Genomic DNA, 71563 nt, shown 5'->3' on the forward strand with positions numbered 1-71563 from the left:
AATTGGAAAGCCTTTAAACCCTCCCTCCTTGTACCTAACTTTGGTTCTTGCTTTCTTTCTTTCTTTCTAATGAAAGAGGATGGAGAAGACAGTGCAACACCACATGCATGCAGACCTTTATCGCCCCCAGTACTACTGGGGGTGGGTGTTGTGCGCATCGTGAGGTGCAGCACCGCCCATGTGTGCATGGTGGGGTCCACTGTGCACACATGGGCGGTGCTGCACCGCACGATGCACACAGCACCCACCCCCAGTACCCCACCATGCACACATGGGCGGTGCTGCACCGCACGATGCACACAGCACCCACCCCCAGTAGTACTGGGGGCGATAATTTTCCCATGCATGCATGTCCACCACCTTCTTTTTGGATGCAAAGCCAAAAAGCAAATCAGAGGAGAGAATCCAACTAGAAAATTTGAGGGATCTGATTCTTCTACTTTCGCCTGCCCGGTACTGCCATGTATGCGGCCCCCACACAAGCATGGAAGAAATCTCAACCTAAAACGAATCCACTCTCAAATATGATAATTAAATTTAAGGAGGGAGTGATCTATGCTTGTATGGCCATTTCCCATGCTAAGCCAATGGGTGCACGGTGGTGAATGCCTCACAATTCATATGCAAAGCCCACATGGTCAAAGAGTAGAGAGAGATTGTAAATGGGTGTCTACTACTGACATCGTGTACATCATTTTTTCCTTTAATTAACCCCTTAGGGCCCCAACCCATGTGCAAGAATCCTAATAATAATAATAATATTTTCCATGGAGAAGCGCTACCTTCGTCAATACTCTCCTTTCTTTGTCTCTGTCTTTCCTCCCCGTATGAAATGATCCATTTGGGTAGAAGAGAGAGACAAAGAGGAGCGGCATCGAAGGCCAGAGGGTGCTCTCCCACATAGAGAAGACTCCCCCTGATAATAATGAGGGGGATGTTTGTTAAGCTGCATGGTTTCTGCACCAGCGTGGGGGCATATGAGAGCATGCACCGGGGCATCCATTAGGGGTGTGGTTTTTCATTTCAATGGGGGGGGGGGGGTAATCGGTCATTTCGCCTGCCCTTAATAATAATGTGAGATTGAGTTTTCTGTCCGACTACATACGCTAGTGCCTCCCTATATCTTTCTCTTTCCACAATAATGGGGGCAGATATGTCTTTTCAATTGAGGGAGAAGAGAGACACAAGGAGGCGGCGTGGCACTAGGATGAGCTATGCAGCCTGGCAATACAATTGTTGACCCGAAATGACCGGGTTCACATGCTATGATCCGGACAGACCCTCTTAATCACGGACAAATCCCCTCAACCCCCCCCCCCCCAATCTAATGTGACCATGTATTATTAGTCTACTCACACTAAGGTACTTTCATTATGCCCACTCGGGTCCCCGACCTTTCTATTAGTCAATCAGCTTTGGTGATCGAATCATCATCGGGTCACCAATTGAATCGGCTCACAAAGTTGTTCGATTCTTCAAGATTTGATTTCGTTTCCAAAGTCATCCAAGTATCTAACAGACACAAGACAAGTGAATGGAGGGTTCAATCCATTCCAGACCCATTAATTGTGTCCCCTATGCGGACTTTGGATTGGACTTCATGATTTGATTTCGTTTCCAAAGTCATCTAAAATCCCATCAGATTATGTAGTTAATCGGTTCGGTTCTGGTCGAGCAAATCGATTTCAGCCCACTAGGTACTGGGTCAACCCATAGCTGAACCGTTACGTAAAAGTTTGATTTTCGATTGTTATTGGGTTGGCTCACAAAACTCTAATCGGTCTGTTTATGAATTGCTATCAGTTCATCTCGTTTTCTATACATTTTACCAAAATCAAACCAATAAGTATTTGATTTGATTTTTCAATCAATTTCGATCCACCCAACTGGTTCGAAGTTCGAACTAGAATTTGACATCCCTAATATTATCATGTGACTCTGTGTGTGTTTCACCACCTTACCTTGTTGGGTGGGGTGCGCTAAGGTGTGTCGAAAAATATCCTTTTTTAAGGGTTTTTGAGTTGGTATATGTTTTTATCAATTTGGGTTCTCATACCGGTTTTTCATATTCGATACGATTTCAATGCGATTTGATTTTCAACCGATTTCACAATGTATTAAAATCCACGGCAGTACAGACGGGGCGGCGATGCACATCCGGCGGCATAGCAGAGGTCATGTGTGTCATATGTACCACCTGGCCTCTGCTGTGTCATCAGATGTGCACCGCCACCCCATCGGTACTGTAGAGGATCCTGATCCGGGCCTAGGTTTTAGAAGTTTCAGGCTGTGTGATCCTTGACGTCAAGGTTCAAACTTCAAAGAACGCAACATGGGAGTCTTCAATCATGCCACCATGGTGGTTAAAGCACCCAATCAGAAATCTCTTTTACATTTTCTATTGTCTGCTGCCTAACTACTCGATCAACCATAATAATATTAAAAAAAATCAACTATGATTATAAAGAAAAATGTTCTCCGCATCAGAGGTTGCGCCAAGACACATTCGGGTGGATGAAATGATCGCCCCGCCCCATCCCACTCAATGTGTCTCGGTGCATCCTGCACCCCCATTCGTAGTGGTGCAGAGAACATCACCCGTTCTTACCAACAAAAAAGAAAGAGAACATCAATCCTAATAATAATATGCGCACCACCGTGCACATTTTGGAGGATTTATTATTTGTTATACACTCTTTTTTTTGGGTACAGTGGGTTGTGTGGTTGGTTTATCATGGATATATATGTGGTGCTGACTTGGATCCACGTTTTAATATGATTTGATTTAAGCTCCCTTTTCATTCTTGGTCTATTCATAAAGGAACATCGATATGGGCTTTATTTTATTTATTTGTTGAGTATAAATTAAATCAGAAAAAGTTTAAAATTATAAATAAACAAATAAAAAAGTGCTACATTTGCTTATGTTTATTTGTTCAAGTCTTTAGTCTTTCTAATAATAAAGTTTGGAGAAAGTTTTTCTGGTATGAAGGATCACCAAACCATTTTAAGGTTCATAAACTCCTATAGAGTTTTAGTATGTTTTCTAAAATACCCTTTTGATACTCTCGTATATGCATCTAAAGCCCTGTAGTGAATAGATTCTCATTGGTTGAAGGAAAACTCGATGTCCATAACTCATATGGAATAAGATTTTAAAAGAATAGTATAATGCCAAAGGGAAAGGATTCTGTCCAGTACCCTGCCCGGGCTGCATGTGCAGTGCCAAACTTGGTGAGGCGTAAAAAGACCGCTTCACCCCTGCTCGGGCAAAGCGTTTGGGTAGGAGTGAGGCGATCTTTTCATGGCCTCACTGTATCCGGCGCTGCACATGCAGCCCGAGCAGGGTGCTGAACAGGAGCCGAGTCCAAATTTGAGCCCCCTCTCACAATAAGAAAAATCCATGGATACCTCAACTAAGAAAAAAAAAAAGAATCCTAAAGTAACCAGCTTGGGCCTTTGTTTCTTCCACTTTATTTGTTCTTGTTCTCAAATCAATTTGGCTTAGAGGGGAAGGATTTAAGTAGAGTGCTAACTACTAAGTAGTGATTAAAACATGTTGAATTCCAATAAGGTTTAAATAAAACAAAGATTGTTTAGCAAAAAATAAATTAATAAATCAAAGATTTAATTAGAATATTAAAGAGTGATGAATATACTAAATTCAGCCAACGAACCTCTCTCATAAAGTCCTTCAAGTGGTCGGTGATATTTTTTCCAGGAGAATAAGAATAATCAGCCATGAGTAACAGGACCATCCAATAAAGGTTTAAAAATGAGGATCTATCTGTCATAGAATCGAAGAATCCGTTGGATCTTGAATGAGATATCACTAATGTCTTATATGGTAAATCAGGATTAGATTGTTCTAACCAGCCCATCTTGAGATAACTTATGTTTAATCCAGTCATGTTCTAATCCTTTGTATCAGCTTAACCTTTGTATCAGCTTCTATAAATGACATTTAGCAAGTCAGATGGATTTCAAGTTTTGTCCTTCTCGGGCTCCTCTCTAGCGTAGCCAACGTATATCCATTGGCTGTAGAGCCACGACGTGCATGCCAGCACACATCTCAACGTGCATCGTGGCTTTGCCACCATTGGATGTGCGTTAGACACCGTCCCGCACTGGAGAGGAGCCGAATCCTTAAGATAAGGGTGAAAAAAAAAGTTTAAAAAGTGAACTTATCTTTGATTCCTTGTATCATTATCAAAAGTTGTTATTGTTTCATATTTTTCAAGTATATTTATAAAATGACAAAATTATCCTTATTAAAAATTTATATTATAAAAAAGGAGAAGGTATCGGTACATGGTAGATTCCATGCATCAATGCATTCAATAGGTGGTGGGAGGGGGCTTTATGGTGATTTCAGATGGGCATTTCTGATGGTACTTCATACAGGCCGTGTACATGACCGTGTATCAAAACTTCTGCCTATAAAAAAAAAAGTAAGATTACAATAATTTTGTTACTTGGCAAATTTGGTGTTCCGTAATACGGACATTTGAGTGGTGAATTGCAGTGCGTGTTTAAGACATTGTTTTTTCTTTTCGTTTTCTCCAGAATGGTACCTTTGAATGTCGTATTTTTCACGTGTCGAAGTCTCAGGCCCGCACTCAACAATTAGAAGTACGAGTTGGGTTATTAGAAATATGAAAAACTGTAGGATAGTGGAATTTAGCTCGACTCCAGTACGCCCAAGGTGCTGCTAGTTGTTAGATTGTGCTGTACACATCCCTAAGCATGCACTAAGATATGTGCGACATAACTCAACCACTAGATGCCCCAGACAACACCCTAGACGCTGGGCTCCCTGGAGACGATCCTGATCCAAGATAGTGGCTATCCAATCGCCCAACGCACGACTTGTATACAGGAGGAACGACACAAGGCATGCAGCACAAAAGAAGAGTCACCAAAGGAATCACACGTGGAGCGTAACTAGTTAAACGTCAAAGACTGAATAAATGATTGACTACTACACTGAGACACTTCCATCTCTGATCACGGGAACCTCAGATGTCGTAAAATCATAAAATCCCAAATAATCGGACGATTCACCTTTCTCTCCATAATTACCAGCTAAACATATCTGGAACATTCCCAATAATGACGTGTCAGGAATTCATAGTTTGGACCACGTGACTGGGAATAATGAGAAAAGGGCATAATAGTCATTCAACTAACCCAACTGCTTCTTTATCATTACTTTACGGATCACCTTAATAAAATGTTAAAAACTTATCCTTATGACATTTTACGAGGAAAGCGACTGCCTCATGTGGAGACCACCACTCCACTCCACGACAACTGTATTAGTGGAAAAACCTGGTATGATGGGTCCTACTTGTTATTTATTCTAATCTTACGGTTTCTGAGACGTTCTTTCACCTCACAAAACGAAGACGATTCACACGCTCTACACGTCTTTTCAGTCCAACTAGCAAGGCCCACCACCCTCTCTCTCTCTCACTTTCTCATTCTCTGAAGCTTAAGAAGAAAAAACCAAACAGAGAAGATATAGAAGTGAATGGAGACACCAACCCCACCTTCAAGTTCCAACCCCGCCTTCCACCTCTCCTTCAGTCTCTTTCACCATTTCAATGTAAGGACTTGGAACAAGATTGTGAATTGGGCTTGGCCTTGGGTTGTAGCTTAAGAAATTTCTTGGTTCTACTTCTTCTGTTCATGCATGGGGGCTGGTTTCTCTGGTTTTGCAGCAGAGAATGATGGAGGTTCTTCTCCTCCGAAGCCTGGTCTCGGAGACTTACCAGAAAGTTGCGTCGCTCCAATTCTTATGTATTTAGATCCACCTGATATTTGTAAATTGGCACGCTTGAATCGAGCCTTTTCCGGTGCTTCGTCTGCTGATTTCGTTTGGGAATCAAAACTGCCTTTTAATTATCGGTACCTAATCGAAAAATTGTTTGATGAGGTTCCGGTTAATTTGAGTAAGAAAGATATTTATGCCAGACTCTCTCATCCGAATCCTTTTGATGGTGGTACCAAGGTATGGTTAGGTTATCCTCGTTCGCCTCTGAATGCCTTCGTTTTCTTTTGTTTCTATCTTAAGTTTTCCTGATAGTTCGGTAATTCTGGGTTTTGTGTAGGAGGCTTGGCTGGAAAAGAGTACGGGCGGGATTTTCTTGTTGATTTCTTCCAGGGCGCTGAGAATAACCGGGATAGATGATCGGAGATACTGGAATCACATTCCGACCGAGGAATCTAGGTACCATATAAGCTCATTCTCCCCTCCACAAAACTAATCTCTTATTTTTTTTCGATTTGGGCATGCTTTGGTGGTTTACCAAAATGACAATCTTTTAATTTAATGTCCTCTTTCTTCAGAGACATCAGGCATCCAGTGAATTTCCTGTTCTGAACTTCTCAAATGTCTATGAAGTCTTGCAGTTCTAGACTTCGTATCTTTATTGTTGAATTCCATGCAAAATAAAGTTTCGTGGAAACTAATCAATTATCAGTCCAAAGCAGAGTAATTAGTTTATTTTAAGCCTTTAAAACTAGTGCACAAATTTTATATCTTTCCCTTTTCTTTCAGGAAAAAAAAAATATTATGCTGCTTTTGGGGAAGAAAATCGAATTTCCCGTGATATAATTTTTGGGGATTCTGCAATTTATAGTGGTATTTTGTTTGACATATAACTACTATCGTATGAGGAGTCAGTCTCTGTACTTGGTGGTCTGTTAATTAGCCAATTTATCCATTAATGAAAAATTATTCTTGTAAATGTGCATGAAATGGAGTGATTTTCTATTAAGGAATGAGTTGAGATAAACCATGTTATGATATCAGGTTTCAAATGAAATAGAATGCTCATAATATTTAGTTTATTCTAAGCCTTTGAAAGTAGTAGACAATTCAGCTTAAAGCAGAGTATTTAGTTTTATTTTAAGAAAAATATTTTTCTGCTTTTGGGGAAGAAAAGAAAATTTCCTGTGATATATAAAAAGTTGTCTGATCTTTTTGGGGATACTGCAATTTCTAATGGTGATTTGTTTGGCATATAACTATTACTGTATGAGGAGTCAGTCGATGTGCTTGGTGCAAAGTTAATTGGCCAATTTAGCCATTAATGAAAATTTATTGACTTGTAAATGTGCGTGAAATGGGGTGATTTGCCTTTCTCACGCATGGAATGGGTTGAGATTAACCATGTTATGATCTCAGGTTTCAAATGAAATAGAGTGCTCATAGTTGATGGGTTTTTTTATTGGGTTTGCGTCGGATTTGTTATAAAATCCATGTTTCATAAGGGTTGTCTTGCTGAAGGAAGTTAATGTGATAGAAGCGGCAGGCCACCATCCATTTGTTTATCATATAGAGTTTGAGTTGACTAAGTTTAAGGGTTGAAGCATATATTAATCTTAAATACAATAAGATGTTATGAACTTCTAACACAGCCATTGTTTAACCACCCTTGATTCAATATTATATGAAGAAAAGTCCACCAATTCCAATAGTTCTGTGTTCAAGATACCAACCTCACCCCGTTAGCTTATTTTTCATATCTAATAAAGAATTCAACACTTTAAGTTTCCTAAAACAATTATTTTTTTATGTTTTTTGAACCACTTGACAATTTCTTCTTTTCGGAATATGCTCAAAGATAAAATATGGCTAGTTTGATTGCAGGACGTCTGAAGTAGTTGGTGGTTCATCAATGGATTTGCTGTATAGAGAAGAATTCAATTTTTAACTTACCAAGTTAAAATAAGTAACAATTCTTTTATTTCATTAATACCCAAAACCCCAATAAAATATTTTGCCAATGGTTTCTTTATCTTACGATTGATGTTTCCAAGTTCTTGTCAGCTTCTCCCATGGAGTGTCCCCAAGTCTATGAAATAATTCTGATGGTATTCAAACTTTAACAGAATCATCACTGAAACTGTTTACTTTGTTCATTATGGAAGAATTGTTTATTTTATTCATTAGGTAATTTTTTTGGGTTGGTACATGTCAGTCAATGGGATTATATTCCATTGGAAGATGAACATGAAAAAAGATGATCTGGCTGGATTGGAAGGAGTTTTTTTTTTTTGGATGAATAGATTGGAAGGAGTTTTGATTGCTCAAAGAGAACATTTTGATGGCTTTCAAATTGTACAACTGCAAGTTATACCTGGGAATCTTGAATCAGATACTAATTAATGGAACCATTACATATGTGGAACAAGAGAATTCTAGTTATCTTTTTTATTAAGTTGGGTCTCATTTTTTAGCATAATTGCTTGGTATTTGGATTCTTCATCTAATATAGCTGGAATCATGGTTTGATGGATGGAAGAATAGAACTGATCTGGGTACTCTATTTCTTTGGTTGTAGATTTCGGACAGTAGCTTATCTTCATCAAATTTGGTGGTTTGAGGTAGAAGGGGAAGTTGAGTTCAACTTTCCAGTGGGAACCTATTGCCTTTTCTTCAGGCTTCAGCTGGGAAGAGCGTCCAAGAGACTCGGACGGAGAATCTGCAACCCAGAGCACGTCCATGGTTGGGACAAAAAGCCTGTGCGCTTCCAGCTATCAACAGAAGATGGGCAGCATGCACAATCACAGTACTACTTGAGTGAACCAGGGAAGTGGAGTCACTACTACGCTGGAGATTTTGTGGTGGAGAACCCCAACGTGTCCACAAAGATAAAGTTTTCAATGACACAGATCGATTGTACACACACGAAAGGGGGACTCTGTGTAGATTCAGTTTTGATATGCCCAAGTGGGTTTAGAGAGAGGTTAAAGCGTTTTTGAGTGCATTTAACCTTTACAGATAGAGTAGGGTGGGGGATAGAGAGACCCAAAAGTAGTAGAGAATCAGGTACGGCTTGATCTGTTTAGGTATATCGAACTAAGCCAGAGGGCTGGGGAAACAAATCCTCTACGGCCCAGCTGCCCGAACGGCTATAGCAACGCAGGCACAATGAGGCGTGCAATGATCGTCTTATCTCTGTTTGGGCAAGGCGTTTGAACAGGGGTAAGGTGGTCAATGCATGTTTCACATGGTCTGCGCTGCTATGGCTGCTCGAGCAGCTGGGCCGTAGAAGATCTGGATCCGAGAGCTGCAGGGATGAGAATTGAGAGTCGGCATTGCAAAGCATGATGAGAGGCATGCATGCAATGTGTATATATGTATCATACTTTTTTTTGTTTGTTTTAATTTGTTCATTGATGGATGGATGGCTGGTTGCGAGTGTTGTTCTCTGTCGCTGTCCAAACTCCATAGGCTCAAGGCTTATGAGTGTCCATTGAATGATGCGGATTAATTGACGCTTCCATAGTAAAGCCAAGTTTTCTGGCCTCTTTCCTTTTGACTTCTTTCTTTGTCTTAATTATTCATTTATATCCTTTTGTCGTCTGTGAAGGTAAGATGTTTTGTTTTGTTCTGCTTTCTAGAATGTTCTGGCCTCGCAAAGTATGTGCTAATATCTGACGGCAAGAACAGGGTTGGAGAATGGCTTCGGGCTCAACTTTGTTTATTTGATAGCTCCCTTTTGTCCAGGCTTTAAACTTAGATGTTAATTACTTGCATTAGGAGGGGAAAGAGAAGAAAATGAAAAGAAATCTAGAAGATTTTGTTTATTTTTTTAATTTAAATTTATTACATCCTTCAACATATTTCCAAAAGTCACCACCATACTATTAAGTGACAATTTTCTAATCATGAAAGTTTATTAAACAACAATGTTTACTATAAAAAAAAAAAGGTTTATTACACTTTCGAGTTAGGAATGCTTCAGCGTGAAGCATTGGTAAAGTTTATGGATTGGGATTTCGTGCCTTTCACTTCCTTTCTTAACCTGAAATCTTGTCAAGCAAACTCGTGTCTCTTTCTCATGCTGAATTTAAAGTCATGAAGTTAGAGTTTAACTAGATATTAAATTCAGCATTATTAGAGAGAAACTGGAAGAGTAATCATTTCATCTTAGCTGATATGGTTGAGATGTTGAGAGTAGAGTTGTATTTCTACGTCATTCACATTTTTTATGGTTTCATATACTTCTGGAGCTATCTTCACTTAATATCTTGAGATTTTTCGTTGAACCTTCAAATATGGTTTCAGAGTTTAGGTCTCTTTGTTATCCTTCTTAAATTGTATGTCCATGAATTAAATTAAGGTATGTCAAAACTACATATGCCGAGTATTAAGATATTGAGAGTTTTAGAGTTAGTCTTATATCAGTTTGTTAAGATCTATGGTTCCCTTTATATGTTTGAAGAGATATCTCCACTTAATGCTTTAAAAGGTTTTGGATTGGAGTTTTAGCACTCAACAAATGAAAATGCATGTTAGAATCACAAATATGTCTCCCAACACAAGTGGTGAATTTTTTAATTAGACTGGTTCAAAGACTCAGGTTCATCAATTTTGTTTTTTTAAATGTTCCAAGATAATATATTTTTCTTGTCTGTTGAGGAGTCCTCCATTCCAATCCCTTCCAAAGTCTCGCACAATTGGTGAGACTTTTAAGTTGGGCTCCTCTGTAGAGCGACATGGTATGTAGCGTACATCCAACAGTACACAGTATTTGTGCACGCAGCCGAAGACCCTACCTGTGTGTTGGGCTGCGTGCCCGAGCACTGTTGGCCGTTGAATGATACGCTACACACCATATCGCGCTATAGAGGACCCAAATCCAACTTTTACACTATTCATGGAATGGAAAAATACACTTTCATGTGGTTTACACTACTCTCTCTCTCTCCCTCTCTTCATAGAGCCGACCAAACATTTGCACTTTTCATAGGAATAGAAAAAACTAACATTTCCTCCCCATTTTCCATTTCTGTTTTTCATCCCACCAATATATTCCCCTCTAAACAAATGGGGCCTTAGGCTTCCTTGCTTGTGAAATGGATTTCTCCAAACCACACAACCACCTACAAGAACTACCTATGACTAGATATCCTTGAAAAATCTGTCCTTGAGATTTTTGCCCTTGAAATGGAAGTCTCCAACCCCCTAGAACAACCTATGGGAAGGATTGGTCTTCAGTCTAATGATTAAAAAACTGAACTAACATTTTCCATTTTCTGTACTTAAGAACATCCTCACCATCATGGATTTAGTTCACGATATCAGTGATGGTATCTGTCATCGTCAATACAAATATCAAATATTGATATCAATACATATCGGTCCAATCCGTTTCAAAACATTATTTTTTCATTCAAAAAATCATATATGTGCCATATTGATTTATCTGTATTGAGAGGGTCATCACTGGGTGCGATGGCAATTTCTCGCTACTGTCAATCAGCCTTTCCGCGAAAGGGGTAAGGCTACCTACCATCTACCTCTTTTAGGAAATGCGGGAGCTTGTGCACTGGGTATGGCCCTTATTGACCGATTTGTATTAATTAAGTATCAATGGATAAGGCTCACCCACAGAATTCTTTTTCCCATTTTTTAGTTCTTTGACATATCATGACATATCAAAGTAGCAGAAATAGGCCGGTGAGCCATCTAATCTACCTTTAATTAGTATTCAGAGTTTGCTGAAAATGTACAAAACCAACCAAAAATCGTCTCCGCCAATAGATTTGGGCCTCACTATTTTTAGCTCTCAATAGAATATCCTAGAAATACCTATCCTTGAGCATGGATTTAGGGGACTACTGGTATCGTTTTGACCGAACATATTAATATCGGCCACAGCCGATACAAATATATAACAGTATCGGCTATTCTCCCATAGCCGATAATGATACAATACTTATACATATCAGTGGTATCAGTCAAAAAGACTTTTTTGTTTTTTATTTTCAACCAATTCAACCAATACAATCCAATACATATCGGTATTATATTCAGTATCGGCAGCGAGCGATACCCCAATACAGATACTGTGAATTAAAACCTTGTCGTTGAGCAAAGAGAAATTCTTTAAAAAATTTTGGCTTATACTTAAAGCTTCGCTTGGTTATCTGTTTTTTAGTTTTAAACAAAAAGGGAAAGATATGAGATCGAATCATGTCCATGGAATCATGTGAGTGGCCCTAGAGAACTTTGGACTGTACTTGTACAAGGACATGATTCACGCACGAAAGATACAAGTCACAACTTGTGAAGTGAGCCAATAAACATCAGCCAGGCTGGCTACGTTAGGAATAAATTTCCCAACTTCAAAATTGGGTTGGGCTTGCCTGGGCTGGGTTGGGATAAGTGACCCAGGTTGGGGTTTGGATTTAGAACCAACCTAACCCCCTAGGTAGATACCTAGGTGTGCTTCCCCATTGACCCAGATGCTGGTGTAAGGATTATGCGACCAAGTAGCGATCTCCTGTCCTTAATTTATAATCTATTTTTGCTCATTAATCTATTATATTTTTTCTTTTAATCAAAGGTAAAATTCTATTATTTTATATATATATTTGGAAAAAAAGGAAATAATAATCTCAATTTGTTTAGAAGGGAAGGTGGGGTGGGATTGTTAAGAAAATGAGACTCATATATTGGTGGGGTTTTGTTGGGATGGAAATGCTGAGGTAACGTTACTTTTCCCATTAATAATAATCAAAGTCTCACCTAATTGGATAAATGTGAAATTTTGAAGTGTCACAGTAAACAAAATATTCATTGATATTTCCTCAACTTTTGTAAGTTCATCATAGGAGAATAACCAAACAAGCAGGTTGGGGTGGACTTAAAGTGTCACGTCAGTATTTATAGAATTATCATTCAAACATTGCCAATTTTTCCTCCATTTGATAAAGGGAAAGAGAACACTACCTGGTTGCGTGGTGCGCGGTTCTGCACCTAGACACATGGCTGTGTAATGATCTTATCGCCCTAAATAAATTTCACTTTTCTATGACGACAAGGTGGTTGTTATGCACGGCATTGTATTTGACATAGTGGTTACACACCGCATGCGACCAAGTAGCTTTGTATAAAATTATAATTTTTTAAATGAATTTCGTTTGGAGTTTCGCGCATAGTAACAAAGGAAGAATCTCCTCACCTGTCACCCATGGTAATAAAGGAAAGAGCCCCCTTCACCAAACCATCTGATGTCCTGATTGAACCCGAGATAGGTTTAAGAACGGACACATGTCTCACTTATTACCATTTAATTTAAAATGCTTAGAAAAGGTATTCTTGAAAATATAAAAGCATAGAAAGGATATTATTGTGTACACTCATATTTGTGAGCACGAACACCAGAAACCCAAACTCCAATCATAAGGTGACGGGTGACGGGTGACGGGTGACGGGTGACGGGTCACGACGACCTAATAAAGAAAGATTTCTTACTTTGATACGCAAAGAAGAAAAACTTGGTCCATGAGACGAATAAGGATAGGGATCCGTAACAAGCTACTCCCGCGGAGCCGCCACGCCATGCCATGCCATTGTTTGTCGTTTCTAATCTCTTGGCTATTGGAGAATGGAAGAGAAGGTGGTGGGGTCCATTGCGAAGAAGAAATCCCAACTTGAAAATGAACGGTTGTGAAGTATGCGCAGAATCAACTACGTGCGCGGCTGTCCATCCTAGTAGTTGTCTTTAATTCGATGGATAAGAAGGAAAACGAGATTACTCTACGGCCTTCCTTCCTTTGTAGGAAAGCTGGGGAGAAGGGAGCGGCCGAGGCGCCGATGTCGGTGTTAGCCTTTCTGCTGCCTTAGCTACCTACAAACATCCACCTCTCTCTCTCTCTCCCTCTCCCTCTCCCTCTCTCTCTGCATTTTAACCAGCAGAACTGAGCCATTCCCTATTTCTCTCCTTCTCTCCTCTCTCTCTCTCTCTCTCTCTCTCTCTCTCTCTCGATCTCTTTATGGGCTACAATGTCTTTTTATAATCTGAATATATGAGTATTTCTTCTTCTTCTTCTGTAGTTTCTCTTGCTTATCACCGGCTTTTTGCCTTGTAGTTTCTCTCCCTCTTTTTCCGTCTTCTGATGCTACCGTGCTACAGATTTCGGATCTACTCCTTGTCCCCCACAGAAAGGTAATACACTTTTTTACTTCTTTTCGTCGCATCGAGCATCATCTTATTTCTCCATTTTCTTTCCCGTTTTTTACATGAATTTCAACCCCAAAATCTTTTCTTTTTTTTTTTTTATATATTTTATTTTCGTGATGAGATATTTTGTATCGTGATATCTGTATTTTTAATCCGCATTGAACTCCTTGATTTCGATCCGAAGAAGACAGCTTTGATTTTTTTGTTTGAAAATGACAAAAACTTATACCCCATCCAATTATTGTGAAATTTTGAAAATAAATGTTGTTTATTTCTTCAACCTAAATGGGGAAAATAGTTACTTGGTTGAGAACAAATTTTTCGCTTATGTACTGCCCATAGTTACCAAAGATTTCGAGATACAGATGAATATGTTTTAATCGGATTACCTTTTGTTAGAGTTAAATTGTGAATAATGTTGCATTAGGTCGTGTATTGAAGTGTGGGGTTACCTCGCCAATCTTCTGATATCTGTTGTTTCTATGTGGGTTTCTTCTTTGATATTGTTAGAATTGGCTGTTGTTAAAATTTCTGTTCTCTGCTTTTTAAACATGCTCCTTATTATAATCTTTTGACCTATCAGGTTTCAGGTTGTGAGGAGTCTGCCGGTTCTTGCTTAAACTTTCATTTGTTTCCTTGAAATGGAGATTTGTGGTGATTTCTTGTCATGGCTTGGACCAGACGCGTCCATCCAGATTCTCATGAATTTAGATGACCCAGCTGATCTTGTCCGTGCTAGTGGTGTCTCCCGTGCTTGGCGTGAATTCGGTGAGTAGTTTCAACTTTAGCGGATTCGATAGGTTGTGCTACATTCCAATTTTCTTGCTTACTTGTGTAATTCCCTGTTTTCTTTGGTTCTTACCAATGTGAGTAAAATTAATGTTGTTGGGAATCGGATGACACGGTGTGTATTATTGCAGTCCTTGAATTCTCTTACTTGTGGGCCCGAAAAACTACTTGCAATTTTGCTAATATATAATCATCAGTTTTGTAAGTATTAGTTTTGTTGGAGCATTGGGGAAAATTGGTTTACGTTCAAGGAAAACAGTTTTCAGTTGCTGTCTTTTTTATTGGAAAAACAAGAATTTGTGGCATATAATCAGTTTTTTTCTTTTTCTTCAAAGTATTGAATACTAATGTGTTTCAAGGGTTATGACAGGATTTTAATCTTAACCTAGGTAGCTTGATGGCGAATGAAACAAACTCAATTGTCCCATGATCCTTAAATTGGTTTTTTATTTTTATTTTTTTGTCATGCAGTGATTGCAAATGGTTTCTGCAAGAACCTGTGCTTAAGAATGTATTCAGAAATCTCCAGGGTTGCACATGTTATTGAAGGAAACAACATGACAGAGCCTTTAGAAGTTGGATCAAACAGCTCTTTAGAATGGGAAAGTCTAAAGAAAGATCATCGAGTTTATGCTCATTTAGCTCACTGCTTCAAATCTTTTAGGACAAAAGATTGCATTTTAGAAGCCATTAGTGCATCTAGTACTGATAATTATCCTGAAGAGAGCATTGACAACACCTTGGAACCAAGTGATCGTGTTGTGAGGAGGCCTTCATACTGGTCAAGCAAAGGAGAAAACAATCCTGCAGTGCCTGAAATCTTGACTTATAGATTGGTCTCCAGGCTGTGTGTTATAACTGAAATCAGCATACAGCCATTCAAAGGTTGCTCTCGAGATGTTATCCTGTTTTTGTTAGCATATTATACCTTGTTCCAAAAGTGAATTATTATTTTTTGTTTTATCAGCATTTTTTCAGGTTGGTTGTCCTATATATTCGGCCAAGGCTGTGCGATTTCGTATAGGCTATCTCAAGGAACCACTAGAAGCTGGGAGTGATCACATGGACGAGTTTTCAGCAAGTCACAAATACATTGAAGACAACTTCATGTCAGCATATGTTTCACCAGAGTTCCCAATGGCTCAGGTGCGTTGATAATAATAATGTAGTCCCTCCTCTCCCAAACCCACAAAAGAAACTTTCTACAAGTGAGGTTCAGTTTTCAGACATTAGTTGTAACTTCCAACTTACATTACTAATTAACTATTGGAAAATCTGGAATGTGAAACTCTTTCAGTTCTGAGACCCACTTCCTTTTATTAACTCAGGAACCCTTCAGCATGTGGAAAAAAAAAATTGGCACATCTCTCTTTCAGATAATTAAATAGGCACTTGTTTGGTCTATTTTTTCCTAATGGAAATAAGGTTGAACACCCCCCCCCTTCCAACACCCTTTCTTTTGAAAACAATTATTTCCATGATCAGAGTGGAAAAGTGAACAAATTAGAGTGGAATTCTTTGATGCATATCTCCAGATGCTATGATGTGTTGCATTTGGAAAAACAAGCAAGCCACTGCATTTTCTTATGATATTTCCCAGGTTGTGGAATGGGTTCGATTTTTTCCTTTGGTTTTTGGTTATCTGTGTTCAAGGACTTTGACAGATAACAAGCACTTATTTTGTTTTAGGATGGCAGATTTATTTGCAGTCCTCCCTTGGGTTGACTGTGCAAAGTTACCTGTAGTTTGTATGACTGGCATTTTTTATTCTCTCTCCAAAATAAAACTGCACCTTACTTGAGAAAATGATAGTATCTTTTTCTTTTATTTACTAATATTAACCTCCTCTGCACTAGATCTTTTTTTTAGCTTCCACCTGCATCCCATGGAATTGATTCACCAGTAATTTAATCATTCAAAATTTTTAACTGTTGAATGATGCTTCAACCATACAGGATAATAGTTTGCAGAAGTTCAAGCTACCAGAGCCTGTTCTCTGTATTGGTGGAATTCTGCAGGTTGAGCTATTGGGTAGGGTCCAGAGACAACAAATGGATGGTTTATTCTACATATGGTAGGTAACTGTGACTGCCATCTTTTTCTTACTGTGTTTTACATTGCTGCAATTTCAACTAGAATGTGCTCTAATACTTGACGAGATGAATCTCCTCAACCCAGACCTTATCTTTGTTAAAAGAAAGAAAAGAAAAGAAAATGGAAGCATTGTTTTATTTGGCTATAAGTTCCCCCAAGCCTAAATAATGCCCAGAGTCATGCCCTAAATGGCAAAGCAATACTTTAAATTCTGATGCACTAGTTCAAATCAGTAAGCTTTCCTTTTTCTCTTTTTTTATTTTTTTATTATTTTGGAGGTGGGGGGAGAGGTAGGGGTGGGGGTTTCAAGAGCAAGCTTTCCTTGGTTCACCTAATAAATAGGCTCTCGATGTTAGTTGCTGTGTACCAGGTTGAATTTGCCACTACAGAGACGTTTTATCAAGAATCAGCTCTAAATCCCCTCTTTAAACTCATAAGTATGGTGAATTTTGAGCAAGCCCTGATTATAACCTTGAGAGAATATGCTGGGGTCTTTGCAAAGTCCCAACATCCCCATGTTGTACGGCACCAAGGTGATTTTACCTCCCCACGTCTGAGCGTCAAGGTGATCTGATCATTTAAGGTGCATGATCCATTTTCATCAGTAGGCCATAACTGTTGATAGCCATTACTTAAAATTTTGTTATTATTATAGGTTTTTCTGGTCTGGACGTACTAGAGGGTATCTCCTGACTGCATACAAATACTGCCATTTGGCAGGTCAAATTGGGCTGAAATTTTGTGAACAGTTGGACCCCAAGGACCCTGCTCAATATGTCAAGTTTCAGCTCAAAAGGAATTTGACCAAGTGCACTATCAAAACATTTGGAGATCCAGGACTATAGAGAGAGGGTGTGCGCCATCACATAGGATGGTATGCATGAGAGGGTATATAATTGAATTTGAGTCTGAAATCTGACACAACCAATCTATACCATTTCTTATATATTCAACACCCGAAATTGCCACATTGCCCTTTCAGGTGGCACAACTAAGTACATAGTTCGGGTATACCAGATAACATTTTGTCTCCTAAATTAGTTGAGTTTACATTTTGTCTTTTAAATTAGTTGAGTTTTGTTTCTACTGGTCTATGAGATTATGTATGGTTTCAACTGGTCTATGAGATTATGTATGATATCTTCATATTTTTGTGTTGCTTTGTATTAGTGTGTCCCATGTTAAAGTTGTTGGTCGCCCACTCTTACCAACATTCGATGTTGAAATCCTTGATCGCCCTGGAAAGTCTGGAAAGTGCGTACTGAAGTACAACCCCCAGGCTGAGCGTTGCATGTCTCCTGCAAGATCAGCTGAGGATGAGACAGGTGTGTCCTCTCGTTTGCGTGTTTTTAGGTTAATGCAGAGAGGTGTGAGGGGTTGGGAACAAATGATTATCAATACATTGCTGGGGAATGCTGCCGCCGATGGTGATTATGAATCAGACGAAGAGATGGTTGTGTAGACCTTTTTATAGGTTAGCTTCTGCTTGGTCGATCTGGACTTAAATCCTTCTCGAATTCCTCCCGTGGAAGCGCTGATTGTATAATTATATGAAGTTTTTATTCCTTGTTTTTGTTTGTCTGACGAAGAAGCTATGTTACACTATTTTTCTTACTCTCGTATGGATGTGGAATGCCCCTTGTAATATCAGTGGGTTCTGTAGCAAATGGGAAGAGATTTTCTTTCAAACTGGATAGTTTAGTTGCCCTTTGGTTTTTTTTCCTCTCGCGTCTTCTTGAAAATCTAATTTTGGATATGACACAAAGTGGACAAAGTAAGGTATCAGAATTGCCATTTCGCTACTAGAAAACCTAAAAAAATATAGGATCATAGAAGCATAGCAGCTTCCTGCAGATCCGGTCAGGCCCTCATGGATTCAGGTTTGTCTTGGCTTCGGCAAGTTTGTTCAGGCTCACAAACAACCAACTTACCAACCTGTCTTTTTAAACAATTTTTTTTTAAAAAAAAAAAGAGAAGTCTTGTGTAAAAGGCAAATCGATGTCTGTAATGATGAACTTGTGTGACAAAATTTCCAATGCAGATTTCACTGGGCTATATGGTGGGAGGCAGGGCCAGCCTCTCCTATCGATAGATGCATCAATGTTAGACCTAGATGAACCCCACCCTATGCCAAAATCAAGTTGAGTAAAACCACCCATGATTTTGGATGATTCTACATGGTCTAAAAATATGAATTGGGATCGGCCGGAATTGGTATCAGCTTGCAAGAATTGAGATCAGCAAGCTGATCCCAATCCAGATGGGCCGACTCATTGAAATAATTTGATTTTTTAAACCCTGAACTAGGAGCCGTCACAAGGACCTTAAGCTATCCAAGAATCTCATTTGAATCATCAAACCAAAATGAATACCGAAACTTTCAAATGTGTCTCCAACTCTGCATCCAAGGCAAGATCAAACTGTGCAACTTCTGATATGGCAAGAACAATGTGGCCCAAATGACTTCTGACGGTAAAGCCCAACCTATTCTCCTATCTGTTCTTGCGGACAGAGGCATCACAATTAAGCTTTAGGAAGGGATGGGAGAGAGGGATTCATTCACAAGCATCTAAACTTCGAGGATTCTTCGAAGCAGCAGGAGTTGCTGAACTTGTGAAATTCCTTGAACGCTCGCTGAGCTGCGGAGATTACATCAGCTGGGCTCCACCTCTTACGACCAAACACAAGATCTCCTTACAATAATTGCACCATACGAAAACCCAGAGAAAAGAGAAAGAAGAGTTAAAGATTTACCTAGTAAGACCACATATACTGGATCCTATATGCTACGTTGTATTGATATATCATTGAAGCTGTTTCAAAGTTTAAAGGATTAAATTATACTTGCCAGTCCTACCAAAAAAGAAAAAATTGTATACTTCCCAGAAATGGAAAACCCGCAAAACTGCCAACCCTAGCAACTATAAGCCAGCAATGACTGGTCCACACAATGAAAGGGGACAAAAAAGACGAGACTTTCAAGCTCCTGTACAAACTACTTGATAGGGTTACTTTCCCAACAATAAATATTTACTTGGTCAGTCAAGCCTTCCACCCATAGTCCATGTCCCTGGGTTCACTCTTGAAAACTCCATTTTCCGTGAATTCATGAGATATATCCTGGACCATTTCTGGCAGACGTAGATTCTGGGGCAAATCATGTGCTCTCTGATTATAGCTGTTGTTTCCACCAACCCCAGAGCAGTTGCTGTTGGAGGCAGCCTTGAAACTGTTACTCCTGTTTGGAGCCATCCCCACAGAACCAGGAGATGCGTTGGAAGCAAGGGTTACGACAGAGTTGTTCCCAAACCCCCCTGTACTGACCATACCGGTGCCCCCAGCCCGCATTTGCAATCCAACACCTGCAGCTCCATTGACACTATGGAACACATCGTCCCCCACACTCCCATTCGCACTCTGCCCTCCATGGACCTGTTGTGATGGTTGTTGCTGCTGTGATGGTGGCTGTGGCAGCTGCTGTTGTACTCCAGCACCATTATTAATCATCTCCTGCAACAGCTGCTGGATCATGTGCGGTGGTAAGCTCTTGTTGGCTTGCGAGGATTGAGGATGGCTCTGTTGGATGACTAGGTTATTGCTAGCATTCAGCGACTGCTGCTGATGGGGATTTGCCAAGCCATTGACTGGTACACTCTGCATGGATACTGAAGGCAAAGACCCAGTGCCTTGGAACGGAGAAGACTGTGGCTGGTTAGAACCACTCAAGGAACTAGAAGCTTCCTCCTGTTGTAGAACATTAGAGTTTGAATTCATAGAATTCTGTCTAAGCAAGTTCTGGTAATTGCTCAGGGCAACGACAGCCTGTGCTGAACTATTCAAGACTCCACCGCCAACCATATGGTTGCTGTTCATGTGATTGTTCAATGGATTTGGATGCATTGCCATTAGCTTACTGAGCATGTTACGGTCTGTAGGCAGACCTTGAGCACTTGCTAGCTGCTCCATTTCCTGCATCTTTTGCATCTGCAACTTGGCTGCAGCAGCCTGTCGAGGATAGTTCTTCAAACTCTCTGCAAATATGGAGTCATCTTTTGAGATGGGAATGGGAATGACAATATTCATAAACATCTATACTCACAATCTTTGAGGTTCAAAAAGGCCTTCTGCACCAACCATAAATTCACTAAGAAACAGTCAGAAAACCAAATGCCTAGAGCATTGAACAAGAGGATGCCTACATTTGTTTAGGAACATAAGAACCTCCTAGTAGAAACCATGGACCTTTTTATTTCCGAGAGGAAATAGCCATGGACTAGTTTCACATTCACGAGGAAATGGCAATCGAAACAATTCCTTCAAAAGACGGTTTAAGTGCAGGACATACTTTATTGTGCATGTTTTAAAGAGCAATTTTAAGTCCTACAATAGAACTTGTTAAGCCATATGCTCTTCCAAGTCTAAACAACTATATTGTCAAACTTCAGTACAAGAAAACAGACCTTGTTTTTCTTATTGAGGAACTATTTAATTTGAAACTCAAGATACTGCTATTGTACAGTTGCCATGAAAGTAAAAAGTAATGGAAGGATGACCACAGATGGATGATTGCCTGTTTGCCATCCAAATTTTGCTTAGCACATAAAAATATATAATAATAGCGGTAAGAGAATTACCAATAGGTCCAATATTGTGCTCCCGGCTGAAATCTATCATGTCTTTCATACTATTTACAACTTCAGATATCTGTAAACAGGCAAAAACAGGCATATAGGAAGAGTTCAATAGAAAGATGGAATAAACATCAGAGTCAAGGGGAAATACATCATATAACATCACAAGATACCTGCAAGCACCGGACATATCTTTTGGAAAATCCCAAGTCATTCAGAGACTGTAACTCCAAATTCTTAGCTAGCTGCTGCCCAGCTGTCAGGAACCTAACATTTAAAAAAGAGAAGTGGGGAACAGAGAAGAAACCAGACTCAACATTAGGTTCACATCCACAGTCAAAATTCCACTCTCAGAACATGTAGGAACTAAATAGCATATCCAAGAGAAAAATGGAATCCACAGAGAGCAAATATGGAACACCCTCACTCGTAAGGACCAACCAGGAAACTGTAAATGTAAACAACCACAAGCAATATGCTATGTGCTGATTAACTAAACAAAATACAGAACCCCTTTGGTAAGGCTACAATATAAAACTTGACCTCTACGCAATTGCAAATCATTAAAATCTTTCTAAGATCTGAGGGAGTTGAGAGCTAAGGAGAACAGTTATGACAACACAACTGTCAAACAAGAACAAGTTTCTTCAAGTTTATGTTCTTACTGAGGGGGAAAAATTGGTTGTTCAGATATATTGCAGATTTCCACATTTGTTTGGCATGCAAAATGGATTCGTATGTGTATTTTCTAACACTTGAATCAAGTCCCCATTTTCTGTTTCCTAACAGAAACTACATGAAAATGCACTATATTAAAGCTCCAAAGTATAATTCATGTAGTTTCTGTTGGGAAACAACTTGATTCAAGGGAAATCGTTTTTGAGAAAGTAGGGACTTGATTCAAGAGAAATCGTTTTTGAGCTTCTGACCTTGATGAGCCATGTACTCCTCCCCATCTCTCCCATCTCCGACACTCCATCAAACCCCCCCCCCCAGCTTCTGACCCTAAACCATGGTCTTCTTTTCTCTTCACCCTCTTCTTCCTCTCGCTCTGGTCTCTCTCTTCACTTCGTCAAACCTTCTCTTGAAGGTTGCTCTCTGTTCTCAAGCTCTTCTCGCTCCAGAAATAGCTAAATGGAAGTCTTGTCATGTTTTCCTTGGCCCCATAACATCTTTCAATATTGTAAAATCATCACTAACCAAACCATGGAAAGCTCAAGGTTCCATGGATACATACCTGCTTGACAACGGAATGTTCATCTCCAAGTTCTCTACGAAGATGCCAAAGCTAGTGTTCTAGATGAAGCTCCATGGCTTGTTGGTGACAAACCTATCTTCCTCCGCCAGTGGGACCCTGACCTGCAACTCCACAAGGTCGACCTCAGCTCTATTCCCCTGTGGGTTGCTCTACCTGGCCTTCCCCTTCACTATTGGAGCCCTGAATGTCTGTATTATTGGCTCAGTCACCGGTTTTCCTCTCTACTCAGATCTGCACACTAAAAGGATGGACTGTCTCACCTTTGCAAGGATTTGTGTCGATATCTTTGCTGATCCCCCCCCCCAATCATCCATTACCATTGTCGAAGATGATGGGTTTAGCTTTGAGCAATCCATACGGTATGATTGGCTTCCCCCACACTGCATCCACTGCAAGATCTTCAGTCACCACTCCAAATCCTGCTCCAGTAAGGCTCCCCTTGCTTCACAGCCATCGATGGAAGTCCCTGATGTCTCTACTGGTGCTCAGACTAAATCGCATATCCCTTCATCAGTGGCTCCTATTACTGCTGATGCTCAGCACGATATCTTTGAGGTCTCCGTAAAAGGCTGCTTGGGTTCATGCTCCCCTGGATCCTCCCGAGAACCCTAGCCATGGCCGGAAGAAGTCCTGCAGCCGCTATCGCCATCGCCATCGCCGCCTCAAAGAACAACCAGCTTCCGGCTCGCCTCCTGGTCAACCTTAATGCTCTTAAACAATTCCCGAGCTGGGTTCGAACAACGAAGCATCCCTACTTCCTCGTCCACTTGAAACATCGATCCTCCATGCTCCACATGGACCATTGGTTTCTCTCTCGCAAGATCTGGCTTTGTCGCAGTTGCAGTCTTCATCCCTGGTGCAATCGCTATCGCAGTCGATCTCCTTAATCAGCCCTCCAACCTATTTGTTGATAGTTTCTTCTTCAACTTCACGGGTCCTCCAAGCTGCCATTGCTCCTCTGGCAACATCGATACACTGGCTCCTGGATCTCTGGCTCCTCTACCATTGCAAACTGTACACCACTCTAGCCGAATATGTCGCTCCCATGAAGGTAGCCCCCCTTGCTTCAAGCTCTGTAACCTGGCAACATCACCCGTTTGGTTCCTGTTGAACCATATACTCGAGGTGTGGGTGCAAGGCAGATGATTTCAAAACGAAGTTTCCATTCATTAGATATAGAAGATCGCCAAGATTCGTGATCCGCCGCCGAACTTATTCCAATTCCAACAGCTCGGACTCGGATTGTGGGGATCGCCGGAATACTTCGTATCAACAGATACTCAGTGACTTTGCGGAGACCTGTGTTTTTGGTACACAGTCGCCCAGGCCTGGTCACTGCAACCCGCTTTGTGAGGAGGCACCCCTTCTCCCAAAGTTACGGGGCTATTTGGCCGAGTTCCTTAGAGAGAGTTGTCTCACGCCCCTAGGTATTCTCTACCTACCCAGCTATGTCGGTTTCGGGTAACGGTACCCTTTTGTTGAAGGCCGTTCAAGCTTTTCCTGGGAGTATGGCATGGGTTACTTCAACGCCGTCCGTAACCTACTCCTCACGCCATTCCCCTTCCTCCCCTTCTACCTACCCCCTCTTGCACTTTTTTTCCTTCTTCTAACCCCAAACCCCATCTTAACCCTAGTTTTCCCCTTGACCCTGGTCCTACACCCCCCACGTGGCCACTTCTACCTGAGACAACCCCTAACTCATCCCTCTCCTCTTTCCAAACACTATCTAATCCAAGCCCAACCCAAGCTCTGAATACCCATGACCCAAGCATCACCCTAACTAACCCTGGCCCTACCCATGCTCTTACTAACCCACGACCAACCCTTGCCCTCTCGACCCTTGGGCCCAACCCATGCACTAATTACACCTGGCCCATACCGATCTCTTCCCTTTCCAAGCACTAACTTGCCCTGGCCCTGGCCCAACCCAAGCTCCAGCCCTCTCAACCCCTAGGCCCAACCCATGTACTAATTACCCGTGGCCCAACCCCATCTCTTCCCTTCCCAAGCACTAACTTCCCCTGGCCCATCCTAGACCCAATCCCATCTCTTTCCTAACCCCCTTTTGAACCAAGACCAACATCACCCCCTGAACCGACAGCCCCTCAGCCTCCCTTCCCCTTTCCAGGATGGTGACTCCAGGCCTCTGTCTGCAAGGATTTCTCCCCCCCAACAGTCACCCAGTCTTGTGAGACCCTTACCTCCCCCATCCACGACTCTTCCCCCCCCCCTTCATTTTGGTTACATATTCCCTTGGGGGCCTAGTCATTCCCCTATTGGCTTTACCCTCATTGCCTCGATCCCTCTCCCTATGGCCCCCTCCTGGCGCTCGTTGATTGCCTACTCCCGTAGGAGATACAAAATCCTTCCCCCTCGGAGGCCAATGCTCACCCCTATTTAATTTCCCATGTCTTCTGGATTCATTTGGAATGTTAGGGGACTTAATTCCCTAGCCAAGCATGCCGACATTAGAGCCCTTATCAAATCTACCTGCTCTTTCTTTTGTGCCCTTCTTGAAACCCTTGTCCTTCAGGAGAATGCTCCCCGCATTGCTTCATCAATTTCTCCCTCTTGGTCCTTTCTTTCCAATTACAACTGGATTCTATGGGACCCGTCCAAAATCAACATCTCTATCCCCTCCTCCCCACGACTTCTCCATCTTCAACTCTCCCTCCCCAACTCCCTATTATCCTTCTCCCTTTCGATCTTATATGCCTTTAATCGAGCAATTGACCTGCTCCCTCTTTAGTCTGATCTCTCCCTCCTTAAATCCATCCACTGTTTCTCCCTTCCTCTCCTCGCTTTCGCAAAAATAGCTTCGTAATTCTAAAGAAGCCCTTAAAGCTTGGAATTCATCTACCTTCGGTAACATTTCCTCCCAAGTGGCCTCTTGCCACACTTGTCTCTCTCTTGTCCAATCCCAGCTCCAATCTAACATGCTCAACCCTTTGCTAGCCGAAGAGGAAAAATGCCTCTCTAGAGCTCTCCTCCCAAGAAGAGAGCTTCCTCCGCAAAAAATCCCATATCAAATGGCTTGAGTTTTTTTATTCTAAGTCATCATACTTTCACCAATCCATGAAAGCATGTTCAAACTATAATTCTATTTCCATGCTCCTCGCTCGGAATTGTTCCCCAATCAAGGTTGTTCATGATATCAAGATGGAAGCCATCTCCTACTCCCTCTTTTGTCCTCCCCCACCCCTACCCCCACCCCCACCCCGTTCCCCCCTGATCTTATCAATAAAGTTGTCCCCCCTCCCTCTCTCCTTGACTCCCTCCAATCTATTCCCTCTGAGGAAGAAACTCTCAAAGCGGTTACTTCCCATAAATCCAATAGGGCTCCTAGCCCTGATGGATTCAGTATGGGATTCTTCTCATCCTAACAAGGGGCTTATCAAAGCTATTCGTAGCTTTTTCTTTAATCCCAGCCAGCTACCCAAGATAAACCAAACTTTTCTTTGCCTCATCCCAAAGAAAGAGGGAGCCTCCTCCTTGTGTGACTTCAAACCTATCTCCCTCGATAATCTCCTCTAAAAATGCATTGCCAAAATCTTGTCAAATCAACTACAGCTTGTAGTCTCTTCTTTTGTCAACCCCAATCAATCGACTTTCTTTCCGATAAAAGCATTGTTGATAAAATCCTCCTCTGCTTGGAAATCGTTCGGGGTTTCGATCGTAAATTGCACTCCCCAACCGCCCTTATGAAAATTAACATCCACAAGGCATTTGACTCCTTGCGTTGGGATTTCATTTGTGATGTCTTGACCCAAATGTCCTTCCCCCTGTTTTGTCCACTGGATCCAATATTGCATCTCCTCCCCTTTCTTCTCGGTCATTGTCAATGGCTTCCTTGCCGTTTTCGTCCCTTCCAAAGTTGGAATCCGCTAAGGATGCCCCCTCTCTCCTTTCCTCTTCTCCCTTACTCTTGAAGTCCTCTCTAGAAGCATTCAGGCAAAAACTGACCAACACCTCATCTCCCCAATCCCTAAGTGCAAAGGTCTCAACCTTTCCCATCTCGCATTTGCTGATGATCTCATTATCTTCTCAAAGGCTTCTTCCCCCTTTATCTCTTCCATTATGTCCTCCGTGCAGCTCTTCGAGAGTCTCTCTGGTCTCTAAATCAAACTCCTGAAGTCCAATATTTTCTATCAGGTGTCTCTAATACGGACAAGGATACAATCCTCCGCCTAACAAGATTTTCCTTAGTCTCCCTTCCTGTGAAATACCTTGGCCTTACTTTGATCCCTGGCAGACTGACTAGTCATAACTACACCCCTATGTTGGACCTTATCCGTAAAAGACTCAACTTTGGAAGGGCAAACTCCTTTCCTTCGTAGGTAGGATTGAGTTTTAGATCAATCCTTCAATCCTTCAATCCTCCTACTTCTACTGGTGTGGTATCTTCCAAATTCCTTCATCCGATTAGTTGGGCAGCTACCTGTCTCCCAAAATCTAAAGGAGGTCTTGGCATCTGTAGGATCCGCGACTATAATATTGTTGGCATCCTTAAGCTAATTTGGAAGCTTTCCACCAAGCATGACTCTATCTGGGTCAATTGGGTCTACTCCTATCTCCTTAAAAATGACTCCATTTGGACAGTTCCCAACCCGCAGATCCCTCCTGGGTTCGGCACAAAATCCTTCTCCTCCGCCCCTTAGCCCTTACAACTACCTCCTCAGTGGTCGCTGATGGGACTTCTATCTCCCTTTGGCTGAATCCCTGGCATCCCCTAGGAGTGCTTTACAATATCAATGGTGCCCGTTCGGTTTACTCCTCTGGTATTCCTTTATCTGCCCCTCCACAATCATCTCCCTAGGATCCTGGTCCCCACCCCCTTTCCCCCTTATCTCACCAAGGTCTAGGTGTCTCTCCCCCCTCCTCTCCCCCCCCCCTTTCAAACCCCTCTCTCTTGGACAAGGTTACTTGGCTCCCCTCCCCTAAGGGAATTTAATCTCTTCCTCAGCTTGGGACTTTGTCAAACACCATGCCCCCCTGTCCCCTGGTCCAACATAGTTTGGTTCAAAGGCCACATCCCCCTTGCCATAGCTTTAACGCTTGGAGAACCCTTTGCTTCCCCACCCAATCATTCCTCCTCCACTGCCACATCCTTGTTCCCCCCCCCCCATGTGTTCTTTGCTGGAATGGTAATGAGTATGTCAACCACCTTTTTTCCTCCTGCCCCTTAGCCCACTCCATTTGGCACCGTAGTAGGAGACCTCTTCCCTTCACCAAGGAGTGGCTTTGGTTGGGTAGAGTGTTTTCGGGAAGTACGATCTCTAATACCACCGGCAAGCTTATGTTTGGGGCTGCTATATCTCACATTTGGATGGAGAAGAATCTCCGAAGATGGACCTTCAATTTTCACTCAATAGACATGATTTGGAAAGCCATCTTCTTCAATGTTATTTCCAAGCTCGACATGCTTCCCCATAGATCTCTTGTTGATACCCTAAGAAAAGGCACATTGTTGTATCCTGGGGTTTAGATGTTTCTCTTTTGCAATCTCATGGCCCGTCTTCTTAGGGCTTGAGCCTTATATATTCCCCCCCTCCCTCTTTCCCCTCTTTTGGGGTTTATGGTAATGATATTTTATTCACCAAAAAAAAAAAAAGGCTCCAAAGAATTTCCTCACATGCCACAGTTAACAGCAATTGGACCAATTTACTATTAGTTGTTCAAATCATACAAAATTTGAAAATCTCTCTCCTACTAAAGGTGAGAATAAAAGTAAACTTTGTGATGAAAAAGTACAATATGTTCCAACAGATACAAGTCAACCAGCTCCTGCAAATAGAACCAAGCCCTTCCCCCCCCCCTCCCCCTCCCCCTCCCACTCCCAAAAAAAATTATTTATTGATATACATATAAAACCTTAGCTGGAAAAGTGGAGATACAAAATGCTTCATTCACTCACATATTGCAGTTTGTCTGCAAATCCTGAGTTGACAGCCCAGCAGATCCACTTTCAGTAACACTATTTTGATATTTCTGTGCAACCTGTAGTAACTGGTTCACCTGCAAGTGTGAAGACATTTTTCAATTTACAAGATCATACTACAGTGTCAACAATTAATCAATAACAGTATAATTCATTCAAATAGAAGTGTATGAATTGTGTAGAAAGCCTATGGTTAGAAGATAATAATGAAGAAAAGACCCAACAAGTCCACCAAGGTTCCAGAGAATATAAACAGTAAGCCACTGGAAGACGAAAACAGAAAAGCACTTGAGATACTACCACTTGTCTGATGACAAACAAACTGAAAAAATCACATGGTTTGTGTAATCTAACTTTGGCCAATATTAGACAACACTAAACAAGCACGAGCACCCGGAGAGGGGTGGGGGACCATGAAGACTACGAAATCTGACAACTTCCAGTTCTGGGGTAACCAGAAATTGACACTGATTCCAAAGTCAAAATCTTAAGAGGAAACGTCCCAGAAGTCTACTAATTACTCCCTCCCCCCCCCCCTCAAAAAAAATAAATAAATAAATAAAAAACATCTCCAAATCCAATATGTTAAGGAAAGTTTGACCAACACTAAATTCATCATGATCTATATATGATTTACTACAAGCCTCCCTACATGCTCCAGGGGTGAGGAACCTATCAATTTTACTCTCTTCTCTAAAAGTCTTTATGACTATACTGACGATGTGTATACAGAACCCAACACTGGGTGATGCAGAACTGAAGGCGTATCAGAGAAGGGCCAAAAGAACCAGCAGGCTCAACATGGGCCTTTAATGCAGGCATGGTTTAAGGCTCGGTTTAAATATAGGCTAGGTTTTAGTATACATCTGGGTTGGGGTTTAGTTTTTGGTATTTAATGGGTTGAAATATAAGGCCCAAAAGTGGAGTTTTGAATCCTCCTACTGACACTAGGAATTGTCCACACAAGCAGATCCAACCTTGGATCTTGGTAATATTTTCAGCATCTCTTTTAGGCTTATAAAATAGCACCTGACCAGGAGGATCTCCTGCTCTGAGTTGTGGATTTGGAGTTATTAAATTTTACCTAGATCTGGACTTTTCCTGCTCTATTTTGGTCCTGTTATGTTGGTGACTGATCACACACATCAGTACCACATTACTGGCCTACTGGGTGATGTATTCACACATGAACGCCCTACAGAGAATATGATAAAGAAACCACCAGATTTCAAGGTTGCAGCCAATTTGTCTCTACACTCTAGCCTCTTGCAACTGTGACGATTTTAAGGTCCTCTGCTTGGTACTAGGAGATCCATTGGTCTACTTCCCATAAAACACATGACCCATCTGAAAATCTACCCTACATCAGACACTAATAAAAATACTCTTAAAATTCCCTCGATGCAGCCTTACCCAAATTAGTTTTAAAGTGGAATTTTTTTTCAAGTAATTATTTTATGCGTATTAATATCCTCTGGTCAGCTATGAATCAGAAATGAATGACATTTTGGCCTTTCCTTGTCCCTTCAACCACATAAAAGGAATTAAATTACTGAGCCTGGCTAAGCTTTCTAGTTTTTAGCTTTAAAAACGTGTAGAGGCAGTTACATCGAATTTGAATTTGCTATGAGTCATACCACAACCACCTTTTGATTATTTGGGCACTCCATTAAGAAATAAATTGCAAGTAACAAACATAAGTACCTGTGGTGTTACCAGTCTACGAGGCAAAAGTTCCTCATGACGCCGTGCACAGAATTCCCAAGACAATATCTGGATAGAATGAGTCACTGGTGTAAGAGGTCAAACAATATGCCAATAAAATAAATCCATTACTATAGAGTGTGTAATAATGTCTTTACTTTCAGATCAGGAGTGAATATTATACGAAGATGACCCTCACGAACAACACGAAGTTGGTCATAAACACTCTCTTGAACTGCTTTCCCATATTCCAGCATCATTAATCCTGAAGGAAACCTACATTCGCGCGGCAGGTCCACAAATAAAAGCTCATCGATAACACCACTGTCGAATTTGATTTTATTAAGCCGGGGAAGAACTTCAAAAGTTGCCTCTGTTCAAAAGCCAAATAGAAACAAGACAAAAAAGAAACATATATCGACCATAAAAATCAGATTATAATAAGAAAGTTCTTTGGAAAGCATGCATTCCAGCCAACAATTAAATAGTGAACGTGAATGTAACATTAAAGGTAAGATGTTAATAGTGGAGCTTTAGGGAGCAAATTGATGATTTGCTGTTTTTGTAGATTGGCCTTGGTTTGTGAGCATTACTTGGGGAAGTTCCGCCAACCTTTGGTATATACCACACAATAAAGTAGTTATCTCTTGTGATATAACACAGTTCGATAATGATAACAAATAAGAAGTCATTAGATATTGCTTTCATTACTGATTCTAATTCAGGCCCTGCCTAGTGGATGGGGCCACCGCCTCAGCACCAAGGGCGATTTTTGGAAGCCTGGGGTAGCTTGGGGAGCTGCATAAGCGGCTCCCACAGCAGCCTAGGTGACTCTAGTAGGAGCCGCCCAGCTCCATTTTGGAGCCACCAAGGGCAGCTCCCGTTGTGTGTGCATGATCTTAGTAAACCATGTGCAGATCATGCACAGTTTTTTTCTTCCAAATGTGTTTTTTTTCCAAAAAAATGTAACGCCTAATTTGGACCTTGAATCCCCACCTAACTCATCCTAGGGCTATTGTTGCGCACTACAAAATCATCACCTTCCTTGTGAGGAGTTTCCATCCTTGGGTGGGCTAATCCTAACCCTTGAATCTAAAACCCTAAATCTGGGGGTGGTGGTGAATTACTACCACCTTTCTCCTTTGTGGCCTATGAATATTGCCATCTCCCCCCTTCATTTGGTGTATATTCACCCTTCATCCATGGATGGTTTTTCACCTTTCCCCTTTGTGGCCTACTTCGCTTCTCCTTGTCCTAGTTTGAGAGCTCACTGCCTGAGTTCTAGGCGTCCCCAAACCCTAGAAGAGTTGCATATCAAAGACATCAACATCCTCTTTCTCCTTTGCATTCCAGCAACCTTGTATATTCGCCATTTAGCAGCCATCATGTGATCATGTTAATGGTGGTAGTGGCTTACTACTTACTACCATTAACTTACCATACCTAGTGGAAGGGGGGCCTCAACACTTAAATTCTGGCCCTACCCCCCCCCCCCCAATTCTAAAGCACACTAAATCCCTAAGAAGCCAAGTGCAAGCTACACAACCAGTGAAGAGGGAAGAGTGAGTAGCATGATGGGTGAAAACCCTAGACACTTGACTACTTCCCTACTCCTTGTCCTAGTTTGAGAACTCACTGCCTGAGTTCTAGGCATCTCAAAACCCTAGGAGGGTTGCATATCAAAGGTATCGACCTCCTCTTTGCTCCTTTACATTCCAGCAACCTTGTATATTCGCCGTTTAGCAGCCATCATGTGATCATGTTAAGGGTAAGGCTGCTGTCCAGTCGGGTTGCAGGATCACGCGTGTTTTATTTTTAATTCCATGAACTGATAGAATTCAGGTCTGATTTTTGGAGTATGATCCTCATTAATTTAGACATTGTCATACTTTTCGTAACTTTTATCCACTGACCTTAGGGTTTCATGGAGCACATGTAGGTAGTTTTCAAAATTCTAGAATCAGGGTTTCGAAATTTCATACATCTAACCATGTAGTTTTGGTGGTTTCTGTTTTGCAATAGATTCATAAGGGTTTCATGCATTATCCCACCGAGTTTTGGATTTTTAGTTCTGTTTCATATTCTTCCCATAGAGGGTAGGCCTAATGTAGCTCTACATAGGAGACAAAATCCCACTAGAGGCCAAGTAATAGGATCTAATAAGGCTGCTGGTTTGGCTGGGCAGAATTAGGGTTTTTAGGTTAAATTCTAGGGATAGGTATGGGGGAATGGGGTAATGTATATCTGATTTTAATAGACAGGCTTTGGGAAAGCTATTAAAACAGATTTTAACAAGTTTTGAAACAAGATTCAATTTCCAGAATTTTAGGGTTAGGGTTTTGGGTTTTAGGCAAACAGTAAAGTAATCAAAACTAGGATTTATAATGGGAATCTGAACCAGGGTTAGGGTCGAGTGTTCAGATGTGTAGGAGGGAGGTTCGAGTGGAAGGGGCTTGGATTTGAATGGCTGGAAGTATGAGATCAGGATTCTAGGGTTTGGGGTTTTAATAGGGTTTTGTAGAACTAGGATTTGAGTGAGAATTTGGGACAACAGTTCAGTTCGAGTGTAGGACTGATGGAGGGGAAGCTGTGATCAGAATTTGGTAAGATTCTGATAAGGGGTTGTTGCTGGATAGGGCTTAGATGATCTAGGGTTTTACAAATTCAAACAGAAAATAAGAGGGATCGAATGGGGGGAAGAAGAATGGATGGAACAGAAAATTAAACTTCAAACTTACAGCAGGAATCCACCGGCAGCAGCTTGAAAATTGAAGGAACCTCCCGATCTTCTCAATGCAAGGAGTCGTAGGAGTCCACCCACCCTATCCACCTTGAGATCCACAAGGATATACACTCACAAAGGAGCAAGAACAGCAGCAGCAATCGGCAGCAGCCAAAACAGTCTTTTTTTCCTTCAAAATTCAATGTGGGGGGAGCCTCCACGATTGACTTTATTTATAATATGGCTTCATGCCAAATCCTAATACAAGTTAATGACTTCTCCTTCACAAGATCGTGGAAGGGAAAGAATTAAAACTAAACTAATAACTTAAACAGTAAAAAGACCTATTTAACCCTACTAACTTAAGTTAAAAGAATCTAACTTAAAACAACTAATTTAAAAGAAGATTCCATACTAACCAATAGGATTTAAGGACCTATTAACCAATAGGAACACTTCACTTAAATTAGATCTTATTTCCCAAATTCGGAAATATATCAATTCCCAAAACAAAAACCCACTGTTATTCTTACAGTATATCATATTTAGATCTTATTTCCCAAAATTGTAGTAATTTTCCTGAACAATATCCATGCATTATTGCATTGCATGCAACGTCATTTTGGTCATTTGACCATTATTTCGACTCATTTAGTTTCCAAAAAGCATAAAAATTATATGAACATGCCACTGTACCTACATCTAAAATAGGCATTTTCATGCATTACCATAATTATTGCATACACTTAGTTAGCATTCCGTATTAGGTTAGATTGCCTTCCATGTAAAACCTACTTAGGGTTTCTTGCCTTTTGGGCACAGGTTGGGCATGCTGCTAGCTTACCTGGAGCTAGTGGCTCAACCAATGTGGAGGGCTGTGATGGGAGGGGCAGGGGGGACTTTTCCTCTCCCCCCCCCCCCGGGCCAGCGCTTGCGTACCCAGCTTTTATCCTTTAAGTTTTAGTATCTTTGGTATTGGTATGTATATTGGTGTCCACTAACCTTCCTTATGCAACGCAGCTGGATTGAAGTAAGTTTCTGAACTTTCCTTATATAAATTAGTATTTGATTTTCTTACCTTGTGTACATTAGATTTTGTTTACATAATTTGTATGAAGATAGGTTTTAAACCAAGTGAACCGGAATGCCTAAACCCTTCCCCGGACCATAACCTGACCCTTTCCCGATATCAAGGTCAGACTGGTTCAACTTGGAGTCACCCAGAACAAAGACCATTAACTCAATCAATGAACATATCATGTGGGGACCAAGACCCCCAAAATTTTGATGGTGACTCCCGAAGCAAAGAGTGTGGACATCATCCCTCCACCAGACACGTATCCATAGGCTGGGCTGACGTTAACCCCCCCACCGGCACCGCCCCCTGCCTATGAATTCATGCCTCAGGTCAAAATCCGGCACAGGCCAACCACTGGAAATAGGTGTTTCTGCTCCTACTGGTCGAAACACCCCTCAGTGCCATGCTCACTTTTGGCTCTGCCATCAATGAATGATTGAATTCCCCTCTACCATTACAACATAGTTAGTCTCTCCAAAACCTTTTAATGAATGAGAGTAACAGACTACGATGTAGAATCTCATTTGTAATGTCCCCAGTAAAAGTAGGATGCATAGAGAAGAGAACAGCATAAACAGTGGGAATAGGAATAGCAAGAATAGCCAAAATTTCTGCACTAAATAATCAACATTACACTATGGGCAACGTACAGACCAACTTACATAAACTTAAATCTCCATAACTAACGAGAATCATACTCCAACTATGACTAAAACTTGCCAACTCCCACTTCTACTGATGAAAACAAAGATCCTTAAAAAAAAGGGGCAAGATATCGCTGTCTGGTAGTGTAGCCCATGCACCAACGCGGGGGCCAATGAAAGGACAAGCAGGGGCATCAACATTGATAGGATTTTACTATGCTCCTGTGTCTGGGCATAGGAACCACGTGACCAGGCAGCGTTTTTTTTTCTAAAAAAACATAGCACATAATTTATGTAGACCACTTGGCCCCCCGTTAAGGCTTCATAAACTTACTAATTAGTTATTACAACTGACAACCCCCAACAATAAGAAGCCAAAACTCCATTACAACTTCACTAATACGAAAAAGCCTGGTCGAATTCCCTCCTCTTCACTTGTAGGCCAGCCTCCAAACTCACCCCTCCCAGGACCCCACATAGGTGGGACCAGCACTGGGTAATGGCCCTTTTTTTACTTGTAGGCCAGCCTCAAAACTCGCCCCTCCCAGGCTACGCATAGGAGGGACCAGCACTGGGTAATAGGCATTTTTTCACTCGTAGGCCAGCATAGGAGTGCACTAACTAGAAATTCTCCTGCGGGGAGCATCGTACATACACCTCAAGTAGAATCTCAGCATAGCTAGAAGGTACCAAATCTATATCACTTTCCTTTAGATGTTGTATCATTCCCAATCAGGCATCAAACCCAAATTCATAGGAATCAAAAAAAAAAGACACATGCCAGGGGAAGATTTCTTTGGAGAGTTGGTTTTGTGGAGCATACAGCAGCAGCATAATGCTAGACTATTTTGGGATATATACTCTTCAAGGCAGGTCATTCAGGAAGCCATGGTTAAGGTCGTCCACCAGGCACAAACAGATTCCAGTTAACTTTCAGAGATTGAGAGCTAATTATTCTTTCAATGTTTGGTCCGAGAATGTAAAATTTTCTTGGATGTCTACTCCTGCAGATTTCATGAAGCTGAATTTTGATGGACACTTAATAGGAATTAATGCAGGCCCGATTTAAGGCTTGGTTTAAATTTGGACGAGGTTTTGGTATAGGTTCAGGTTGGGCTTTAGTTTTAGCATTTATTGTTGTAATGGGCTGAAATATAAGACCCAAAATTTGGGGTTGCAAATGGGTGCACGAAAATTCTTATTTTATCAGTGGGTTTCATATTGCAGGGATCAATCTTATCCTCAGTTCTTTTAGTTTCAGAAAGTTACAGTCCTAATTAGTGGTCTAGTTAGGAAAGTCTTGGTAATTGAGTCAATCTAGGTTATTTTATTTCAATTTCTATAAATAATGTAATCAACACACAACCCCCCCCCCCCAAAAGATTGAAATTGAAGGAATTAATTTGGTTTGTTGTCAGCTATGGATGAAGTTTTTCTGTCTTCTTTATTTCTTGTCTCACTCTTTTTTATTTCTCATTCCTCCCTCTTGTTTACACTTCCCTTATGAGCTAACCTTCTCTCTCATCCCCACGGTAAGAGATCTCCTTCACTTTCCTCTTTCCTCTTTCCTTCCCCATGGTTTACTTATTTCTTCTTCTCTCCCTTTTTATTAATTTGTTCAGCTCTAGAACATAATTTTAAGGAGGATTTTATCCTCTTCACTCCAATCACAACTTCCTTTCTTTCCTCCTCCTTCAGTGGGACAGCGCATCTCATTCACTCCCCTCTTCCTTCTTTCCTTCCTTCCTTCCATCGTAAGCTATTTAAGATTTAAACTCCCTAACTTCTCACCCCTCAACAGTTCTATAGGACTGTTGTTCAACCGGCCATGATATATGGGGCAGAATGTTGGGGCAATTAAGAAGTGTCATATTGATAAGCTTTGTGTAGCAGAAATGAGGATGTTAAGATGGATGTATGGAAAAACAAGGACGGATAAAGTACGAAATGAACATACAAGAGCAGACTTGGGTTGCCCCAATCAGTAAAAAGCTGAGAGAGAGTCGTTTAAGGTGGTATAGTCATATTCAATGGAGGCTTAGGGACACCCCAGTAAGGAGGAGTGATATGATTTCGATTGAAGGAGCTAAAAGAGCTAGGGGCAGACCTAAAATGACCATAGGAGAAGTGGTAAGGAAGGGCATGCATAGTCTAGGTCTTGTACCAAGTATGACCTCGGACAGAGCCTATTTGAGGGCAAGGATCTATGTCGCAGACCCCAAGTAGCTAAGAATCTCCTGTCGTGTTGGGCTGTGTCTCTTTCCTCTTACTATCTTTCATCTTTCTATTTATATCCCATTTTTCATTAGTCTTTCTCTTTTCTTCATTTCTCACCACTTTCCCCATCCCTCTTTTCCATACTTTCTTCCCCTTTTAGGTTTAAACTCTGTTTTCCCTACTTTGTTTTGTTTGGATCCATGTAGCCGACCCCATTAAGTTGGAATAAGGCTAAGTTTGTTGTTGTTGTACTCGGTGGAAAATCTGACCGTTAATTTTGAGATCAGATCTGGCCCACTTCCAGCCGTCAGATTGAGATCTCTTCTATTCCATCATCGGACCCATTACTTGCAGGACAATCAGAGTCATCAGATCTGATCGATTCTGCAGAGGGACCCAGGACCCCATAGAATATGGGGTGTTTGAGTACACCAACGGTAAGTGTCGAGGTTTTTTTCAGGCCCTATCAGGGAGGAAAATTCGGCCAAAGTCACACTTTTAGCACTTCAGCTAGGGCCCAATTTGCTGCTAAGGAAGGTTTCTCTCCCATTATTTTAAGGTAACACATCATGTTTCATATCTTGGTTGAGGATAATAAGGATTGGCTTTGGAAGTTTGCACACTTCCTTGACATATCAGACACTTGGCTTCTCAAGTGACTTTTTAGTTCCAATGCAGACTGCGGTCTGCACATGATTTAGCAGACTACGTTGGCAAGGCATAGGATGGTAAGTCAAGGAAATGTGGCATAGTGTCCCATTGTGAGATTTTGATTTCTTGTATTTTCCTCACTATTGAGGGAGACTGGCCTTCTTCCAGCATGAGCAGTACCACTATCAAAGTTAGGCCCTCAATAATTTCCATCCACTACATGGTTTAAAAGCTTAGTTGGATTTAGATACGTATATAAAAGTATCCCAAGTTCAAGAGCTATAGTTTGCATAGTGTTTAGGTTTTACAAATGTTGTAGAGAAGGTCTCATGCTCAAGGCTTCCCCTATAAAATGGGTCAAATTTGACTTTTTGAAATGGGCTTGGGAGCAATCTGATGCAGATAAGTCACCTAAAGGGCTTATTTTTAGTAGAAGTAAGCCTTGGGTTGGGTTATGTATGTATTGGGCCTTTGATTCCATGAGTTATCTTTGTAATGGGGCACTTTAATGGACCTAAAATGTGGGTACAAGGTAGGAATACAGGACTAGGCTTAGTAGTAGCTTATTAGCTTCTAACCCTCACAATGAATAATAACAACATTCAAAAGATGAGAGTGATTGAATAAGTAAAATATGAGAGTAACTAGAAAATTTCAACTCAGGACATCTAAGAAGAATAGTGAAGATGATGCAGGAGCGCTTCCATGGGTTGGCTTGAACCCCCGTTGAGAACCCAGATCGAGAACCGAGTTCAATTGGTTTTTGGGTGCAGTAGAATTGGCTTGATTTAGGGATTTGAATTATTATATAATTTTTTTTATTGCTGGAGTCATAGAGTTAAGAGTTTTTTCTGGCTGTTCCTAGTTAGAGTCGTTAATAGAAGATTTAGATTTCCTTTCTTTTTCAGTCTTTTGAGTCTAATTACGAGCCTTTGTCTTAGTTTTTTATAAATAGCCTTGTAATCCAATACGGAAGACAGTTGTATGATGGAATAGAAGTTATTTTTTGAAAGTGATATTGTGGTCTCCTCTCCCTCCCCTCTTTTCTCTCTCCTCTCTTTTCTTCTAAGTTACTGTTCAAAGCCCCAGAACAGCCCCTTAATCTTCTCTTCTTCTATTGTTCTCTCTCTTAAGCCCATCATAGCCGATCCTTCTTTGATCTGCATCAACTTGGTAATTTGGTATCAGAGCCAAACCTGAGGCTACATCATGGAGGTTGATCAATATGATTTGATCCTTTCGATTAGAAATGGTTTCTGCAAATTGCAAACAACACTTCTTGATTCAAAGACAGATTGTCGGGAGCTTGCCAATAATAATATCTTCTATGATAAGGTGTCAAGCATGATAGAATCTTCAGAAGGTAGTTCAAAGGTGGACAACGAAAGTGACGATCAAGCTAAAGTGAACAGTCTGATCAAGGTTGCAATTGAAGAATTGATCAACGGTCCGATTTCAATTGTGAAAGCCCACGATCAGATTCTCATCGAAGAGATGTTGTTTGCTAACAACCATCAGAAGATCGTAAAGATTGATTATGAGATGCGATGGATCATCAGCCCATCAAAGTCGATGTTGTAGATGCCGTTCAAGTGGTGTTGATTCTCTCGTTTTACAAAACTTAAGGTCGAATTTTTCTCTAAACTGGGGGAATTGATGCAGCAGCGCTTCCATGGGTAGGCTTGAATACAGTTGATAACCCAAGATCGAACCAAGTTCAATTGGTTTTTGGGTTCAGTAGGATTGGTTTGATTTAGGAATTTGAATTATTTTATAATTTCTTTTAATGCAGGAGTTGTAGAATTAGAGTTAGTTTCGAGCATTGGGTCCTAGTTAGAGTCGTTAATAGCAGATTTAGATTTCCTTCCTTTTCAGTCTTTGAGTTTAATTACGAATCTTTTTTAAAAATTTTTATAAATAGCGTTGTAATCCAATACGGAGGATAGTTGAATGATGGAATAGAAATTATTTTTTGAAAGTGATTGTGGTCTCCTCTCCCTCCCCTCTCCTCTCTTCTTCTAAGTTACTGTACACAGCCCTGGAACAACCCCTTATCTTCTCATCCTTCTTCTATTATTCTCTCTCTTAAGCCCACCATAGAAGACCCTTCTTTGATCTGGCATCAGAAGAATAGTAGAACTGAAATTAAATCAAATGAGGCCAATAGAATTCCCCAAAATTTTAGATCAAGTTCTATCCTTGAATCCTTGATAAGAATAAGCCCTTTAGGCGACTTATCTGCATCACAATCAGTCAAACTGGGGTGGGATTATTACAAAGTAACCCATAGAACTCTTGAAAGTAGGCCCAAATAGACTCTTGACCAAAATTTTCGAAAAATGTTAAAAATAATGAACCGAAAATGCAGAAAAAGCTAGACACCATAAAATGGGAGAGGGATCTACACACTAGCAGTATATAATGGAATTTACAAACAAGCATCTTCTTGACCGTTAGATTATATGAGAAACATCTCATTCTGTTCAATCCATCCACAGTTTTATCTCTCCTACATTGCCACCGCACAGTTGCATCTCCCCCTCTCACCATTGCAACCCACTGCTTGCATCTCTCAACCAACGCTGCAACCCACCCACTCTGTGCAACCCCACCCCTCGACCGCTGCCATTGGCAACACCCTTGTTCTACTGCTGCAACCCCTCCCTCTCTCACCACTGCACAGCCCCGCACCTTCAGGCTTCATTTATCAAACGGAGTTGTTTCTCACCAAAAATAAAAATAAAAACCCAGAAACACAATAAGAACTTATGAGAATTTCCAAAGAGAACCATACTTGGGAATGGGTCATTGCGGTTTTTCCTTTGAATTGATGAGAATTTCAAAGGGATTTGTTTCCCATACAGAAACTACATATATAGGAAATGAATTATTGCAGATTTCCCTTTGGCTCATCTAGTAGGGATTGGGATTGGGATTGGGATTGGGATTAAGGTTTGGATGAGAGATTGCTTACCTAAATTCGCCCTTACAGTCGGCAAGCAGAGTGGAAGTGTTCAAATTTTCATTTCCTCAGGCCATGAACATGAATAACAGGCTAAAAGAATATGAATTTGAAAATTACATCATTACCTAGAGCATGTATCACTAAATAACCCCTAAAAATTTTAGGTAAAAACTTAAAACATAAGGAGCTATATATGTTACAATCCTAATATTATTTGATCAAAAGAACAAGACAAAATCATCTAAAAGAAGTATGCCAGATTAAAATACTTATTGTCTACTTACCAAATCCCCTTCCAGATTTAGAACCACATACGTCACAATGCCACGAATCCTAAAACAAGTAATGACAAAAGTTTCCACTAGTGAGTCAATCCAAAAAGGATGAAGTTGAGAAAAGTAACAGAATGAAGGGGGGGGGGAGAAATAGATGTATAAAACCAATGCAAATAAAAGGGAACATGCATGGATGCATAGAAACCCTATCAACACAAACGTAAATAGCATATGCAAGTAACTAAGTAAGAAAAATGAATATGAAATATCCGTTACTAATTAAAAGAAATAGTATCCACTGCTGACCATAGCTGCCTGGGGGAAAACACCAAGGGCATGATGTCCAACATTATCATATAACGATAAACACCACCTTTTCTTTGAGCGAGGAGCAAAATATTCTGCAACAAATTTCCTCCAATAGACTATGCTATTGTCCTGGGGGGGGGGGGGGGGGAGAAGAAAGTGAGGCACAGGAGGGTTAGAACTTCCCATATAAAACAATGGCTGAATAGCTAACAACGGAAAAACAACTCATACAAATATTGAGACAGGAAAAAGAAACATAATATCAAAGAGAGCATCATAGTTAATTAAGTACATAAAACAAACTTGGGCAACAAAACTATTAACTCACCGATGGGCGATGACGATGATGGTATATGTATTGCATTAGCTTACGAGAACATATGCCATTCTCATAAGGGCGCTTCATGGCAGATACGGACTGCAAGCCCTGTTGTTGAAGATGGTGTCTTAGCTGTTGCTGTTGCTGTTGCTGTTGGTGTTGTTGTTGTTGCTGCAGCTGTTGTTGTTGTTGTTGCTGCTGCTGCTGCTGCTGCAAGTGGGTTCGCTGCATCTGTGGCAGAGACAGCATAAGTTGTTGTTGCTGTTGCTGCTGCCGCTGTTGCTGCCGTAGTCTCTGCTGCTGAAGCATAGCTTGTAATTGTGGATTGTGACCAATCAAATCTGGTCTCTGCAGTAACTGTTGATAAACCTGCTGCTGCAAAATATGTTCTTGCCTAATATCATGTCTGGGTTTCTTATGCATCTGGGATATATTATTTGGCTCCTGGGTCAAGGAGCTGGGTACCTGTGGGCCACTAGGAACAGAAACTGGACTCGATTGAGCTGGAGGTTGGGATGTAGCAGAGGAAGCCCCTTGATGCTGCTGCCTCTGCCGTACTTGTTGTGAACCCTGCTCTTGATAAGAGCCCTGCTGAACCATAGAGGACCCATCAATCACAGAAGAGCCTGAAATGCTTATATTATTAGAGGAGAATGACATTGGTGACGCAGGTGGGCGTAAGTAAGAGTCTGTGTTTATGCTTGCACTTCTCTGCAAATGAGGACCACCTGAAAGTCCAGAGTTGGCGTCTGTCACCAATGAACTTGCCCCAACACTTGGACCGGAGTTTGCTGCGCTGTTTAAGACAGTCCGATTCATGTCCCCAGAGACGGGACCCAAATTCGAACGCCCTCTTGAAATTGAATTTGCCGAGTTCCCCAAAGATGAATTCAAGTGTGAGTTCAATGGGATTTGAGACTGCCCATCACCTTGGAAAAAGATGCCAGAGCTCGAGGATGACTGCGCTATGTCTCCAGCCACCATGGACGGTGCCACAAGGGGCACCCCAGACTGGTGGCTGGAATCCAAGTAACTCTCCAGAGCCAGCCCTAAAAGCCCTCGTGAATAATTAGCAAATGAACCACCATAAAGAAACCCCAATAAGGCCACTTAAATCGAACACGACCCACGGAAAAATACTCCGGGGAGACAGATCCACTATTACTTTATCGCCGATGTGGTACCACCAGAGGTAGAGCGTGAATCTATGAGCTCGAGTCCAACAAAATCGTTACAGAAGTCTGCTCAGTTTTCAAATTCCGTGTGAGAACAGTACAGTTAATAAACAAAGACACGAAGACAGGCAAGACACCAACTATAACAGATATAAAAGAAGATTAACAAAAACATAGCGAGAAAGGAGGAAACTCAAAACCACCTCGACCGTATCACGACCACGAAACATGAACAAGGTAAACAAAAAGCATTCTCAAGTTAAAAGCACGAAATGCAAATCAAAACCCTAACCATTCCAAAAACAAACCCTAATTTTTCTACTTACACAACTTCCAACAAAGATGTTAAGAAAAGAAGGAAAAAAAAGAAAGGTTAAGAGTTAAAACCCAGAATTACTACTTGAAGAGCTGATGAGAGATCTCACATTCAGTTGTTCAAGAAAATACATAAAAGTCTCAGCATCCTACAGCTTAAAGCTTAACTTCACCAAATACATTCAAAATTCCGCAAGAAATCAAACTCGGTGACTACAAATCAACAACCGCGTAATCAAACCTGAAACTTTTGGAATTCTAGTCCAAATCCAACTCAAGAACCATCAATCTATCTCAGTTTAATCCCAGAAAACAATAAGCTATAAGATCAAAGTGAAAAAGAAGACGGCAAATTATTAGGAGAGAAACAAATAAAGGGAAAAAAAAAAAAAACAATTTTTCGAATTGTCGGAGAGTGGCTCAAAGCAACTTCAAAATCCTAATACAGAAAGAATTGGGATCAAAATTACAGAAGGAAAGACGAAAATGGAGGGGCAAATAAGGAAATAAAAATAATACCGACCGTAGAGAAGTGAGAATCGAGCTGGACAAAGCTAAGCATTCGTCTCGTCTTGTTTTCTCCGGAACAACCTCATCGCAGCGGAGTTCGACGGTGCTTATTATATACTTCGCGGGAATTGCAGCGAGGTAGTGACTGGCTGCACCGGTCGACAACCTTACCTGTACCGGCTCTCTCCGGTTGTGACATGAGACGCGATTCAAGCGTCCGCACAGCCACGTTGCCTTTGCAAAGATCGAGCGGTTGCGAGGAGAGCTGAGCAGCCCTGTCGCTGAACTGTGTGGGGCCCCTATCCGTTTCGTTTCCGCCTATAGAGTCTGTGAGAGGCTTAAAGATATTGCCGTGAGTGGGGTTTAGTTTTACCATATTGGACTTTTTGTTGACGAAGACTTTGGATGACAGAAACCGTTGGATTTGCCACGTTGGACGGGTAGATGATGGAATCAACCTCTCTTGTGGCTCCTGCCAATGCAACCTGTGCACTTATTCAATTTTTCTATTATTCTTGCATACGTTATTCAGGCTTTTTTCTGTCGTGAATTATATATACAGAAAAAGTTTCATCCAAAAAAATATGGGAGAAAGATACCTGGTTGTCTGTGCTGCGCTCCCTCTGCGCCCAGACATAAGGGAGGACGAATTGATCGTCATGGTCCCATTGAAGATGGATTTCCCAAGGGCGCAGTCATTTCATCCGCCCTTATGCCTGGTGCAAGGATAGCATACCACACACGCTTAAATAGCATTCTCTTTTCCAAAATTTATATATAGAAAAAGATCCTCCGTTGAAGTGGAGATTCTTTTCCACACCCTCCCATACAGGGCAATCGTTGAGCTTACATTGACATTCTTTCTTCCCAGTGAAAGTGTTGGCTCCTATCAAACAAATCCCTCTCCCAAGCGCACCCTCTTATTAGTATAGTTTCTCTATCCATTATATATAATTGTGAAGGAGCAATCCTTTAAAAATAAAGAAGATGATGTCAAAATGCAATTTTTTTCACACATGGGATTTTTCGTTTTTTTTTTTTTTCTCCAACTCAAAACATGTGGATGCTATTTTTTTCAGGACCACCATTGGTGGGATGTGCAATTCCCCCCTATACTAGCGTCATTGGAAACCTGTTCTCTTATATTAGGTGTTAATCGGGTCGATTCCCAATTTTTGGTTCATTTTCAATTGGGATAAGGATACAATACATGTACAAACTGAAACTAAGTACTTTTTCATTACCTAAAACCCTGAAACCTTTTATTCAATTCCTATTCAATAATCTGTATTTGGTTTCATTCCAATCGTATATGATCTAGGTAATTCGGTTTAAATTATTTGATTTTGTTCAATTCACTTCCTCAATTTATATGATAGTTGAGAATGTATCGTAGTGGCCTTGAAGAAGCAAGGCACGAAAAAAGGAAAACCAACAGAAATGCATAGCTACAAAAGAGAAATAACTAGAGTGAATAGTCAAGGATGGAGGCAAGAGAGATAAACTGAAAACTGAAATTTTAGAAGTCGTATTTCAGCTTTTTGGGGTATGATATCAAATAGCTTAGGTTTAATCTGGATTCGGTTTATAGGATATGCATTTCATTCGGCTTGATTCGATTTAATCCGACGTTTTCAGCCTAAAATTGTAACTAAATCAAACCAAATGAAATTTCAATTTATTATGGCTCTAAATAGACATCATTGGATGGATTTCAGAGAGTTCACCCCCATTGGAATATGGGATTGGGGCATTTGACCATACTCTAAACTGCTGATTTATGAGGATGGGATCGAGGAGAGACAAGATGGATCAATTCATTCATTTTTTTGATAAAACGATTCCAAGTTTTCTTCTTTTTTTTTTTTATAGTAAAACTATTCCATTCAAGTCGATCGAATCTGATCGAATCAATAAATACTTTTTTTTTATTTTTTTATTTTTTTATAAAAGGATCCAAAAATACTTAAACTACATACTTCATAGTGCTTAGTCCTTTTGTACAGAAAATCTTTGAATGGATATACTTTGTTCTGCCATGTGAAAGAGTGATATGGCAAATCCAATCGTACGATATCTCGGCTAATTTGGTCATACGTTAAATTTCATGCTCAAATGATCATGCCCTCTAATTTATGTCCGTGCACTCTCTTGGTGGCCTTGGATATTTAAATCTTCTATTTTTTCCATTTGGCCAACTCTCATTTAGTAGAAACTTGACATGTAAAAAAAAGGATTATCCACAAAACTTTAGTCTCATCAAAACTACCACAGGACAAAACTGTGTACCCATTTACATATTCTATGTTTAGATTGTTGTCCATCAAAACTCCATTATAATATTGAGAAATATAGAATAACCACTTACATTTATTTACCTTCAGGGAGAATGTTCTTTGTGCCGCAGCGCAACCTGCACCTAGGGACGATTGAGTTGCTCAATTGGTTTGCGCCTCTCTTGTCAAAGCAGGCCCTGGGCCTTGATGTAATGTAAAATCTAATAACACATGCGAGTTGTTCTCTTGCCTAGTTGCCTTGGCCCCTGCCGTGTGAATATCAAACTAGCACAAACTTGAAAGCAATTTTTCTAACCAAAATTTCTTTGCTTACATTATAGCCCACAAGGGAGCATTCAGGCCAAGAATGCAGCAAGATTCGATCCGAAGACCTGGCTACCACTAGTGCAGGTCCCTTGCCAACTGAACTAGCCAACAACTTCCCAACAACTTCACAAACGTAAGCTTGAACACAATGATTGTTATCCTGATTGAAGCTCACTTAACAGTCAAATCCACTTGGTTGAATCATGCACTTCTTGTAGAATTAGCTCAACCTGCAGCTATATTGCTGGTGATATACTGATGCTGGACTCCCTTAAAATTTTGAACAGTGACAATCAACAGTGGAACCATGGTCTATCAATTGAAAATGCTCAGAAAATTTTCTTCCTCATTGCCCAAACATCTAAAGTTACCAAACCAAATTTCATGTGAAGCAAAATGTATTAAAAAAGAAACAAAACCCCTTGGGGTATGTATGGCAACCATTCTGTTTCAAAAAAATGATTTAAAATCAAAATTGATTTTTTCTGTTTCTGGATTTTTTGAGTAATTCTGTACCAACAAATGTTGTATGGTAAAAAATTGATTCTGCTATTACAAAGAAACAGAAACATGTATAAATTGTCATTTTAACAGAAACAATTTTCTCTTCTAATTCTATCAAATTACATAGAAATCTCATCCCTTAGGCACAATTTTCATAACACAAATGAATGAAAATTGTTAATTGATTTCACTTGCCACACAAGGGATTATAGATTTATAGTTAGATTTCAGACAGTTGAGAGGGCCACCACCATTTCGGAGCCAATAATGTTAAACCCAAGGACCAACCAAGCTAAAGCTTCAACCCAGATCGTTATGAAAAGTAATCACCAATTGTATGGTATTGAATGAGATTGGGTTGTAGAAGTAGAACTTCCTGTAAGAATGAAGCTAAGCGGAGCCCACCCAAAAGATGTATAACTACTAGCAAGGTTTGGCATGATTCATGTATTAATTGTTCCCTGTAGGAAGTAATTTGGGTAAACAAAAAAGAACTATACACTTCCTATTTCATTTATAAGAAGAGTGAAGCCAAATTATATCCAAGTATTTGCTTTGATTTCATTGAAGCTTGCAAGGATTATTCAGAATGAACAAAGCCCAACTGTCCAAGAGAGCTAAAACAACCGAAACACAACTCTCAAATTATAGAACCCACAAGGGCAAGTATACACAAAGAACTAATTCAAAACAGAGCATCTTCTCCCCTTGGCTTTTTAAAAATAAAAATTACTTTCTTCAATCTTGGGCGCACAACTACTGCTACAAGACTTCTCGTCCTTAATGGTATTCCTCATGTTATAAACGTAGTTCCCAAGCAATCCAATGATTGCTGAATCTGAGTTCACAGAACACAAAAAAAATAGAAACTTGTTCAGCAGTAGGTTCTTTTTTAGATAGAATGTAGACTTTAGAAAAAAGGTACAGGAATTCTAACCTCATGGGCATGCTAGATATGGCAAATGATCCCAAGGCAACAATACCTAAAATCTTAAAAAGTTGAAATCTAACAAGGGTGACCCATTCCAGGTGCAACAAAGAACAAGAATTAGAGGTTTGTCATTTGACAATGAGCAAAGCAAAGACTTGGCCAAAAAATATGGGAAAAAAGGGGGCAAAGGAAGAGCAAGCTCTGATCCGATTCTGGCTTTTAAACATTTGTGACAACAATAGCTCTAGAACAAAATGATCCAGCTAAAACTGTTAACTCATTGGAAAACCATTACAATAATGCCACTGGAAAATCGAACTGAGTTCTATAATAATATACTGAAGATCAAATATGACCAAGAAATACTAGGAATGTGGATTAAGGACATTCTGGCAAGAGTAATTCATCTTCCAGGTTTAGTACTTATGAGCAGGACCATTCACTGTTGGCTCTAGGACTCAATTAATTAAGTATTTGAACTCAAAATATAAAGCAGGGCCTAGAGAATGTCATCCAGGTGGACATGAAACAAGTACAAATTCAGGCACTTGAGTTAATAATTTCCAGCCTGAAAATGTTTCACTGTGCCCAATTGGCAGAACTTGTAGCTTACAAGAACAGCAATGCTAACTTATTCTATCAGAAATACTACACTTGTTGCAATCTTCTATCTTAATAATAAAAAAAAAAAGGAACTAAGTAGATGGTTAATATCCCACATTTTTTCATGAACAAAGAAGGGATGGCAATCAAACCTGGTCTTGTCAGCAACATTGGGCTTTCATGTTGGTCCCAGCTCCCAATTCCCACTCAGCCTAAATGATATGAAATCGACAAAGAAATTCCACCCTGATAGCAACTGGTGAATCAACATCAACCACAAAAAGAAAACTGATAAGCATTAGAGTTATAGGGTATGCAAGGTACCATTATGGATGTCAGGGTTCTCCAATTTACCTCTATAAGATACACTCTCCCATTTGGAAGGTCCTTTTGTTTTATTAACAATCTCAGGAAACAATGTTTTTTGCACTCCTCCTTGTACTCCATGATCCTCCCAACTGCAACAGTACTAAGACCCAGCTTGAACTCAACGAAAGAATCCCAACCCATCTTTCACCTCTGGGAAAGACACAAGTGTTCACTCTTTAGAGACTTTCAATAAATCCATTCTCAAATGATTGTCAAAGGATACAACCATCACAGTCCATCCCTTTACCAACTCATTGCTCATACCCTCAACGTCCATCCCTTTACCAAACACAAGTGTTCACTCTTTATAACCAGGTTTTATTAGTGTATAATGGCATTACAATCATGACATCAGAGCAGTGTATACAAGGATCAACAGACCCTACAGTTGGCCGCCAGTTGGGCCATAGTTTGGCGGTCTAAACCACACAGAAAAAGGGTAAATGAAGAACAGAGTTCGTGGAACATTCAAATTTGGATCATTGTCTAGGCAATTGAATACCATGAAGAAAAAAAAAGATGATTATTCAAATAAAAAATGAGAAACCCAATTAATAATGGACAGAAATTAATTAAGCAGAACGAATGAAGGAGAGAAATTGAAATGAAGAAACAGACAAGTGCAGGGAAGGTGAGGAGCAAACCTGTGAAAGACTTGTGAGAGTGTCCAACTCTTGTGGATTACCCATTCTACCAACTACGACTTGAGGAGGAAGAGGAGGAGGAGGTTATTTAAACTGTAACCAGTTGACAAAGGGAGAATCAAAATCATCGAAGGAAGAAGGGGCAAAAGAAAAGAATGAATGGAATTAGGGTAATTACATACCTAAGTGTTGAGCTGACGAATGAAGCTGGAAAAGTTGCTGTGCTTGAAGTATTTGGGAAGGAGAGTACTGGATAACTTGTGGGAATCCCAAACGATGAAGCTATTTCGAGCTCTGCTCCAGGACACAATGGAATCGGTGGATGGATCCTCTACCATTTCGAATGTCTTGGTTAGGAAAGGAGGAGGTCCAGTGTCATGCAAACCCTCCATTGGTTGAGGTGGAAACGCGTGAGATGATAACACAAAGACGATGAAGGCGAGGAACCACTGCCACCGCCAACAATGACCACCACCTCCTCCTCCTCCTCTTCTTCAACCTTTATCCGTTCCATGACGTTGTCTCTTCTCCTCTCCTGCAACGACTGATGAAAGGTTGTTTTTAGGTTTTGTTATGTTTTGATTGAAATTTCAAAAAATGCCCTCTTTAACTTAAACGTCGATGTTGTTTCCCGATTTTTTGTATAATGGATTCTAAAATGTGAGGAACACCATTTTGGTGTTTCTCAAAAGCTTGCCAGAATCAATTATATCACCCGGTCCATTTCAAAAAATCACAGAAAAAGACCAGACAATCCATACTTAATATGTTTCAATTCTGTTCCTAGAATCAGGAAAAACACCAGAATCCATTTTTTGAAAGGTTACCATACATATCCTTAGTTTCTCCACAAGATAACAGGATCATTCAATAATAAGAGACTATTGACTCCATTACTTGTGATTCTCGTTGTTGTTGAACCACTGATAAGGCATGTAGCGGTGGTCCTGCGAGGCATTTTTCCTCCTTTTTCTCAATAAAAGATTCAAGCTTGCCTGCCACCTGCAAATTGAACATGGCAATAATGAGGGAACAACAAATTATAAACCAACTCCTCAAAATATTTTTTCAAAATTTTCCTAAATGTTCTAAGGTGTTTTGAACATATATACTTTGAGATTGCTGTATTTCCCAACAAGTCTCCGCTCCTGTATTTCCCTTGCTTTGCTGCTTCTCTCTCTTTTTTCTTATGCTCAACAAGAATCTCAAGGGTTTGAATCACTTTTGACCAACGACTGATATCCCAGGAATAGGGGCTTAACAAAACAATATGGAGAAAGATCAACTCTCTCTTGCTTTAACCAATTTAGCCTAAAAACAGGGCATGCCAAGGATAGGGAAAGAACAGAGTGCAGAGAATCTTAACGTACGTGAGCATATGTGAACGATTCACAACCGTTCAGATGGAATCCATTTTATGGAAATGTTTCATCTGAACGGCTGTGAGTTGTTCACGTATATGAACATTCACCCCCTCGAAAGAACAGGGAGTCGAGGAAGAAAACAAAAGAAAGAAAGGAGTAGAACAAAAAATAAGATAAAGAGGTAAGCAAATAATAAGGGAGGGAGAGAACAGTAACTACGACGTAAGAGGATGGAAGGAATCACAGAAGAAGAGGAAAGGAGATCAAACGGCCAAACTGTCTCACCAACCAACCCTTGTTGGTCCAAAAACCAGGGTTGGGTCGGGTTCATTTGGCTTGGGTTTTCAAACCCGGTCGTATCAGTCCAACCACTCTAGAGCCACTGCATCACCCATTTTATCATATTTTGGGGCGAGCCAAATCACACCCTAAATTGAATAGCGATAAGAGCAAGAAGTTTTTTCGGATCCAGATCCTCTACGGCGCACTGCCCATAGCGGTCTGAGTGGCGCAGACTGAGCCAGTCCAAATTAAGTAAAAATAAATAAATAAAAACTCATCAAATTATAAAATTATACAGATGTTTCAACAGATCTGAAGAATTTCAGAATTGTTGCGACAAGTTTTTAAGAAAATGGACAAAATTGGCACAAAATAATAGCATAATGCTTTATTTCCATTGTCACATTTTAGTTTGGTAATGCTTTCCATAATCCTTTTGATTACTGACTTTTTCTTAGTTGGATTTCTGGTCCTCTGTCGATTTACACATATGGTAATCTGTCTACCCTGGGGTATATCAAAACAACTGAAGAAGAAGGAACCTGATATCTAACTTCACTACATTAAATAACTTACAGTACTATTAAATCTTCAGAATTGAGGGCCTAGCAACATTAATAGTGAATTAATAATGGGTTTTGAATGTAGAAAGTCGAAGCAAGAAGTTGATAATCTAGTTTCACTACATTCAATTCAACACCATATTGTAAAGCTACAGTTCAAAAGCCTCCGAGTGTTTTCGTTACCTGGCCGGGAGTCCAAAAATTTTGTATAGATAGTCCTCTAATTGTAGAAGGATTACTTCACTTCCAGTTCAAACCTGTAAAAGCGTCGTTTGAAAGAACTCAGACAGAGGGAAGAGGAAGACAGCGCGCTCCATTCAGCACAATGAGAGGCCAAGCTGCTTTGAATCTACAATAACGGGTTCCAGAAATCTTTGTCCTCTCCAGTTCCTGCCCGGCCCCGTTCACCTAGAGACTGTAATAAGGGGGGTGCAATGACCACCCTACCCTTGCCCAAACGCTTTGTCCAGGTGCGGTTCACCTAAGGGTGTCAAATCAAAATCGAAACCGTTTATCAAAATCGAATCGAACCGTTTAAATCGGAACCGTCAGACCGTTTAAATAAATGGTCTGGTTATGGTTTCAGAAACAGTTTGGTCCGATTTTAATCAATTAATCCAATGATTTCAGGCTGTTTAATCCAATTACAACCGATTATAACCGTTTAAACCAAACATCAAAAGATTCAAAACCTAACAAAAGCAACTACTAAGTACTAACCACTAAGTAGGGCTGCAACAGGGTCGGGTAGGGCCGGGCTTTATAGAACCCTAGCCCAACCCTAAGTCCCCTTAGCTGGGCCAAGGCCAGACCAGACCCTGACTCAGGGCCAGAAAAATCCAACCCTGACCCGCCCTCAGGGTCGGGTCAAGCCGACCCTGATTGGCCCTGATCATGGGGAGGGGGAAAGAAATGCATGGGCTAGAATGAGCTGGGAAGAACATTATTAATTTTACATAAAATAATAATATAATAAATTATATTATAACACTTATTGTCTTCATATATAATATATTATATAAAAAAATGTGGGTGAAATTTAAAGTTTATAATGTATAAATTATATCAATATATATTTTATAGTATAACTAAAATCAGGGTCGGGCCAGGCCGGGCCAAGCTTAGCTCGAGGCCTCAACCCTAACCCGACCCGACCCTAACTCAGGGTCAGAAATTTCCAGCCTTGACCCGCCCTTAGGGCCAAATATCTCAACCCAGACCCTGTTCGGGCTCAAGGCGGGTTCGGGTCGACAGGGCCAAACTTGCACCCCTACCACTAAGTCACGTTTCTTCAATAAATGATTTTTTTTTTCAATAAAAAAAAAAACTAATAACTTTATAATTAATTAGTATTAGTAAATAGAAGGTAAATAGTTTTCTCTTCAAAAACAAAAAGAAAAAATGGGTAAACAGTGATTGAAGATACAACATTTTCATGGGATCCAGCATCCATTGAAGGTATTTACTAATTAAAAGAGATGCACTCCAAGCTACAACCCATTTTCTATTAAAAATTGGTTTGAAAACTATTAAACTATTTAGTAAATCAGGGATGTTATTCATAACCGGCTAACCCAAACAGTGTTAAACCATGTAGAACCATTTAACCAAAAACCAGGGATGTTATTCATAACCGGCTAACCCAAACAGTGTTAAACCATGTAGAACCATTTAACCAAAAACCATGTATAACCATTTAACCAAAAACCGTGTATAACCATTTAACCGAAATTGTTTACTAAACGGTTACGATTTCTACCTTCAAGCAGTCAAAACTGAATCGAACCGACCCGTTTAACCAAAACCGAACCGTTTAACACCCTCAGGTTCACCTCCCTTATTACAGGCACTGGGAAAGTGGTCGGGCAGGGAATTGGAAAAGATAATTTTCCATTCTCACAACTTGTTGGACACATAGGAATGATGTGGACCCACTTCCAAAACCTTTAAGTGGTGAAGTAGAGAGGAGTGAAGGAAAGGTAAATTTATCCTCTCAAGTGCGGCGTACATTTAAGAATCCAACCATCCACCCAACACTTGAAAGGATTAAAGTCCTCCCCATTTAGGCGAAGTCAATGGACTATTGGGCCAAGAGCGTCATCAAATCGGATTGCTGGGCTAGCGGGTGGAGAGATGTTCAACAACATTGGGCTGGGCCGCTGGGGCCTTACCTGGGTTTGGATCCAGCTGGGAAGACCGGGTTCATTAATACGATATAATTTCAAAAGTCCAGGCTTCCATGGTATACAGTCTTTCTACACAAGCATGGGAACTGTTTTTTTATTTATTAAAGCATGGGAACTTGTTAAAGAAGCAAGTGTGGCGTTGCATAAAATAATCCACAAAATTACAAAAGGGAGTGTCTAATGAATAATGACTAATGACACCTCTAGATGTATTTAGAATTTGATTTTTTTTATTTTATTGTATCTTGTCTTATTTTTAAGAGTTCTTTTTTAAGTTAAGGGTATAAAATAGTTTCCAAAAAATAATTTAAATTATCAAAGGGATTTATTATCATGCATGTATTCCAGGTGCACATGTGAAATGACAATATTTATTCTCATTAGAAAAAAAAAATTGTGTTGTACTATAAGGCAAAAACAGTAAAATTATAAATTATTTGACATCTTGAAAGGTGTATAAGAAAATCTAATTACAATAAATTCAATTTATTGTAATAAAATTTAGGGAGAAAGTTTTTTGTCCAGGAATGTGGCCTATACCAGCACTCCCATGAGTCTATCTCTCTCTTCCGCATATGAAAAGACATCTCTGCCCCCTTATTTTGGGGAGGAGAGAGATAGACACATGGGAGTGCTGGCGTAGGCCACACTCCCAAACAGAAAACTACTTCCCTGAAATTTAATGGCATCATTTTTTAAGGGATGATGTTCTCTGTTCAACTCCATGGGTTGGGTCTCACCTCCTCCAATAAGGGTTAGAGATGTCATTTTATAAAAGAAGCGGACACTTACTTCATTGACTCTTTCGAGGTGTTTTTAACGTGAATACCAAATCCATTGGATTTAAAAATGGAATAAAATTGGAAGAGTGTACTTGTAGGTTTCTTAAAGAAAGTTGGAAGAGTCTATTTGTAGGTTTTTAGAATGATATTATAAACATGAAATGTGTCCAAACAAGAAAGAGTGTTAGTGTGGGTCACACATTTCATCATGTGAGGGATCCAGCTCCTCTCCAAGGCACCCTTGAGCTGCACCACGTTCGGCGTGGCAGTAGATGTCGACAAGTGGCCGAGGTGTTGATCGAACGTTGATGATAGATGAAGCACATTTGATTGTGGGCACATGCAATGATTGAAGGTTTCTTAATTTTGAAGTCCTCATTTCCGCATTGTTCAAATGACACCTCGACCATGTGTCGACGCCTACTGCTGCACCGGATGTGGTGCAGCTCGGGGATGTGCTAGAGAGGAGCCAAGTACTCATGTGAGAGGTTGCGTGTTAGACACTTGATTTGGTGTCATGTGTTTCTATTTCTCTTATTATTATTATGGAAAAAGATCATCACAAATTCACGAGGTTGAAGGGGAGAAATGTGGATCCCTAATGAATGGATCCATGGTTGCCCTTTTTTAATGTGATTTTCTACTCTAGCATTGCAAGAAACCTCTACCCATGTGTGTGCTATGCTAATGCTTTCACTGTAAACAGTTCGGTTTTGGTTCTGTGAAATTTTTTTAGGGAAAACAAAAAGGGTTTCACATGTTGAAATCGAAACCATTTATAAACTGTTTCGATGTAAGGTTTTATAAGATTTTTAACTTTTTTATTCAAATGACTACTTTTTATTACATGCATGTTCTTTTTTTTAATTTTGGAAAATCACCATCGCCACCCCCTGAGATATACCATTATTTTAAGGGAAATTATCAACGCCACCCCCTGACGTTTGCATATATTTTAAAGCACACCCACTAAGTATCATAATATCAATCGTTACCTATTTTTGAGCGGTGTTAACCTCTAAATTGTTCTTGACCAAAATACCCTTTACATTAAAAAAAATAATAATAAAAAAATGTTACTGATCTGGATTAGGGAGATGTTGAAGGGATCTCCTTCACGGACTTGAGGAAGTAAGCGTTGAGCTACCCATCATTTTGCTTAGGAGCAAAGCCAACCTTGCCGCCTTTGAGATCTATAATGTTAATGAACCCCGAGGATCCAGGAGCAGAACTGGTGGCTTGATACATGGTGGCGGAGAAAGCAGTGTCGTTGGTGATCTAGTGGAGCTTCTTGGTGCCCAAGTAGTCAAGGAGGACGTGGAGGGAGAGAACGTTCTTTATGAAGAAGATGGAGAGATGCTAACAGTAGGTCCGACATGGCCCCATTGTCTCCACCTGCAACTCACCCCACCCCCTCTCTGCTCCATCTCTCTCGCCCCCACCCTTGCAAGGCCCCGCCCCTATCCCTGGGCTCCCCAACCCGCTGCTGCTATTAGCGCCTAGCGCATCCAACATTCACTACCAGAGAAATCCCTATAACTGATTAACCTGAAAAAGAAGACATCTTCGATTCATAGATAAACGTCATATCCTCTGGATCCACCGGACAACGACCCAACCCGAGAGTTGGATGAAAACGAGAACCTGACATTTCTACAGAAAACAGACATCCAATGCCTCCTCGTCCTCCACAGCCCGGATTTAAACCTAACCCAAGTCACCAGGCGAAGAAGGTGATGCAACCAATGATAACAACCAACGCTATGGTTATGATTATCAAACTGCGGAGGAAGGTGGCATGTCAACGCTGCTGGTCGAGCCGTAGGAGGATGGGTTGTAGTATGGGCTTGGCCCGAGCGGTGAAGCTGCTTATGGGTAAGCTGTGCCGGCATTGTTGTTTGGGTAACCGCTGGTGGATACCCCTGTTAGAATTTTAGTTCTAATAAAACTCTATATGGACATAATTAAATCCCTAAACCAGGCTAATTAGGGTTTTGGTCTAATAAAGTGGGGTCATTAAGTTATATTAGAAGTCTAATGTGGACTGGCTTAGTGTGGGCCAGATAGATTCCTATTGGGACTGTGATGAGTCAGACCCTATAGGGATTACTATATAAGGAGAGCTAGGTCCCCCCTCTACCCAACACAGCTTGTTATTCTCAATTGTTATTGAGGAGTGCATTCTTGAAAAAGAGGGAGATATTCAGTGTTCGTCGTCCTTGCGCATTCGGTATTCTCATCAGGCCAGTTACTTTGGGAATAGAGGGGAAGCACCTAGATCTTTGTTCTTTATTTTTCGCTGCGATCATCATCACTATGGATGCAAAACAAGGTTGGTGGTTCTATCCCTATTTTCTATTATTTATTTGATTGTGTTCTTGAACGCCTTATGGAGATCCTGACTTTTGGGATTTTGTCCCTATTCGGATCGATTTATTCTAACATGTGGTATCAAAGCCACCATAGATCCGTTCTTGAACCTATATAGATTCAAAATAATAGAACATAATAAGGGAATCGAAATTTTTTCGATTTGAATCAAGTTTTTTAGGGTTTTTTCCAGTTTTCCAAAAACCCGTACGGACACTGGCATTCTGTCGATTTTTTTAGCCAGCAAAAATAGAATCTGATCACATGGGGGCGTAGAGCTCGAAAAATCAGAGTTTTCGATGGGTGGATCACCGCCGGCGGCTGCCGGACGCGCTCTCACGCGCCGGCGGCAGCCGCGGGTGATCTTTACTTGTCGGCAGAAGGTTTAAAAAAAAAAAAAAAAAAAAAGGAATCTGGGTTTTGCTATCGTGCGCCTGATGCTATTTATAGGCGATGCTAACGTGCGCCACTCGGGTCGGGTCGACCCGGTTTATGACCCAAAAACCAGACCCGTTGACCCATTTTGGGTTGACCCGAACAGGTTCACTCGAACCAGGGTTTGAGCCAAACTGATTTGGTTTGCCTTTTCGGACCGGTTTGACCAGTACAGTCAATCGGATTTGGACCTGAACTTTGACCGAGCTTTCTGGGGGCTACGAGACTCCGTTTGGGGTCCCTTTTTTACGTTGGTTCTGTTTTTCTGTGCTCTACACAGTGGTGCCCTCTGTTTTGATCAGATATGGATATTTTAAATATTTTTGATATTCTTTTGATGCATGCCCTTTTATGTAATTTATTGGTTCGTTCTATTGGGAACCGAACCAATTTCTACATTGCTGGAATACCTACCTTGATGAACAGTATTATTATTATTTTTGTGTTAATTTTAAGACATTTAAAGCCCCTTGTCATAAAGTATAAAATAACACAATTTGTTTAAGGATGTAAGTAATTTTGAAATATCCCAAGAGAGGGTTCCATGGGTTCGACAGGATGTAGCCGCCAAAGCGACCTTCCTTGTTGGATTTGTGAAACACCGGTCTCATACAGTTATGGGATGTCCTTCAACTCTAATGTGTGGTCATACACCCAAAGGTGGTGGTCATGTATTGGTACTTGAAGGGGTACATCTACAGTATGCATATGAATAGGCTGACCCTAGAATTCTGCACACCCAAAGGTGGTGGATTTTGAAAGTTGAGTTGTATTTCCATGGCCACTGGTATGTAGGGATTTTTACAATTGCATATTGGAAATTCAGCCCAAATGTGTTTTCACAACGATGTGTGTAAAATTCTCATTAGCTTATAAGGTTTCAAGCTGTACTTGCATCATGCTGATTATTGTACTGTTCATTGTTTAAATTTTCAGTCACCTTTTCTGTCAATAATAACATGGTCACTATTGAGATTCTTACTGGGTCAAATTTTAAGAAGTGGAAAGAGGACATTATGTTTGCCATGGAGATGGCAAATGTGCATACGTCCCTTGTTATAGATAAACCAATTGACCTAACAGCTGATAGTACTGAGGATGAAAAAATTTGTGCATTCTGCATGGGAAAAGAGTAATCGCTTAGCTGTACTATCTATAAAGAGGTCGATACCGGAACACCTTAAGAGTGGTCTACCTGATAAAAGTACTGCCAGAGTATTGCTGGATGCAATTTTCAAGAGATACCAAGTTTCATCGAATGCTAAGATTGGGAGACTTCTGCAAGGGCTATTTAATATGGAATACCATGGTTCTGGGGGTGTTAGGGATTATATTGTTTGGATGATTGACTATCAAACCAAAATCAAAGCCTTGAATATTGTTCTTCCTGATGCCTTGATTGTTCATCAAGTTCTTAATACCCTACCTTCTGATTTTGACATCATCAAAACCAACTACCTTTCCCAGGACGGTGTCTGGAGTATCGATGACCTTATTTCTAGGGTTGTATCCGAGGAAGAGAAACTACTTGTTATTTCCAAATCCCATGAGAGTGAAAAGTCTAAAAATCATACTCATAAGTCTGCCAATAAAGAGTGCGATCGGATTAACAATTTGGGACCTAAGAAAGACTCTTTCAAGAAAGAGAGTGATCGCTGCTTCTTTTGCAATAAGAAGGGTCACATAAAGAAGGACTGCAACAAATACAATACTTGGTTATCAAAACCCAGGCCATCAGGTAACGATTCTTTGGCTTTTGTTTGTGAGTCCAATCTATCATAAGCCTCATCCAGTACTTGGAGGCTAGCCGACGGGACAACTAACTAAGTTGCTTTTACCATATAGGGATTCATAAATCGGAAGAGGCCAAATCAGGATGAATCAAGACTTGTCATAGGGAATGATGGATATGATTGACGTAAAGTTCATGGGAGATATCATTTTATTACTAGTTTCTAGTTTTAATTTGCCCATAAAGAATACTTTTTATGTATCATCCTTCAGGCAGAATTTAATTTCGATTTCAGTGTTGGACATTGGTAGTTACCATTTTGAAATAAAGAATAGTATGATAAATTTGTTTCAAATAAAGTTGGTTCCTGCATTACGTCCAATGGATTGTACAGACTGTGTTTATCTCCCAATGATATCTACGCCTTCCATAATATTGAAAACGTTGTTTCCAAAAGACCCTTACCTAAAGAACGGTCTTTCACATTGTGGCATAAGATGTTAGGTCATATTTCTAAGGCAAGAGTAGAAAGACTGATAAAGTCTGATATCCTACCTACTCTCGAAAGTGATCTAGAAACTTATGTAGACTGATGTAAGGGAAAGATGACCAAGATAAAGAAGAAAACTGCAATCCGTAGTTCTGACCTGTTAGAGGTCATTCACACTGACATCAGTGGTCCCTATTCAGCCACATTGTGTAAAAAATTTTATTTCATCACTTTTACAGACGACTATTCCCGATATGGATACCTGTACTTAATTAAAGAAAAGTCTGAATCTCTTGACAAGTTCAAGATTTTTAGGACTGAAGTTGAGAAACAATTAGGAAAAGTTATTAAAATTGTTAGATTTGATCGTGGGGGTGAGTATTATGGCAGACATGGCGATGCTGGACAGCTTAAGGGCTCGTTTGCCAAATACCTTGAGGACTCTGGAATAGTTAGTCAGTTTACTATACCAGGAAGTCTTGAACAAAATGGGGTCGCCGAAAGGCATAACCGTACCATTATGGACATGGTGAGGAGTATGGTTAGTAGGACAAATTTACCTAAGTTCTTATGGGGTAAAGCCTTGAAAACTGCTCTTTACATCCTTAACCGTGTACCTACTAAAGCCGCTCCTCTTACACCTTTTGAGTTGTGGACCGATCGTAAACCCAGTTTAAACCATCTTAGAGTTTGGGGGTGCCCTGCAGAAGTGAAGTTGTATAATCTGACTTTAAACAAGTTGGATCCCAAGACTACTCGTTGCTACTTTGTCAGCTACCCAGATCATTCGAAGGGATATAAATTTTATAATCCCTGCAGAGGCACTAGGATTGTGGAGTCACAGACAGCGAAGTTTCTAGAATTTGATGTGGCCGAAAAGAATGACTGTTCTCAGACTGTTCAAGATAGTCACATGGTTGGTACATCGGTACCTATTCTTTTACCTATTCAGACTGATGTGGGGCATACTATGCCATTGGTTACACCTGCTGGAGTTCAGGAGCCTGATATTGATACCGTCCCCGACATTCATGTAGCACCTGATGAGATTCCTCTTATTCAGGATGCGATTGAGGATCCTATCATTGATTCATGAGATTCCTCGTATTCAAAGTTGAGGCGTAGTGGCACCATTACGGAGATCCACTAGGGAGAGAAGGTCAGCTATATCACCTATCTATGAGGTCTATCTGGGAGAACATGACTATGACATTGGTTGTATGGTCGATCCAGTTACTTATTCAGGCGCTGTTTCTAGTCCTTAGTCAGATTTGTGGATAGATGCGATGAGAGATGAAATGCAATCGATGAAACATAATGATGTTTGGGAGCTTGTTGATTTACCTAAAGGTTGTAAGCCCATTGGTTGCAAATGGGTGTATAAAACCAAAAGAGATTCCAAAGAAAAAGTTGAGAGGTTTAAAGCCAGACTGGTAGCCAAGGGATTCACTCAGAGAGAGGGAGTAGACTACAATGGGACCTTTTCTCCAGTCTCCTCGAAGGATTCCTTCAGGGTGATCATGGCATTGGTAGCTCATTTTGATATGGAGCTGCATCAGATGGATGTTAAAACCGCCTTTCTCAATGGCAATCTTGATGAGAAAGTATATATGGTTCAGCCTGAGGGTTTTGCAGTGGATGATTCAGATCATCTTGTGTGTAGACTCAAGAAGTCTATCTACGGTCTCAAACAAGCTTCTAGGCAGTGGTATCCGAAATTTGATGAGTGTTGTGACTTCGTTTGGTTTTATGGAAAACAAAGTGGATCAGTGTATATATCACAAGGTCAGTGGGAGCAAATTCTGTTTTCTCATTCTGTATGTGGATGACATCCTGCTTGCAAGCAGTGACCTAGGGATGTTGCATAATACAAAGCAACTTTTATCTAGGGAATTTGACATGAAGGATCTTGGTGAGGCCTCTTTTGTTCTTGGGATTGAGATCCATAGGGATCGTTCTCGCCGTTTATTAAGTCTTTCTCAGAGGGCTTATGTTGATCGTGTTCTGGAGAGGTTCAGTATGCTGGATTGCAAACCTGAGAATGTTCCTATTCTCAAGGGTGACAAACTAAGTTCAACACAGTGCCCGAAAAATAAAGCTAATAGGGATGAAATGAAGAGGGTTCCTTATGCTAGCGCACTTGGTAGTATCATGTATGCTCAGGTCTGTACCAGACCGGATATTGCTTTTGTGACGGGACTTCTTGGCAGGTATCAGTCAGATCCTGGTCTTGGTCACTGGGTTGCTACCAAGAAAGTATTGAGGTACTTGAAGGGGACAAGAGATTATATGCTGACTTACAGACACGTTCCTGAACTCAAGCTAGTGGGGTATACAGACTCTGACTTTGCTGGCTGTGAGGATGACAGGAAATCCACATCAGGTTATGTTTTCTTGATGGCAGGAGGGGCAGTATCATGGAAGAGTAAAAAGCAGACATTGGTGACCACTTCGACTATGCAGGCAGAGTTTGTAGCATGCTATGGGGCTGCTACTCAGGCTATTTGGCTCAGAAATCTCATAAAGGAGTTGACTATTGTAGATTTTGTGGATAGGCCCATCCAGATATACTGTGATAACAGCTCTGCTGTGTTGGTTATAAACAACAATAAAGGACTTAGAGGGTCTAAACACATGGAGGTCAAGTATTTGATTATAAAGGAGAGAGTAAAGGAAGGTGACATTACAGTGGAGCATATTAGTATAGATGATATGGTTGCAGATCCCCTAACCAAAGGTCTTCGCCCTTGTGTTTTTGAGAGACATGTCATGGGCATGGGCTTAGTTGCATCATGGGATGTGGTTAGTTAGTGGGAGTTTGTTTTATTTTGCTTCATTGTAATATCTGTATTTTTACCTTATGGTAAACTTTGATTTATATATATATCGGGTGTCATTGCATGCAGTTTCTTTTAAACACATGAGTATTTTATTTATTGACATGATGTATATATTTCTGATTGTAAAGTCTTAAGGAATGTGTTAACCTTAAGCAAGGCTGGAGCATTAAGTTGTTAGCCTAAAGGTATGTCTTGTAACACATAAAGTATAACTCGAGTTATTTCTGATGAGACATACAGATTCGTTAGAATCACAAAGTTTATTTCTCTAAGTGAGCCTGTGCCACTTAAAGAAGAGAAATTTTGGACTGATAAACGGATAATACATAAGGAATCACTACGTGAGTATTATCTCGTTGCCACACTACCACATTGTATCCATGTTAGTAGAGTTGAGGGCTCTCGTGATCATGGAAGGCTCTGTGTCGCTTGATCATAGATGCAGTTACCGCCATGATTCGGTGTCTAAAACTCTATGGGATAGGATTGACTTTCTAATATGACCTCTAGACCAATTTATTTTAAAAATTGTGCACATAAAATTTTCTTAAAGAGTTGTTAGCCTGTGATTTGTTTTGGTTAAAACTGTTTTTAAATCCTTTTAAAAATAAGGAATTTAATGTAAGTCCAAGTAGGAGAATGTTAGAATTTTAGTTCTAATAAAACTCTATATGGACATAATTAAATCCCTAAACCAGGCTAATTAATGGTTTTGGTCTAATAAAGTGGGGTCATTAAGTTATATTAGAAGTCTAATGTGGACTGGCTTAGTGTGGGCCAGATAGATTCCTATTAGGACTGTGATGAGTCAGACCCTATAGGGATTACTATATAAGGAGAGCTAGGTCCCCCCTCTACCCAACACAATTTATTATTCTCAATTGCTATTGAGGAGTGCATTCTTGAAAGAGAGGGAGATATTCAGTGTTCGTCGTCCCTGTGCATTCGGTATTCTCATCAGGCCAATTACTTTGGGAATAGAGGGGAAGCACCTAGATCTTTGTTCTTTATTTTCTGCTGCGATCATCATCACTATGGATGCGAAACAAGGTTGGTGGTTCTATCCCTATTTTCTATTATTTATTTGATTGTGTTCTTGAACGTCCTATGGAGATCTTGGCTTTGGGATTTTGTCCCTATTACCCCGTCACTAGTTTCGATAGGTTCTCCGTTGTTGACGTCATGTCCTAGAGAAAATTGAAACTTGAGAGAGAGAGAGGATGAAGGTGAAAAATAAAAAAAGAATACTATAATCGAATACCCCAACCCTGCCACAAGCCGCTGCAATCGCATAAAAAAAATTCTTCTTCTGTTTGTGTTTGTACTGGTCCCCAATTTGGAAGATGGAAATTACAAAAAAAAAAAAAAAACAATATCAAAATAACATGAAGAAGATGAAGACCTGCAAATTCAGGAACAATAAAAAAAATGAAAAAAAAAAGAAACATATGAAGAGTGCTGCGGAATTTGCTTTTTGGAAGAGAGGTTGAAGAAGACCTCTGTTTTGTTATAAAAGGGGCCACCTGTTGGATGAATAGAGGTTTGAATTACAAGAAGCACTTTCGTAGAACTAAGCAATGAAAATTTACTTTTGGGTTTTCCACGGCTCATTCTCGATGGGCACGTCTGCACACCAAACTAACTTCTGCTCTCCAAGGTCGCCAGCTGAGTGTGAGGAAGAAGAAGAAGGGTATGTGGGTGTTTTAATTGAAAGGGTAGATTAGGTACTTCACCCACTATGAAGGGCAGAATTGTTTTTTAAAAAATATTAAGCAATTGACATCACCACTTAACAGTTCTTAACTAACGGTAGGGGGTTTGGGTGAAATTAATTTGGTAAAGCAGGGGGTGGCGTTGACATTATGATAGTTAGTGGGTGTGTCTTAAAATATAGGCAAACATCAAGGGGTGGCGTTAATAATTTCTCTTATTTTAATGCAATCCCATTAAATACTCAAATATCAACTTTAACCCATAATCTAACAGGGTTAAGTCATAATGCTGTTAAGTGGTAATGTCAAAATATAGGCAAACATCAAGGGGTGGCGTTAATGATTTCTCTTATTTTAATGCAATCCCATTAAATACTCAAATATCAACTTTAACCCATAATCTAACAGGGTTAAGTCATAATGTCGTTAAGTGGTAATGTCAACAGGTAAAATTATAACTAAAGATAATTATACCATTCCAGCGCTTCTTCTTCTTCTTCAAACCATCCACCTGCCCCTACCTCATGCTGCAATCCACCCCACCACCCATACCCCCTGTCCCCCAGCCCACCCACATGCCGACTCCCAAGATGCTGCAACCCTTGCCTCAGTGCGCCACTACCTGAAAACACACCCCAGCCCCTGAATCCAAATCTTTGAAGAAAAATAAATAAATAAATAAAAGAGATCATCGCTTGAACTACAACAACAACTACACTTTGAACACTCATATAGTTGCTTTCAATCAGAATCCTGTGAGATTAGGCTTATGATTAAACTCCAATGGCTATCACATTTTTTGGTTTTTTTGGGGAAAATTTCACAGACACCCCCTAAAAGTATCCAATATCTCAGAAACTTACCATACTTGGTCAAAAGGTCACAGACACCCCTTATTTTTATGAATTTATTTTAATTTAGTCCACTCTTTTAGTCTCTGTGGTTAAGCGTCTGTTAATTCTTTTTAAATGGCGAAATTACCCTTACCACAGTGAAATCCCTATAATACCCATAATGATGAATTAATGAAGTTAGAAGTTGGTTGTTGAAAAGGACAATTTTGCCCTTGTTTTTATTCAATACTTTTTTTTTATTCCTTTTTTCTCCCCTTCTTCTTCTGCTGTTTCTTCCGCCGCCGGCACCTCCACCCCCTCCAGCCCTCCTTCTCTTGCTCCCCTGCAACCCCGCCCCCTCCTCCGCCTTTTCATCTCTTCGTTTACTGTTTTTTACTTGCTCGAATGTCCCGTAACGAATAACGATCGATAACTACAAAAACCGAATTCAGCTTCAACTTCAGATTCTTCTCTAAAGATGAGCTCCGAACCCTAAATCTCAGACCCTTTTTCTGGAATCACTCTCTATCTCTCTCATGGTTTCTTCTTCTTAGTTTTCAAATCAGATGCTTCTTCGAAGCTAGAGATTCAGCAGCAGATCAAGATGAGCTCCGACCCCTAAATCTGAAGAAACTGCAGATTACATCGTCTTCCTCAAAGCCCAAGTGGAGATTCTTTAGAGATTGAACGATTTTTATGGGTCGGATGAGAAGAAAGTGTTTTTATAGTTAATTCCATTACTTGAAAAGAGGAGATAAGAATCGTCATTTTTAATTCTGTGCTTGTAGAATTTAGGTTTTCTACAACTTTGTTTCTATGATTTCGTTTAGGAGAAATGACTTGCTATATAAATTTTCTTTTTTTTTTTGGGGGGTAGAGATTGATATGAAGCTCATTAGTTGGAGAGTTGCAGATCATGGATTTGAAATTTTCTGTCCTTATTTTTTTTTTCTTACTTTTTGCACCTTTCCTCCTCTGCTAAGGAGATGGAACGATTGAAAGCTGGGGTCTGTTCGTTTTTATTCATTCTTCATTAATTTGTTTTTTATTTTCAGATTTAAGATTTGAATTGAGGAGATTACGAGTTTCAATGCATGGCAAAGAAAGTTGTTTTGGTTTCTGCAAAACAATGGTAACATTGAAGTCCAGGGAAGGTGAGGGAAGTCGTGTGGGGTTAATAGATGGATTTGGGTTCAGGTAGTGATAGACGATAGGTAGAGGAAATCCGGCAGTGGTCGTCGTAGCCGGAGCAGGTGATGGTTGCCGGAGCGCAGCCATAGAGGGAAGAAGATGAAATGACAGTTTTGTCTTTTTATTTAAATAATTAAGGGGTAAAATGAATATTTCACTTTTGGGAATTAACTGTGCTTAATATTTGGGGGTGTCTGTGACATTTTGACCAAGTATGGTAAGTTTCTGAGATATTGAATACTTTTAGGAAGTGTCTGTGAAATTTTCCCTTGTTTTTTGAGCAAGCCTTCACTAGTTCAGACGATTATTTCGTTCATGACTAAAGGAAAGGGTTAATGCCTAACTGGGGAAGAAAGAATAAAAGAGAGGGTGAATGAGAGATGGTAAGGTGTGATCGGTTTCAGAGGAAAGAGATGAGAAAATAGAATACATTATTGGCAGATTTAGAGATAGGATTTGGGTTTGGGGAGTTCGGTCAATGAGTTGTTGCATGAGGTGAATCCATCCTTGGAGCTCAGAGTCAACTTAATATCGCTGGAGGTGGGATCATTAAACTAGTTCCCAGGGCTGAGATTGCCTAAAATCTCCGCCACTCGCTCCTGAAGCAGTACCTACTTATTCTAAATAGTGATTTGGGGTTTCCCCATGAAGCACATGGGCATGGATGTCTGAAGTGGAGTTCCTGGGATTTAGCTGACACTTGCAAGTTCTCTGGTGTGCTGGTCGCAAGGATGGAAGATGGAGGGCAGGTGCCCTATTTTTCCTTCGTAGGTTTGAAGTCCAACGGTAAAAAAATGTGGTGGATTGGGTTTTCTATGTTTTAATATAGAAGATATTTTAGTCATTTGCATTTCACATAGTTAACCCTGTTAGATTAAGGATTCATTTTAATATATGAGTTGCATTAACATTAGGGTGTAACTCTGGGGTAGGGATGAGAATTTTCCTAATTTTTTTACTGAAATAAAAGTATGAATTGAATTATTTGTTCGCATGTTTATTTAAATAATTATTTATTTATATTATATTACCATTACATGTACTAATTATTTATTATTATTATTAATAATTAATTTTCACAATTATACATTACTAGTATTTATTTTGGTTTAAATGGTTCAATTCGGTTTGAACTTGAACCGTTTAACTAAACGGTCTCAATCTTAAAATCAAAATCAAATCATTTATTAAAGGGTAAAATACACGTACCCCCTGTAATGCACCCAATATTCCTCGTACCCTCCTAAGCTTCTGATAAGTCCATGTACCACCCCTCAATATTCCACGTACCACCCCTACTTTACCCCCTAAAGCCATTTAAGTCCAAAATGCTAAAAAATGACCAAACTACCCTTTCTTCTATCTTTTCTAAAATTTGAAAAGACCTAATTGCCCTGACCTATTTGCTAAAATTTGAAAAGACCAAAATACCCTCATCTTCCTCAAATCATCATATTCTTTTACCATGTAGATACCCACCACCGGCAGTTTCACCCCTTGCACCGACGCCAGCACCTTCAGTGGCTACCCCCAGCTCCCGCTCCCGCTCCCACATCGACTCCAACTACCGCTCCAGTCTCGACTCCTGAGATGGCTCCATCTCCGTCTCCAAGCATTGCCTCACCTCCCGCACCACCTCTTGCACCTGCGGATAGTCCAGCTGTGACGACTCCTTCAGGCGCTCACGGTTCACTCAACAGAGTTGCAGTCTTAGGTTCTGCCCTTTTCGACACCGTTGTTGTTGCCTTGTTGATCTAAAGTCCATCATTCAATCATTTCCTCTTAGCTTAGGATTTCATTTGTTCCCTCTTTTTTTTATTTTAATATTCATTGTATTTTATTTCGCGGTTGATCTAGTTGTGTTTACAGAAGGACATGAGATCTGAATATTTTTAACTTGTGGCCTTGCATTGAACGTGAGAGATCTGAATATTTGATAGTGGATGGTTGTGGATTGATCGTATGTACACTAAAATCATATGAATAAAGCATTTTTTTAAACTTGGCTTTTGAGTTCTACATAGTAGAGTTCGATAAAAACTTGTTTTCGTAATCAACTGAAATTCGAGAGAGAGAGAGAGGAGAGAGAGAGACTAAATTTACAGTTAGAACCCTCATCATCGAAATTACTCCGGATTCTTCAGGTAGAGAGGGAAGCAATCAAGAGACCCACTAGGATTCGTTACGCTCTGCTCCACCTACCTATCAACAAATGTTTCATTTTCCACTCCAAAAAATGTTTACTTTACATTATGTAATTTATAATACAGAACCTTTACCTTAATAACGAGAAGCCGAAGTAGGTGAATGGAATCACTGCGGAATCATTGCATATCCGTTCTAAAGCGGTGGTGGTGGGTATCTACATGGTAAAATAAGATGATGATTTGGGAAAGATGAGGGTATTTTGGTTTTTTCAAATTTTAGCAAATAGGTCAAGGCAATTAGGTCTTTTCAAATTTTAGAAAAGATAGAAGAAAGGATAGTTTGATCATTTTTTAGTATTTTGGACTTAAATGATTTTAGGGGGTAAAGTAGGGGGTGATACACGGAATATTAAGGGGTGGTACGTGGACTTATCAGAAGCTTAGGGGGATATGAGGAATATTGGGTGCATTACAGGGGATATGTCTCATACGTGTACTTTACCCTTTATTAAACACTCTAAACAGTTTTTGTTTGAATTTGGCACCCTTGCGCCGTAGCGGTTTGGGCCACATTTCTTAATTAAATTTTTTTTTGGGTAATTAAATTTTTTTTATATTATATTACCATTACATGCACTAATTAAAATTTAATCCACTTTCTGAGTTGTCATGGTAACGACTCACGAGGATGGAAGTCACTTTATTTTATTTTAGTTTAATGAGATGGATGTCAATTAACGTTAACTGCCACGGCCATGAGTCGGTGTAGCACGCGATCTAAACCTGCACTGTCACTTGCGCTGAAAGCTTTTCAAACGTCGGATTCGTGTTAGTAGTTAAAAGTCCAATCGAGAACGGATACAACTTTATAAGCTGATTCCAATCCGATATTTAAATATTGATAGTTCGCAAGAGGTCACCCAATACAGAGTCAGATTGTCGGTCCTTAACGAATCACGAAATCTTAATAAAAAAAAGGAAAAGAAAAAGAAAAAAGAAAATTCCTCTTCGGCTCTTTCTTCTACCGGAAGTTCAGGAGTTCAGGACTAGAGCTTAGTTTAACTTTGTAGAAGTCGTTTAGTTGCAGTCACAGAGAGCCATGGAGCTCGACATGGAATCCATGGCGTCGGCAATTGGAGTGTCAATTCCCGTCCTTCGCTTTCTTCTCTGTTTCATCGCTACTATACCGGTGAGCTTTCTACGGAGATTTGTCCCCGGAACACTTCCGAAGCATATCTACGCGGCGGCCTCTGGAGCTCTTTTGTCTTACCTGTCTTTCGGATTCTCGTCCAACCTTCATTTTTTAGTTCCAATGTTGATAGGATACTTATCGATGGTCTTCTATCGCCGTCGATGTGGAGCCATCACTTTCTTCGCCGGGTTCGGTTATCTTATTGGATGGTATGCTATTGCCTCTGGATGAATCTGTTAGTTGTTCTCCTTTCATCTGGTTTTGGGAGTATTAAACTTGCAATCCTGCTCTCTATTTGTCTATTCTCTGGATCCGTTTATTAATTTGAATGCATTAGAGCGCGATTCGTTTAAATCGAGCTGTGTATGCGCTGCTATTCTACGAAGGACCTTAAAAGAGTCCAGTTCAAAGACTTAGATTTCATTGATTATTTATGTTTTATTGGCTACTTTAGTAGCTTTCCATTGCAAACTGGCAATTTCTTCGTGTCCGATTCAGACACAGGACTATTGTCAGACTTGTTTAGTCCACGAGATCTAAATTTACTTTTAGGATTTTCTGGTTTGGAAATTAAAATTCCACTGTGTTTCAAGACTGAAGAGATTATTACTTGGATTGTTGGTACTATACCAGCAATTAGTTAGTTTCCTAACATAGATATAGAAGTTCTCTGGCTTTCTGCTTTTCTAATTATACACTTTTTATTCTTTTCACATTTTTTTAAATTACTATTCTGTAGTTTTGCGATGATTAAGGTCCAGACTACCTTCCGGGCCATTACCCTAGTATTGTTGTGCTTTCTTCAAATATCCATTGTCGTTGTGCAGGAAGTGCAGCTTTCATATCTCTTAACAGAAATTTGCGGTTACTAATTTGGTTCCAGTGTTATTTCCTATTATTTTACAGTGGAGAAAGTGCAATTGCTTTTCCATATATACTTTTGTAAGATATCCATCATTTTTAGAGGAAAAACTAATGTTATGCCATTAGGTTACTAATGCCCGATCCAGTTTATTTTCCAATTTTACTTGTAGGTATTAAAAAATGTCTCAGTGTTATGTGTGCGCATGCACTTCCTTTTCCTACATTAGGATTGTATATTTTCTTGCACTACGAGCTTACCTTTATCACATCATATGCCTATTCAACTAGAGCGTATCATTAGTTTTGACAAAATCAATGTATTCTTTGCATGGGAAGTCAGTATATGGTACAATGACTCCAATTTGTGTTGAAAGAATGAGAATATTGGGGAGTTGTTTATAGTGCTTGCAATTATGGTTAAAAAGAGTGCATGCACTTATTTGTCCCATGACTCCAATTTGCGATGCATTAGGCACTTGAAAGTTGAGAAATAAAAAATATATATATTTGAAGACTTCCATCAGCATATACCTAAGATATGACTTACGAGTGGACATTGGTTCCTTTTACTTGATTAGTGTTGGCCTTCAGAAGGAATTTCAGATCAGTGGGCCTTTTGTGGGTTCTGTCAGAACTTCTGTTCCCAGTGAAATGAGTTGTAAAGATATACTCCTTTTATTTATGATATTTACATACTTGGAACTAGTTATAGCCAAACGTCTTATTCCCAGCAAGCGTTCACCTGCTTGCTCTAAAATAAAGGTGTGGATATAAAAAGAGAAAATTTAAGGATTGTTGACGCGTCTTTGGCTTTTTGTGGACATGTATGCAACATGAGTGGAGATGTATGGAGATTGTTGACTCTTCCTTTTCTTTTGTAGCCATGTATACTACATGAGTGGAGATGCATGGAAGGAAGGAGGCATTGATGCTACTGGTAAACACCATTCCAAACCTCACAAATGTGTTGTATTTACTCCTTGAACAGGTCATTCTGATGATTATTTCATTTTTAATATAAACAGGATGAGGGCCTTCTATAACTTCCTCACAAATATGTTGTATTTACTCCTTGAACAGGTCATTCAGATGATTATTTCATTTTTACTTAATAGGATGAGGGCTTTCTATAACTTCCAAAAGCTTGATTCTGTAGTTGTGCTTGAATATGTCCAAAAGGCTGAGAAAGATATCTCTAATGGATAATCACTTGCTCTTAAATTTTTTTTTCCCTTTCAAATACTTTTGGAACTCTTTATGTTTTAATGCTGTGAGCTCTGATGACTGCAGTGACTCTGGGTTGCTTTTTCTATGTAGGGCTAACATGCTTTGACCCTCTGGATCAGG

The 71563-nt window shown here is 40.2% G+C and overlaps 4 protein-coding genes and 3 long non-coding RNA genes across 9 annotated transcripts in view; 5 read left to right on the plus strand and 2 right to left on the minus strand.

Annotated features, from left to right (window-relative positions):
- The first annotated feature begins 5629 nt into the window (after positions 1-5629).
- LOC122666336 (F-box protein PP2-A13-like) lies at positions 5630-8874 on the plus strand. Its single transcript, XM_043862539.1, has 3 exons — positions 5630-6013; positions 6114-6232; positions 8352-8874. Exons 1-3 carry the CDS (start codon positions 5696-5698, stop codon positions 8770-8772), a joined length of 858 nt encoding a protein of 285 aa, XP_043718474.1. The 5' UTR covers positions 5630-5695; the 3' UTR covers positions 8773-8874.
- Positions 8875-13789: 4915 nt separating this feature from the next.
- Positions 13790-18420, plus strand: LOC122665209 (F-box protein At4g00755-like). Its single transcript, XM_043861297.1, has 7 exons — positions 13790-13970; positions 14569-14753; positions 15246-15659; positions 15742-15920; positions 16730-16848; positions 18039-18337; positions 18403-18420. Exons 2-6 carry the CDS (start codon positions 14627-14629, stop codon positions 18328-18330), a joined length of 1131 nt encoding a protein of 376 aa, XP_043717232.1. The 5' UTR covers positions 13790-13970; positions 14569-14626; the 3' UTR covers positions 18331-18337; positions 18403-18420.
- On the plus strand, positions 16856-17234 carry LOC122665210. Its single transcript, XR_006333454.1, has 2 exons — positions 16856-17090; positions 17159-17234. It is a non-coding gene; the product is annotated as an uncharacterized LOC122665210 (long non-coding RNA).
- Positions 18421-19647: 1227 nt separating the features above from the next.
- LOC122663823 lies at positions 19648-19789 on the minus strand. Its single transcript, XR_006333229.1, has 2 exons — positions 19748-19789; positions 19648-19711 (listed from the first exon to the last, which is right to left on the minus strand). It is a non-coding gene; the product is annotated as an uncharacterized LOC122663823 (long non-coding RNA).
- Positions 19790-19840: 51 nt separating this feature from the next.
- LOC122664444 (probable transcriptional regulator SLK2) lies at positions 19841-43686 on the minus strand. Of its 3 annotated transcripts, none has more exons than XM_043860257.1 (11): positions 43593-43686; positions 41784-42820; positions 41589-41732; positions 41258-41389; positions 40961-41009; positions 30558-30772; positions 30400-30468; positions 28672-28772; positions 21673-21766; positions 21503-21572; positions 19841-20899 (listed from the first exon to the last, which is right to left on the minus strand). In XM_043860257.1, exons 2-11 carry the CDS (start codon positions 42561-42563, stop codon positions 19911-19913), a joined length of 2643 nt encoding a protein of 880 aa, XP_043716192.1. In that variant the 5' UTR covers positions 42564-42820; positions 43593-43686; the 3' UTR covers positions 19841-19910. The 3 variants fall into 3 exon arrangements, with proteins under 3 accessions (XP_043716192.1, XP_043716191.1, XP_043716190.1); XM_043860256.1 differs by having other exon boundaries at positions 41589-41735; positions 41781-42820; XM_043860255.1 differs by having other exon boundaries at positions 41589-42820.
- Positions 23660-29752, plus strand: LOC122664446. The gene is made up of 3 exons (XR_006333338.1): positions 23660-23670; positions 27614-27619; positions 29622-29752. It is a non-coding gene; the product is annotated as an uncharacterized LOC122664446 (long non-coding RNA).
- A 25504-nt stretch (positions 43687-69190) lies between the features above and the next one.
- Positions 69191-71563, plus strand: part of LOC122665067 (lysophospholipid acyltransferase 1-like) — a 7965-nt gene continuing 5592 nt past the window's right edge. The window contains exons 1-2 of the mRNA XM_043861124.1: positions 69191-69561; positions 71098-71153. Of these exons, the coding sequence (XP_043717059.1) occupies positions 69260-69561; positions 71098-71153 (358 nt within the window). The 5' untranslated portion in view covers positions 69191-69259. The remainder of the gene's footprint in view (positions 69562-71097; positions 71154-71563) is intronic.

The sequence above is a fragment of the Telopea speciosissima genome, chromosome 6 (assembly GCF_018873765.1).
Source record: "Telopea speciosissima isolate NSW1024214 ecotype Mountain lineage chromosome 6, Tspe_v1, whole genome shotgun sequence".
Classification (NCBI taxonomy): Eukaryota; Viridiplantae; Streptophyta; class Magnoliopsida; order Proteales; family Proteaceae; genus Telopea; species Telopea speciosissima.

Coding starts and splice junctions, on each gene's coding strand:
- LOC122666336 (XM_043862539.1), top strand. CDS start 5,696: ATGGGGGCTGGTTTCTCTGGTTTTGCAGCAGAGAATGATGGAGGTTCT. Junction 6,014..6,113: donor CTTTTGATGGTGGTACCAAG/GTATGGTTAGGT, acceptor GGTTTTGTGTAG/GAGGCTTGGCTGGAAAAGAG. Junction 6,233..8,351: donor ATTCCGACCGAGGAATCTAG/GTACCATATAAG, acceptor CTTTGGTTGTAG/ATTTCGGACAGTAGCTTATC.
- LOC122665209 (XM_043861297.1), top strand. CDS start 14,627: ATGGAGATTTGTGGTGATTTCTTGTCATGGCTTGGACCAGACGCGTCC. Junction 15,660..15,741: donor CAGCATACAGCCATTCAAAG/GTTGCTCTCGAG, acceptor TTGTTTTATCAG/CATTTTTTCAGGTTGGTTGT. Junction 15,921..16,729: donor CAGAGTTCCCAATGGCTCAG/GTGCGTTGATAA, acceptor TCAACCATACAG/GATAATAGTTTGCAGAAGTT.
- LOC122664444 (XM_043860255.1), bottom strand. CDS start 42,563: ATGGTGGCTGGAGACATAGCGCAGTCATCCTCGAGCTCTGGCATCTTT. Junction 30,469..30,557: donor TATTCACTCCTGATCTGAAA/GTAAAGACATTA, acceptor CATTCTATCCAG/ATATTGTCTTGGGAATTCTG. Junction 20,900..21,502: donor GCACAATATTGGACCTATTG/GTAATTCTCTTA, acceptor CCATATTTGCAG/AGAGTTTGAAGAACTATCCT.